General features: G+C 40.5%; 5 protein-coding genes across 5 annotated transcripts; all 5 read right to left on the bottom strand.

The window, feature by feature from the left end:
• Positions 1-4,252: 4,252 nt before the first annotated feature.
• LOC130880174 (olfactory receptor 4D10-like) lies at positions 4,253-5,194 on the bottom strand. Its single transcript, XM_057779106.1, has one exon. It carries the CDS (start codon positions 5,192-5,194, stop codon positions 4,253-4,255), a length of 942 nt encoding a protein of 313 aa, XP_057635089.1.
• Positions 5,195-18,800: 13,606 nt separating this feature from the next.
• LOC130880215 (olfactory receptor 4D10-like) lies at positions 18,801-19,742 on the bottom strand. Its single transcript, XM_057779155.1, has one exon. The coding sequence runs from the start codon at positions 19,740-19,742 to the stop codon at positions 18,801-18,803; it is 942 nt and encodes a 313-aa protein (XP_057635138.1).
• Positions 19,743-29,831: 10,089 nt separating this feature from the next.
• LOC130880216 (olfactory receptor 4D11-like) lies at positions 29,832-30,767 on the bottom strand. Its single transcript, XM_057779156.1, has one exon. The coding sequence runs from the start codon at positions 30,765-30,767 to the stop codon at positions 29,832-29,834; it is 936 nt and encodes a 311-aa protein (XP_057635139.1).
• A 9,104-nt stretch (positions 30,768-39,871) lies between these two features.
• On the bottom strand, positions 39,872-40,816 carry LOC130880217 (olfactory receptor 4D6). The gene has a single exon (XM_057779157.1). The coding sequence runs from the start codon at positions 40,814-40,816 to the stop codon at positions 39,872-39,874; it is 945 nt and encodes a 314-aa protein (XP_057635140.1).
• Positions 40,817-49,859: 9,043 nt separating this feature from the next.
• LOC130880583 (olfactory receptor 5A1) lies at positions 49,860-50,810 on the bottom strand. Its single transcript, XM_057779695.1, has one exon. The coding sequence runs from the start codon at positions 50,808-50,810 to the stop codon at positions 49,860-49,862; it is 951 nt and encodes a 316-aa protein (XP_057635678.1).
• Positions 50,811-72,089: the final 21,279 nt, after the last annotated feature.

Raw genomic sequence — 72,089 nt, 5'->3', positions numbered from 1 at the left:
GATGTTAGGGATGGTGATGCCTCCAGAAGTTCCTTTATTGTACAGGACTGTTTTAGCTAACCTGTTGTTTTTTTTTCCATATGAAGTTGATTATTGTTTTTTCAAGGTCTGTGAAGGTGTTGGGATTTTGATGGGGATTGCATTGAATTAATAGATTGCTTTTGGTAGGATTGTTATTTTTATCATGTTGATCCTACCTATTCAAGAACATGGGAGATCGTTCCATTTTCTGGTATTTTCTTCAATTTCTTTCTTCAAAGACTTTAAGTTCTTGTCGAATAGGTATTTCACTAACTACCTGTTACCCTAAGATATTTTGTGTTATTTGTGAAGGGTGATGTCTCTCTGATTTCTTTCTCAGTTGTTTTTATCATTTGTATATAGGAGGGCTACTGATTTTTTTTTTTTGAGTTGATCTTGTATCCTGACACAGTAGTGGAGGTATTTATCAGCTGTAGAAGTTCTCTAGTAGAAGTTTTTTGGGGTCACTTATGCATACTATCATATCATATGCTAATAAAGAAAGTGTAACTTCTTCCTTTCCAATTTGAATCCCCTTGATCTCCTTTGCTGTCTTATTGCTTTAGCCAGAACTTCAAAAACTATGTTGAATAAATAAAGAGAGTGGGCACCCCTGTCTTGTTCCTGATTTTAGTGGGATCAATTTGAGTTTCCATTTAATTTGGTCTTGGCTGTTTGTTTGCCATATATTTCTTTTATTATGTTTAGATATGTTCCTTGTATCCCTGATATCCTCAAGAAAACCTTTGTCATAAAAGGGTGTTGGATTTTATCAAAAGCTTTTTCAGCATGTAATGAGATGATCATATGGTTTTTCTTTCAGTTTATTTACATGGTGGATTACATTGATAGATTTTCAGATGTTGAACCATCTCTGCATCTCTGGGATGAAGCTGACTTGATCATGGTGGATGATATTTTATGTGTTCTTGGATTTGTTTGTCAGTATTTTATTATTTTTGCATCTATGTTATGAATGAGATTTGTCTGTAATTCTCTTTTTTGGTTGAGTCTTTCTGTGGTTTTGGTATCAGGGTACCTTTAGCTTCATAAAAAAGTTTGGCAATGTTCCTTCTATTTCTATTATGTGGAGCACTTCAAGGAGTATAGGTATTAGCTCTTCTTTGAAGTTCTAATAGAATTATGCACTGAAACCATCCACCCCTGGTATTCCCTTGGTTTGGAGGCTTTTGATGACTGCTTATATTTCTTTGCAGGTTATAGGTCTATTTTAATTGTTAATTTGATGTTGATTTAATTTTGGTATGTGGTATCTATCTAGAAAATTGTTCATTTCTTTTACATTTTCCTATTTTGAGGAGTACAGGTTTTGGTAGTATGACCTAATGATTCTCTGGATTTCTTCAGTGTATGTTGCTATGTCCTCCTTTTCATTTTTTATTTGTTAATTTGGATGTTCTCTTTCTGTTTTTTGATTAGTTTGGATAAGGGTTTGTCTATCTTGTTGATTTTTTCAAAGAATAAGCTCTTTGTTTCAGTGATTCTTTGTATTGTTTTCTTTGTTTCTATTTTATTGATTTCAGCCCTCAATTTGATTAATTTTTTTTCTTCTACCCCTCCTTGATTAGTCCGCTTCTTTTTGTTCTGTTAAGTCACTAGTGTGAGATTTCTCCACTTTCTTCATGTAGGCACTTAGTGCTATAAACTTTTCTCTTAGCATTGCTTTCATGCTGTTCAATAGGTTTGTGTACACTGTGCCTTCATTTTCGTTGAATTCTAGGAAGTCTTTAATTTCTTTATTTCTTCCTTGACTCAGGTGGTTCAATTGAGCACTGTTCAATTGCCATTCCTGTAATTCTGTAATTAGTGTTGTTGTTAAATTCTAACTTTAAACCATGGTTATCCAATAAGATGCAAGGGGTTATTTTTTGTATATATTGAAGTTTGCTTTGTTACCAAGTATGTGGTCAATTTTAGAGAATGTTCAATGAGGTGCTGAGGAGGAGATATATTCTTTTATTTTAAAATTGTTTTTATTGAGCTATATATTTTTCCTTCTCTCTCCTCCTCTTTTACCTTTCTCATGTTCCACATGCTCTCAATTAACTCAGGAGATCTTGTCTTTTTCTACTTCCCATGTACACTAGATTCATGCATGTCTCTTTTGCTGTGCAGGTTCTCTGGGATTGTGAATTGTAGGTTTTTTGTTTGCTTTATGTCTAAAAACCACTTTTGAATGCGTGCATATGATATTTGTCTTTCTTGGTCTGGGTTACCTCACTCAATAAGATGTTTTCTAGATCCACTCATTTGCCCACAAATTTCAAGATGTCATTAAGTTTTTTTCTGCTGTGTAGTACTCCATTGTGTAAATATTTTCCTTATCCATTATTTGATTGAGGGCATTTAGGTTGTTCCCAGCTTCTGGCTATGACAAGCAATGTTGCTTTTTAGTTTGCTGAATGAATTCTTGTATTGCCACCTACCCATCTCTTCCTCCAGTAGGTGCCAGCAGTGTCTTTCCTTCTTGGTCCAGTCCTTGCAGTGACTGTCTGTGTCTTTGGGAACTGTTCTGTGATGTCTGCTCTGTGATGTTGCTGTCTGTGTTTCAGGGAGCCACTGAGGTCTCTCTTGTCTGGCTCTTTTAGTCTTTTCTTTTGGTTTGCTCTCTTGGTCCTCTCTGTGCAGTCACAGCCTGTGCTTCAGAGTTCCTCTCTTGGTCCTCTCTTGTGTAGTTGCAGCTTGTGTTTCAGAGTTCCTCAGGGGTTGCACAGGTGGGGGGTGGGGGTGCAGGTGATAGGAGGGTTTGGTGGTAGACTGAAACTTGTAGCTGGCAGGGTCTGATTGGTCAGGTGGGGGTGTTGAAGCAGCTTACCTGTAGGAAGCTTGCCTATTGACTGGCTAGAGAAGCTGAGGCTAGTGGGGGAGGGGGTCTAGGGTTTTGCCCTGGTATGGACGCCCTAGAGAGTGGGGTGCCCCGCTGGGTGAGTGGTTACTCACCTCTTGGTCCTTTCCTTGAATTTGCAGCCTGTGTTTCAGAGTTCCTCTGAAGTAACAGGAGATAGGTGGGTTTGGGGGCAGAGTAGGACTTGTAGTGTGAAGGGTCTGATAGATGGGGTTGTCAGTTTTGACTCTTAAAAATGCAAGTGTTTATAGTTACACATTCCCTTATAGAACTGCTTTTAATGCTTCCTAGAGGTTTTGTTGCATTGTGTTTTCATTTTCTTTTTTCAAGAAAATTTTAATTTCTTTCTTCTTTGACCTATTTATTATTTAGAAATATATTGTTTAATCTGCATGCATTTTAGACTTACTAGAGACTCATTTGCTGTTGATTTTAAATTTTATGGTATTGTGGTCAGATAAAATACATGGTGTTACTTAAATTTTTGTGAATGTCTAAGATTTGTTTTGTGTCTCAGGATGTGATATATTTTGGAAAACCTTCCATGACCTGCAGAATAGTGTGTACACTCTTTGACTGAGTAGAACGTATAGTCTTTGATGTTTGATTGTAATACTGGGTAGTCATCTGCCTGCATATGATTCAAGCTTGGAACAATAAGTATTGAGAAGCCTTAACTTGCTTTGGGCTGGAACTGAGTTCTAACAGAGTTTTTCATCTGTCTTTTGATTGTAGCACCATAAAGATGCACAGGGATTCTCAGGAAGGAAGGACTGCAGCACACCTTGATGATCAATTCTGGTTCTCTTGGTTTTAGTGAAGAAATGTATGTTCAAAAACTAAAGTTCATACACTAAAATCTCATGAAATTCAGATTTTACTGTCTATAAATAAAGCTTCATTGGCACACAAACACATAGTTAGATTTAAGCAACTGAAACTATATTGGTGTTTTGGCACACATCTGCAATTTTAGCACTTGGTAGCAAGTACAAGAGGTTTACTGTGTCTGGGGATACCCTGAGTTACATAGTAAGTGTCGAGCTAGACTGACCAACATAATGAGCTCCTATGTGAAAAACTAAAACCAAAGGAAAAATATGAATGCTAAAGAGTTTAATTGACTTTGGAATAATATTCAACGTTTGTTTATATCCTTCAATCCCACAGATTTTAGCAAGATTTACTCACAGTCTCAGTGGTTTAGGAATGGGTTCCAAACAGTGAAAATGTAAACGAGAATTAGATGAATCAACTTGATAATTTTTTTTGGTGCCTTAATATATCAGAACAAGACAAACAAGATGGCATAATAGAAAATAGTTTATTTATACTAGAAACATTTAGGGTGGCAACAAGCAGAAGTTACTTCTCTATTCCATTAGAAGGTCCAAGTCTTTTCCTGAGCCTCCTCATGGCTGACTTTATCTCCTGGTTCCTCAGAGTGTAGGTCAAAGGGTTGAGCAGAGGGGAGATGACTGTGAAGGTGACAGAGATGGCTTTGTCTGTGGGGAGGGCAGTGAATGGCCGGGCATAGACATAGATGCAGGGCACAAAGTGTAGGGTGATCACAGTGATGTGGGAGGTGCAGGTGGAAATGGCTTTCTTCCGTCCCTCTCCTGAATGAGACCGTAGCAATAATAATATGACCATGTAGGACACTAGGAGCATGAAGAACCACAGTGTGTTGAGCATCCCGTTATTGGAAATCATCAGCAGCTCCAGAACAAAGATGTCTGTGCAGGCAAGTTTGATGACCTGGGGGACATCACAATAGAAAGTATCAAGAACATTGGGTCCACAAAATGGAAGTGTCAGCAAGAGAGAAATCTGCACGATGGAGTGGGCAAAGCCTCCCACCCAGGAGCCCACTATTAACCCCATGCAACGGCCTCTGCTCATGATGGTCACATAATGGAGGGGCTTGGAGATGGCCACATATCGATCTAGAGCCATCACTGACAGAGAAATCACATCTACTCCTCCAATAAGGTGGAAGAAGAACATCTGAGTGAGGCAGCCATTGAAGGAGATGGTCTTCCTGTCTGAGAGAAGGTCCACCAGGACCTTGGGTGCAGTGATGGAGGAAAAGCAGATGTCGGCAACAGACAAATTCCTGAGCAAGAAGTACATGGGGGTGTGAAGGCGCGGCTCACAGGTCACGGTGACCATGATGAGAAGGTTCCCCAGCAGAGTTGTCACATACACCATGAGAAAAAAAAGGAACAGCAGCACGCTAACTTCACGACTCTGGGTCAGGCCAAGGAAAATAAGTTCTTTGACCCTGGTGTAGTTTTCCATCTCCATCAAAACAGCCTCTCTCTTTGCTTTTTTGTGTTTCAAGCATCAGGCTGTTTCTCTTGATGTGCTAAGCTTCTAAGATGGAATTCAGAAGCTCCTTTTTATGGCCATAGCACCTGGAATAGATTGTTGTTCATAATTTAATATTGCAGTTAACTTGATAATCAAATTATCACAGAAAATCATTCAATATTTTTTCTACAGAGAGCAACATTGGAAAAGAAAATTCACTAGTAGTGTCACTTAGAATATTTATAATAAAAAAAATTTACCAAGGCTCATTTTGATTCTTTTGATATCAAACTTCCAATGGTCTAAGTAAATCTCTCTTTAAAAAACAATCAATTTGTTTCGCTTTAATGAAATCTTTATAATTCTTTTTGTCAGTTATTTTACTTGAGTGACAAAGATTTTGGCTTTCCTATCAAAAAGTAAAAGGACCACCATCAAGTTAACTTTCCTAATTTGTTATTATTATTATTATCAGTTATCTTCTACATTGTTCAGGGAGACTCCTGGATATGCTCATATGGAGATTCTGGAATTCCTTTGAACGATCATTTGTTTTCCACTAAGCGTGGGGTTTATGTGCTTTGTGACAGGCAGCGCTGAACCCTCTGCCATGAGAGACTGGAGCGGTAGTCTCACCCCCTTCTCATTCTGTCATTAACTAAGTGAGTGATGAAACTCTGACTGTGAACTGTGAGCTGTCAACAGCATCAGGATCAGTATTGGTTTGAGCAAGCAGGGAAGAGGAAACTGTGTGTGTGTGTGTGTGGTGTGTGTGTGTGTGGGGGGTTTGTGGGGTTTGTGTGTATGTGTGTGTGCATGAAAGTGGGGGGAGACTCATGTGAGATGCTCTAGGAATGAAACAGGATGAAGCTTCCTGGGTCTGAACACAGGTTTCTAATTTCAGTCTCTGTCAAAAACATAGAAATCAAGTTGGGCATGGTGCTGCTTGCCTTTAATCCCAGCCTTTTGGAGGCAGAGGCAGGTGGATCTCTGTTAGTTTGAGGTACAGAGTGAGTTCCGGGACAGCCAAAAATACACAGAAAACCTTGTCTCGAATAAACAAAACAAAAAACAACCATCACCACCACCACCACCTCCATCACCACCACCACCACCACCACCACCACCACCACCACCACCACCACCACCACCACCACCACCACCACCAATAAAAACCCACAGGAATCAACTAGAAACCTACTCTCCCCTCCTCTGTTCCTGCTTCCTTTCTCCAGTGGGCATCATCAGCAGACTCATTTGTAAGTTTTGGGAAGAAACAGTCACGATGACCTCAAGAGTCCATTTATCTCGAGCCTCAGTTGTCTGGTGAATAGTTCTTTTATGTATTCTCGAGGAAGCAGCTTTCATTTAGTACCAGTTGAGGAAGACGAGATGAAAAGAGACTATACTTCCACCTAATTGCAGCAGTTGCATGTTGGGACTCAGCTTTAAATGTACTTATATCTAGCTCCAAGGCCATTCTACTTATTGGAACAATCACTCTTTGAGCATTCAATAAGTAGGAGTTACTTCTTCATCTCAATTTTAGTGTAAATATACTAGAAAAATATTTCCTGACAGGCTATTTAACTGAAAAGTCAAGGAGTTTCCAGATAAACTTGGGTACATCATAGACACTCCACTTTCTCACACATCTGCAGCACCCCTAAGACTGAGCACCAAAACCTGATATTCAAAATATAGAAGTTGACTCCCCCAGATTAGTTTTGATTGTATTTCTGACATTGAGTTTATTAGGAATTTAAAAAGCATACACCTACTCGATATACCCTTTAGTCTTTTCTCACACGGTTTTTGGGCCCTCTCAGGACAGTTGGCGCTTGACTTATGCTAGCTATGTCACACACAAGTGCAGCCCAGGTCTTATTCTGGCCATGTTCAGTCTGATGGAAATACAAATATTTAAGGGTATCGACAGCCATGGGGTCCAACCACTGATGCCCCAGTGTCATAGAATCACTGTAGGGCTCTCTTTTGGGCTGTTATAGGAAACTTTAAACTTTAGCAGTGGAGATAAAAATTTGTCACTGTCTGGATAAATGGCAATGCCAGAGGCAGAGAAATAATGCCAATAACTGGTGAAATGTCACAGCCCCACAGAAAGCATCAAGAAAAGCAGTGCAGTGGATTGGTGGGCGTGGGGAGTGTGGCGTGAAAGGAGACCTTTATTAGTAACATCTTTCCTTGTCTCATTACATCATCAATAAATATTTCATTATTGAATCCCATGGCTCTTAGGTGCTGTCACCTCAGTGAATGACTGATCTAAGCATACTATCTATTGGGCATGCTTTTCATGAGAGGAAGATTGTATAAGCTGAAGGAGATGCAGTCAGAATGGAGACACATTGTTCTTTTTTTCTCCCAATTCAACACATGTATCTTTACATTTTTGTATTACAAAGTTATTTGAGAAAATCTGAAGAATTGCATTTATTGGAAAACACTTTTTGCATTGATTTTAACATGTAGCAGCCACACATTAAACAATCGAAAAGCTTTCAACACTTGTCTAATGCCTTGTCTCAGAACCAGGCTACTTTATGAATTCTTTTTAACAGTAAGGCCCCTTCCAGTACTTGCCACCTACCTTTGTCAGTGAGAAGACTGTCCTTGGTCTGAAATACTTAATATTCCTGGAAAGTATTTAAAGTTAAACACAACGACAACATCTCTATTTCAATTTGCACACAACCCTAGCTAGGAGCTGAGTATCTTTACCTATTGCCTTTACCTTAAAAACTCAGATAAAATGATATGATATTAGATCCAGGGTACAGCAACTGTTGATATTAATCTTTGAAAGATGTGTCTGAAGGTAAAGCCCTTTGCATGATTGAATATTAGTATCCTTGCTCCATTTGCCTTGACAGCAAACTCAAAGAGTCACATCTTTAAGGTTCTTCTGCTGTGTTCCTGTCTTATATTCAAATCCCTCAGCCTCAGGCTTAATGTAAGTCTGGCAAAGGGAGTATCATTGGACAAGAAAGCAGAAGTAACTTACTGTAGCTTTGACCACACAATTTTAAGGGGGTCATTAAAATGTTATCAAAACACGTAGGTGCACATATACACACATACTGACTTATGTTGGCTTGTGTTCAAAGGCTTTAGAGGCAATACAAGAAATCTCTTTGGTTTTTATCTTTAACATTTGCACTGGGTTCCTGTGTCATGTCCTGGTCCCTTAGTGTCAGGCTTATTATGAGAGCTAAGTATAGTTGAGTAAGTAAGTGGAAACCAACTGGCTAGTTCCTCCGCTGCTGGTGGAGTTCCAGTGGGGATTATTAAATTGTTGCAATGCATGTGTAAACACCCATGTGTAAACAGGGACAATCATGGAAAAAGGCAATTATTCAAGCTAGCAAGGCAGAAATTTATTCTAAAAATTAAAATTTATTCTGCCTACGAAGGCAGAAATTTATTCTAAAACTTAAGAAGCTCTTTGTTAAAACATGCCAGTCCATATGTCTAAAATAGTTCAGTGTCAATGTCTTTGGAAGTATAAAATATTGTATATTTGAATGGTCATATTTCTTTTTTAAAGTCATTTTTATATGCATTGGTCTTTTGCTTGCATGGACATCTGTGTGAGGATGCCTGACCCATTGGAACTGGAGTTATAGATGAGCTACATGAGGTACCACGTGGGTGCTGGGAATTGAACCTGGGTTTTCTAGAAGAGCATCTAGTGCTCTTAACCACTGAGCCATCTCTCCAGCCCCTAATTGCCCATATTTCTTTCATGGATAAAGTCAAGAAATTAGAAAGACATAACTGGACCTCAAGTACTTTCATACCATTTAATTTCCTCATCAAGCAGAGAATAATATGACTCTTGAGACTGGATGTCCACCTCTTCTGGGTGCCATTGAGGAGACTTAGAAAGGCATGCCTACCAACTCTTTCCCATCATTATGCCATATAAACCAGCACTTTGGAGAGACCTAGACAGAACTACGTTTGCAAGTGGCAACACAGACAGCAACTGTCCACACAATAGCCGCTGCTTTGTATTAATGTACTGCTCCACACAATTGTGTGGTAAGATACAGTGCCCTGGAACACAGTTGAGACATGAATCTTTGGTTGTTCTTCCAAAGGCTATGAAGTCAGCTTTCCCAGAGGGATCAAGGTTAAATGAATCCTTAGCCCTTCTTTTCCTGTTTCTGCTATCATGTGATAACATAAACGAAAAGTAAATGAAAAGCAGCAGATACAAAGAGAAGACAGGGACTAATACAGGGTAGAGATAAGTGTGACCTTGCAAAAAAGCATATTTTAGATAATCACTATTCTCACAAAGTATAGAAGCTTTTTTATTTACTTGTCTTATTGTTGTGTCAAAATCCCTGACAAAAGTAACTTAAAGAAGGAAGGATATGTTGGGGAAGTCATGGCAGCAAGGAATAAGCAAAAATGTAAAATCTTGGGCTGGATAATAATAATAACAATAACATTAATAGCAAATAATAGCATTATTCCTGGACCTACATTTGATTCCCAGAACCCACACAGAGGCTCATGACCACCTGTAACTTCAGCCCCTGGGGATCCAATGGCCTCTTCTTGCCTCTGTGGGCACTACACATACAGATGTTTCACAGATGTAACAGGTAGGCAAACACTCATATACATTAAATAAATAAATACACAAACAAACAAAATAAATTTCTGGGGCTACAGAGATGACTCAGGGTTTAAGAGCACATATTAACTAATCTGGAGGATTTGAGTTCAATTCCTAGCATCCACGTTAGTTAGCTCACAACTACCTGAAAACGCAAGCTGCATGGGGGTCTGACTCCTGTGGTTTCTGCAAGCACCTGCACTTATGGACACACACACACACACACACACACGTATATAAAATTCAAAACAATAAAAATGGAATATTCATCAAGAGGATAATTGGTTTTTGGCCTTGGGTGACTAAGATTGACTTTTAATACATATAACTGATAATGAGAATATTGGTGGTTCATTGTCATGGATATTTTATCTATTTTTTTTTTTGGATTTTCGAGACAGCGTTTCTCTGTAGCTTTTTTTTGGTTCCTGTCCTGGAACTAGCTCTTCTAGACCAGGCTGGCCTCGAACTCACAGAGATCCGCCTGCCTCTGCCTCCCGAGTGCTGGGATCAAAGGCATGCGCCACCACCGCCCGGCTATTTTATCCATTTTTTATGGTGGTTGTAGCTATTCTGGTTTTATATTATCATATTACCTTTTAAAAATAATTTATTTTCTTTTATTTTATGTGCATTGGTGTTTTGCCTGCTTATATGTCTGTGTGAGGATGCCAGATCCCCTGGAACTGGAGTTACAGACAATTATAAACTGTCATGTGGGTGCTGGGAATTGAACCCTGGTCTTCTGGAAGAACAGGCAGTGCTCTTAACTGCTGAGCCATCTCTCCAGCCCCATCATATCATCTTTTTAAACTTAAATTTTGTTTTACTTTGTTTACTTGAGACAGGGTCTGATTATGTAGCCCTGACTGCCGTGGAATGTGCTATGTAATTCCGCTCGCCTGGAGCTCATAGAGATCTGACTGCTTCTCCCTCCAGAGCATGTGATTTAAAATGTGCATCATTGTGTCTGACTGTTCTTGTTTTTTTCATTAAGAATAGTGTTTGAGGGGTGCACCCAACCACTGAGACAGGGGGGCCGATCTATTGGGAGCTCACCAAGGCCAGCTGGACTGCTACTGAAAAAAACATGGGATAAAACCGGACTCTCTTAATGTGGTGGACAATGAGAGCTGACGAGAGGCCAAGGAGAATGGCACAGGAACTTTCATCTGGCGATGGATCGAGAGAGAGACAGAGACCCAATTTGGATCAACCGTCTGAGCTCTTAAGGTCCAAATGAGGAGCAGAAGGAGGGAAAACATGAGCAAGGAAATCAGGACCACGAGGGGTGCACCCACCCACTGTGACAGTGGAACTGATCTATTGGGAGCTCTCCAAGGCCAGCTGGACTGGGACTGAATAAGCATGGGTTGAAACTGGACTCTCTGAAAAAGGCGGACAATGAAGGCTGATGAGAAGCCAAGGACAATGGCACTAGGTTTCGATCCTAATACATGAACTGGCTTTGTGGGAGCGTAGCCTGTTTGGATGCTCATCTTCCTGGACCTAGATAGAAGTGGGAGGACCTTGGTCTTCATGTAGAGCAGGGAATTTGGACTGCTCTTCAGTATCGAGAGGGAGGGGGAGTGGACTAGGGGGAGGAGAAGTGGAGTGGGGATAGGGGGAGGGGAACAGGGGGAGGGGGCAATATGTGGGAGGAGGGGGAGGGAAATGGGAAACGGGGAGCAGTTGGAAATTTTAAGTAAAAAAGAATAAAAAAAAAAAGAATAGTGTTTGATAATTTAATAATGCACATACCATTACGATTATGAACATCCATTCCCTCTTATCTCCCTTCCACCCCAGTCAACTACACTATAAATTCCATTTTCCACGTTTGTGCCTTTTGTTTCGTGACCTATTAAGTTTAACCTGGGTCATTTGCATGATCATCAGTGTCAAGTATCTATCAGAGCCTGGTGGACTCACCAGGGTGCACATAAACAAAGACAGTGACTTCCTCTTCTTCTACCACCCATGAGAGCCAATAGTTTCCTAGGGAGGGGTAATGTTCCATGATCCCCACCATACCCACCCCAGTTTATGACTGGCTGTTGGAAGGACCAATAATGTTCTAGACTAGTGCAAGGAATAGCAGTTGCTGTCATTGCCTTATGATTGAAATTGTTGTGCCTTACCTAGAAGGCAGCATTTTTCAGCCTTTCTTCCCCTCATTGGCTTTTACCTTCTTTCTGCTCCCTCCCTCTTCTGTGATTTGCTCCCTTAACTTTAAAGGGTGGTATAAATGACCCATTTAAAGCTGAGACTTCACCTGCCACTCATTCTCAGCACCTTGAGAAGCCATGAATCTCTTACTTACTGCTCACTGGAAATAGATTCTTCTCTGATCATGATTAGAGGAGCAGTTGTCTATGGATATAAACAAAAATATTTAGAAGGGAGTTTAACATGTCAAATCAGCAAAGCATTAGTAATAATTCCACTCCCAGGGCCTATGATTGCCTCCACTTGGGTTTTGACCAGGTTCGCAATACCATGTAGGAATTCCTCCTTGTTTAAGCCAGGAGAGGTTGGTTACTTTGGCAACAGCCTCACCACTATTGTATGAGCGGGCACATCTTGATCGGCAGGCTAGTGTTTTAGGTTTCAGGCTTCAACGTTGTATAAGACTGTTAAGTTTGCTCCTCTAGAAGAATCCACATCACTTTCTTGTATTATGTGCAGTAGGCAGCAGGGAATGATCTTGTAGTTCAATTCCAGATTGATTTCACCATGTCCTACAATCTTGGTGCATGCTGTCTGCAGCAAAAGGATCATACCATGTAGTCATGGTGGGCAAACAAGGGTAATGTTAATGTCCTGTGTTGTTTTGGGAGCCTCTGAAGCTGTTCTAGCCTAACTCAAGGGGAGATACTCTGCAGCTGGAACTGGGATTTTCACTTCATCACTCATGGCTTCTGGAATTGGAAGTATTTACCCATGTAGGGTCCTTCTGTTCAAACTTAAAATGTGTTTTGAAAATTAGGTTATAGACTTACAGGTATCTATATATTCTCTTGTATATTTAGTTTGGTTTCTATCCACCTTACCTTTTCCTTCATCCATCTCATCTTCTTCCCTGTTGAAAGGAGGCCGCTTGTTGGTTCCTGACTGCTCAGACCTGAAACAGTCACACAGAAACTATATTATTTAAATCACTGCTTGGCCCATTAACTTTAGCTTCTTATTGGCTAACTCTTACATCTTAATTTAACCCATTTCTAGTAATCTGTATATCACCATGAGGCTGTGGCTTACCAGCTAAAGTTCTGGTGTCTGTCTCTAGTGGGGCTACATGGCTTCTCCCTGACTCTTCCTTCTTCCTCCCAGCATTCAGTTTAGTTTTCCCCACCCACCTCTATTCCCTGCGCAGACCCAAGACAGTTTATTAACAAATGGTATTCACAGAATACAGGGGGAATCCCACATCACTTCCCCATTTAAGCCTCATTAGCCCAGGATGCCCCTTCTAATTTCATTTCTACCATATATATCTCTTTAGGATGCTTTCTCTCCATTTCCTCAAACTGGATCTTTTGTAGTCTGTAGAAAGATTTCAAATTAAACATGAAGATAAATTAAAATACACATATAAAAGAGTAAGAGAATGTAATCTTTGTCTCTCTGGGTCTGGGTTATTTCACTAAGTGTAACTTTCCAGTCATCTCCATTTCTCTGAACATTACAATCTTTCTTCACGGTTGGATAAAATTCCAGTGTGTAAATGTGCCACATTTTTATTATCTGTTCATCATTTAGTGGGCATCTAGGTTGAGTCCATTTCCTAGCTAGAGGGCAGTAAAGAACATGGATGTGCAGGTGTCTCTATTGTAGGGTAGAGAGTATGTGTCTGGGAGTGGTACAGCTGGGTCATATGGCAGATCTATGTTTAGCTTTTTGATGATCTCCACACTGATGTCCAGAGTGATGGTACTAGTTCACACTCCTACCAGCAGTTAGTAAGGACTTCCCTACTTTGTTTCAGTACTTGTCACTTGATATCTTTTTTCTTTTCTTTCTTTTTTTTTTTAAAAAAAACTTGTTATTGATTCTTTATGAATTTCACATCATGCAGCCCAGTCCCACACATCTCCCTGTTCCTCTTTATCTGCCCTCCACCCATGTAAAACTCCCCCAACAAACAAATGAAATCTTGCTATGGAACTTGCAGTGTGTCACAGTGTGTCACACAGTACACTCTTTTGCCCATATAGCTTTCCTTGCAAATGTTCATTGCAAAGAGTCATTGGTCTGGTTCAAGACCTCTGGTTTCTGCTACATTATCAATATTGGATCCTTTCTGGGACTCCTTTTGATACCCTGTTGATGCCCTGTGTCATGGAGATCCTGCAGTTTTGGTTCTTCAGGGCTGGCCCCTTCACATGTTCCAGCAATTCTTAGATGGGGTAGATGGTAGCTGACTTGGTCAGCCTGCCTGTTTTTCTGTGCCCGCTCCACTCGGGCCAGCTCTCCTGCTTTGCCCAGGCCAAGGGCAGGGTCAGCACTTGAGTGTGGCAGTGGGCGAGGGGTGGGGCCATCTCTCCCACTTTTAGGTAAGCTCCGATGTGTGTATAGCTAGTAAGGTTTCTTTCCCATCATGTACGCGGCCCCTTCACTCAGGTGCCATTTCTTTTGTTTTATAAAAGTTTTTTTTTAATAAAATAAATTTCAACGTATTAAGTGCTTTTTGTATTTCTTAAATAACCAGAGTCTTATTAGAAAGTCTTTACCCCTTTATTTCTGTTTTATTAATTCCAGTGCTCAGTTTGATTATTTCCTGCCATCTGGAAAGGGCATTTCATGGTCAGGTAAAAGCCAGACACAAGGGAATCTCCCAGGAATCTGCAAGAAAGATCCCAGCTTAGACTCCTAGCAATAGCAGATATGTAGCCTGAACTGGCAATCTCTTGTGACCAGACTGGTCCCTAGCCAATAGTCATCAGAGAGGAGTCATCCAGCAACTGATGGTAACAGTTGCAGGTTTCCACAGCCAAACATTAAGCGGAGTTCGGGGAATCATGCAGAAAAGGAGGAGAAAGGATTGTAGGAGCCAGAGGGGTAAAGGACACAAGAAAACTCACAGAATTAGCTGACCTGGGCCCATCTGGGCTCACAGAGACTGAACTGAAAACCAGGAAGCCTGCATGGGACTAACCTAGGCCCTCTGCATACATATTACAGCTGTGTAGTGTGGTCCTCTTGTGGGACTCCTAACAGGGAGAGCAGGGCTACCTCAGACTCTTTTACTGGCTATTGGGACCCTACTCCTTATACTGGGTTGCCTTGCCCATCCTTAATATGAGGGGAGGTGCTTAGTCTTACACTTGATGTGCCGTGTTTTGTTGATATCCATGGGAGTCCTGCCCTTTCCCAAACAGAAATGGAGGAATGGATTAGGGGTTGGAACAGAGGGAGGACCGGGGGAGGGACTGGGAGGAGAGGAGGTAGGACAAATTGCGGTCAAATAAATAGTAAATAAAGTTGTTTAAAAGAAAAGAAAGTCTTTACCTGTGCCTCTATCTTCTTTTTTAAAACCTAGAAGCATTTTTATCTAGAAGTTTCATTAATTTTTTTGTAGGGAAAGGTCTTATATATAACCTACTTTATTTAATTGATAATATTTAATTCTTTTGTTTTTGTTGGAAATATAATTCATCCGTCTATTTATTTTACATCCCAGTCACAGTTTTTCCTCCCTCCTCTCCTCCTAGTCCCAGCCCTTCAACTTCCCTATGCCCCTCACCCCCAATCCATTCCTCCTACATTTCTGTTTGGGAAGGGGCAGTCCTCCCATGGATATCAACAAAACATGGCATATCAAGCGGTAGTAAGAATAAGCACCTCCCCATGCAAGGCGAGGCAAGGTGACCCAGTATGAATGACGGGGTCCCCAAAACTGGTAAAAGAGCTGAAGACAGCTCCTACCACCTTTAGGAGTCCCACAAGAAGACCAAGCTACACAGCTGTAACATATTTGCAGAGGACCTAGGTCAGTCCCAAGCAGGCTCTCTGGTTGTTGGTTCAGACTCTGTGAGCTCCTATGAGCCTAGGTTATTAGACTCTGAGGGTGCAAATATAATTCTTTGTTGACTTATCCATCCTGTTAGCAATTTGATTGTTTTCATTTTGTATTCTAATCAATTTCTGATGAGAATTCAGCTCTTAAAGTGATTGTATATCCCAAGTCATTTCTCCCTGGGTATTTTCAGTATTGCCTTTTGGACAGTTTTATTAAGTGTAGTTTTGTTTGTTTGTTATTTAGTTTGCATAACTTCTTGGAGATATCTATATATTTATTTCTATATAAAGTTGGGAATTTCAGTCCATTGCTTATTTAAATATCCTGTTTTTTCTTTCTCCTGTTACTTTTTGTTACTTTTTTGACTCTTGTTTTGCATAGGTTGCTTTGCTTCGTGGTATCTCACACTGTCTATGACTCTCTTCATTTCTCTTTACTCATCTCTTCGTTTCTCAGATTGTACAATTCATGATTTATTATTGTGATATACAGCAAGTACTAAGTAATTGTTGACTGACGCAAAGCTCCAAAAGCTCAATCACCAGCTATGTCCCCAGGATAATCTCACAGAGACCTTCATTTCTGGTTTAGTACTTTACTTCACTGAATCTTTGAGTTTTATGCTCATATCTATTTGATTCTTTACAGTGTTAATGTTATTTCACTTTGGAATCATTGCTATCTTCTCAATGAGCTTCAGTCACATTCTCAGGTTTGTACAGCTGACAAGACGTGAAGCTGCATGTATATCTGAGTGGTTCTGTGGCATTCTCCCTGACCAGCTCTGGGCCAACGAAAAAGCTGCACATCTTTAATCTAATAAACTAAAGCAATAAAGTAAGGTCGTTCTGGAACCTGCATGGTTAGGCTCTTCAGAGATATTATGTGGGTGTACCTGTCAACTTCAGACTATATAATTTCAATGGGCTTACTTTCAAGTTTCTAGACTTTTCTTCTGCCTGCTTAGCCGTGCAATTGAATCCTCACAGGGAACATCTCATTTCAGTCTTTGGATTCTGTTTGGATGTGTTTTGCATTTGTATGATTCATCAGCTGTAGAAAGTTCTTAGCTATTATCTCCTAAAACAGTATTTCTTCATCTTCTCATTTTCTGCAGAAACTCTCCTTATGCTTAGCATTTCTTATACTCATTCACTTCCTCCTCCCTGTTCACTCATCACCTTCCTGTGTGTTCTATCTCTGTCTATGTGTGATCCCTTTTGGGCCTCAGTTCATCAGAGTTTTCATTTCTAGATGCCTATTTTGTACTTTTCATGCCTGTCTTCACCGTTACTGTTCTACTGGTTCACATGTGTCCTAGTTTGCTTTCTGTTGCTGTGATAAAAACGCTCTGATCAAAGGCAGCTTGCGGAGGAAAGGGCTTATTTGGTTTCCATGTCTCAGTCATAGTCCATCATTGAGGGAAGGCCGGGCGGAAATTGAAGGTAGGAACCTGGAGACGGACTGAAGCAGAGACCATGGAGGGTTGCTGGCTTGTCCTTCATGGTTTGCTCAGTTTGTCTTTTTAAACAACTCTGGTCCATCTGCTCAGATGTTGCAGGGCCACAGTGGGCTGGGCACGCCCACATCCATCATTGATTGTCAGTCCTCAGCAAGCATTGTCTCAGCCAGCATCTTCTCTTTCCAGATGATCCTAGTTTGTTTCAAGCTGATAAAAAGTAATCATAATGGCATTTTACAAAAATTCTTTAATTTTTCCCTCTAAAATTTATATTTATGTTATTTAATTCATTATTCTAGTACTTAAAGTCTTTGGTAGTAAAATTTATTCTGACATGAACAGCAGTGTTTGATATTAGTTAATATGAATCCTTGCAGAGTGTTCATATATACTGTCTTATCTGATGGGAGTACTCTCAGTATCTTCCTGTAGAAATAATAAAGTATTGGCTTTTCAGCTGCTTCCCATGGGGAAACAATGCAATGTCAATATATACGGTGTTAATGTATTTCTAAATATAAGAAATACTAATTTCCAAAGCCTGCTTCTGATAAATTAAATATTATTTATTTAATATTTATAATTAATAATATTCAACATATTAAATATTAAACCGGGGATGTGATCCTGTATTATTAATGGTTATGATAATCACTATTATTACATGCATTTCACTGAATCTTTTACCTCAGTTTTCCCAGATACAACGATACAGAAGGAAGGAGGAAATGCATTTTGCCCTTCTGTATATGAGTACACTGAGTTCAGGCATCCAGGGATTTTCGTATGTACTAACAGTATAGGCTGATTGGAACTTAGAATGTTTCTACAAACACTACAAGTACTATTTGACTGCATTATACTATTGTGTGCATGGATTCTAGCAATTTTTTATTCTAATTGTTGATTAAGACACATGAAACCTGAGTCATGAATGTAAAATCACAGCACTTTCTGACCCAGTCATTTCTATTTCATTTGATTTCCATGAATATGTGTCTGTTCTGTCAAGCTAAGTCGGGCAGTGGTGATGCATGCCTTTAAGTCCAGCACTCAGGAGGCAGAGGCAGGTAGATCTCTGAGTTCTGAGTTGGAGACAGGAAGATTTCAGGGTATTTGAGGCTACTTGGGCTACATAAAGAGTTCTGGAGCAAATAGGACTGCAAAAATTAAACTTGTCTTAGAAAACAAAACAAAATCCAAAGCAAAACCTTAAAGTATTATTGTAATGTGCTATGATTTTTTTCTATGTATCTGTTTCTCCATAATTCACAGATTCCATTGAGATTTAATTGGTGATTCTATGAGACAATACTTGGCGCACTGAAAATATACAGAAGAATTAGAACTGTTAGTTTGAGGTCTTTTGGATTGTTGAAGGCCACTGTGAGAAGAGAAATGATAAGTATAAAGAATAAATTTTATTTTACATACAAATGTTTTCAAATGTGGTTACAGGAAGGAGCTATTGCTCTTCTCTATTAGAAGGTCCAAGTCTATTTCTGAGCCTCCTCATGGCTGACTTCATCTCCTGGTTCCTCAGAGTGTAGATCAACGGGTTGAGCAGAGGGGAGATGACTGTGAAGGTGACAGAGATGGCTTTGTCTGTGGGGAGGGCAGTGAATGGCCGGGCATAGACATAGATGCAGGGCACAAAGTGCAGGGTGACCACAGTGATGTGGGAGGTGCAGGTGGAGATGGCTTTCTTCCGTCCCTCTCCTGAATGAGACCGAAGCATCATCAGAATGACTGTGTATGATACCACCAACAACATAAACCATAGAGTAGCAACCAGGCCATTGTTGGAAATCATCAGCAGCTCCAGAACAAAGATGTCTGTGCAGGCAAGTTTGATGACCTGGGGGACATCGCAGTAGAAAGTGTCAAGAACATTGGGTCCACAGAATGGAAGTGTCAGCAAGAGAGAAATCTGCACGATGGAGTGGGCAAAGCCTCCCACCCAGGAGCCCACTATTAACCCAATGCAACGGCCTCTGCTCATGATGGTCACATAATGGAGGGGCTTGGAGATGGCCACATATCGATCTAGAGCCATCACTGACAGAGAAAACACATCCACTCCTCCAATAAGGTGGAAGAAGAACATCTGAGTGAGGCAGCCATTGAAGGAGATGGTCTTCCTGTCTGAGAGAAGGTCCACCAGGACCTTGGGTGCAGTGATGGAGGAAAAACAGATGTCGGCAACAGACAAATTCCTGAGCAAGAAGTACATGGGGGTGTGAAGGCGCGGCTCACAGGTCACGGTGACCATGATGAGAAGGTTCCCCAGCAGAGTTGTCACATACACCATGAGAAGGAAAAGGAACAGCAGCATGCTGACTTCATGACTCTGGGTCAGGCCAAGGAAAATAAGTTCTTTGACCCTGGTGTAGTTTTCCATCTCCATTAAATCAGTGTCTTTCTGAACTGTTTTATTTCAAGCCTCTGTGTATTTATCTTGCTTTTGTAAAATCCTAGGATGAAATTGAGTTCTGCTTTTTCATAGTGCTTAAAAGTGATCAAGTCTTCTGCATTTTAAATATTGTAATCAGTTTGGTAATCAAATGAAATTACACCCACAAAAGAGTTATTATTTCCCTACAGAACAATGTTAGGAAAGAAAATATATTAAGTATTGACACTTAAGCATCATCTTCTAAAAGGAAAACATTACTGAGGTACAGTTTAATGCTTTATCACGGGTTTTCTGCTTTAATAAATTTTATTCATATTTCTTGGTCAGTTATCTTACTATGGTGGTTACAAGTTGACTTTCTAAGAACATAGTGCCATATTCAGGTTCCTGTGTTTGTTCCCATTGTGTTGACACTGTTATTAATTTTTTACATTATACAGATCACATTTGGACAAAGGACATGTGGAAGTTTTGGATATCTGAAACACGATTTTTTTTTCCCTGAAAGGAGAGCCGTACTTATAAAGAGGGAGGGAGTTTGAACACTGTATTAGGACAGTGTAGCACTGAATTTACTCCTTCATATTCTGCCACTGATTAGCTGGGTGGTGGGGGTTCTGAATTATCCACTGTGGATTCTATGGACAATATTGATCTGAGCAATCAGGGAAAAAAAGGAGTCAAGGGGGACTCACATGGAAGGCCAGAGGACTGAAGAAGGATGTAGCTTCCTGTGACTTATTGTGGGTTCCCAATTTCAGCCTTTGCCAAAGGAAAGGCACCGACTGGAGATCTGCTTCCCTCTCCTGTTGTGGTCCTCATTCTCCTCTCCTGTCTGCATCATCATCATCACATCCATTTGTAGATTGCTGAGGAAGAGCCACTGTGGAGTTAGGGTTTTTGGACAATCTTCTCATCTCAAAGATGGAGGTATCTTGTGAAGGGCTCACTTGTGTATTCCTATGAAGAAGGGGATTTTAATTATTTCTAGTAGTTGAAGAAAGGTGAACTATTTTCCCCAAACTCAATGCACTGCTACATTGTGAAAGTGCAATTCAGTATGATTATGTTTGTTTCCAAAGCCGTTTGTACAACAGCAACTGTACAAGAATTCAGTTGGATTGTGTTATTTCTTCAAGTCAATTTTAGAGTTAAAGATAGTAGAAAAAAGTCTTAAATGAGTTACTTGTTTAAAGAATTGTAAAGTTTCCAGGTAAATCTGGAGTTAGCATAAAAACACCCTTGTGTATTACAAATCTGTAGGAGTAAGTAAGGCTGTAGAGCAGACCATGTTCAGAAAATCGAGCCAGACTCCCTCAAGTTAGATTCAGTTGCATCCCTCACACTGAATTGATTAGGAATTTCAGAGGTAAACATTTAGCCCTTCAGTCCTTTCTCACACATTTGTGGTGCTTACAGCACTGCGGAGGTTGGACTTACACTCAGAATGCATATACAAGTGCAGCGAAGTTTTCCTCTGGAAAAATGTTCAGTCTGGTGGAAACACAGGTATTTAAGTCAATCCACAGCCATGGGAACCACAGCAGCGTTCTATCTAGGGCTGGTGTGGGAAGGGTTTCTAAAGGAGACAAAGATTGTCACAGTCTGGAAGAATAACAGAGGTGGAAAACCAACACCAGCCATGCAGAGAATACAAAAAGCAGTGCAGTCCATCAGTGTAGGGAGTACACAGGGAAGGGACTCTTCTGGGAAGCAGACCATCCCTTCAGTCATCACCTCATTCAGACAAATTTCATTCTCAGTTGCATTCCATGCTCCTTAGATATTGTTTGATAAACGAATGAGTGATTTAAGCCCACTACCTCCTACGTCTGTATTTCATGCAAGCAGGCTTGCATAATCAGGAGGATATACAAACAGAATGGATGTGCATTGTCCCTCACCTCCAACTTCAGGCTATATAGTTTTACATATTGTCTTACAGGGACATTTGAAAACATCTGGCTGAAGCATCTCATTTGACAGAAACTCCTTACATTTGCTTTAACATGTAGCAGTGACACAGTAAGCAATTGAAAGACTCTCAACAAATTCCAAATCCTACATCCTTTTAAATACATTCATACTACCAATACTTGACACCCACCTCTGATGTGCTTGTCAGTGAGATGATCATCTTTGGCCTGAAATATGGAATATCCCTAGAAAATATTCAAAGTCAACCTTGTTAAACATAGTCAATGACAGCATTTGAATTTCATCAATCCAACCTTACTGTTAGATAGCTAGCTACTAAACATCTTTACCTGTTATCTTTCATCCTAAAACTTCAAGTGAAAATCATATGCTATTTGGTGCAGCATTCAACAGCATTAATTTTTGAAAAAAAATGTACTAGTGAAGATTTCATTGTCCTTGCTCCATTTTCAGGAGAGGGATGGCAAACTCAAGGATTTGCCTGTTTAAGGTTCTTGAACTTAGACAGTGTTTCTGTCTTATGCTCAAACCCCTTAACCTCAAGCTTAATGTAAGAATGACAAAGGGAATGTCATTGGGCAGAAACGTAGCAGTAACTGGTTCTGGTTTTGATGATGTAGTTTCAGTGGGACTCATTAAAATGCTATCAAAACTCGCATGCACGCGCACACACACATCGACACATTTTGGCTGGTGTCCGAATTCCTGAGAGGCCATAGAAGAGACTATTTGATTTGTGTATTCAACATTTTGCCCTGGGATCATTTATTGTGTCCTGATCCCTTAGTCTCAGGCCTATTACGAGAGTTAGAAAGAGGGGAACTCTCAGGCAAGAATGTGGAATTGAAGTGGCGAGTTTCACTGGTGGTGATGAAATTTCAGTGGTAATTATTAAATTGTTGTTGACAGATACACTGATAAAGAAACAGTGACCTGTTATGGAAAAAAAACCCACTACAATGTCTGTGACCAGGTTGTCTAACGACAGGAGAGCAATCAAATCCATCCCCACATTTCCAGTTTATTCTGCTTTGATAAAGCATGCCAAAAACATATCTAAAAACTTCTCTCTTTTCATCTTCCCAAAAGCATGAAAGATGTGCATTTGAATATGTATATCCTCGTCACGTGAAAAGAAGCTGTGAAGAGCTTAGAAAGATTGGGCCTCTAGTGGTCTCATAACTCTTCACATCGAGCAGAAAACATAGAGGCTCCCGAACCTATTTGTTGCTATTTCTAGGGCCACGAACTCTGTTCCATTACAGTGATCCAGGGTTAGACAAACATTTAGTTTGACTTTTTTTTATTTCTTTTCCAGATATTTATCTAGTGTAGTTAATGAAGAGCAACTGTTATGAAGAAAGGAGCAGGGTCAATACAGGTAGAAGAGGCAAGGGTACCCTTGTCAAAATGATGAATGGTTTCACAAATGAAGCATAATAAGACAGGAGAGGAGCCTTTGGGCCATGTAATACACCATGTTGAAGAAGAATTTGAATAAACATGCCATTATATTTGTTATGTAAGAATAGCATTTGAAGATAAAAATAAAATTGGAACAAAGTGATGGCCACATAGTCGCCGGAACCATTTTCACCTGAGTGGCCATGCCTTCCTCCCAGAGCCAGGATGTTGTTTGGGTCCAAATTGCTGCCAAGGGCCATGTCTGGGTCCGTGGCCCAGCAGCAGCTGGGGTCTATGTTGATGTCTGTGGCCAGTGTCCCCTCAGGAGGCCTTAGGAACCATGTGAGATGAAATCAGAAGGCCATGCTGATCTGGCCCCATCCCTTCACTGCCCTGAGAAAACTGACGTTACCTCTCCCTGGCCACTACAACCAGAGAACTGGTCCCTGCACTTGAGAGAGAGGGCCCCCACCTCTCACCAGAGGTGAAGATGAATCTTCCCTGAGGGCACGCATATAGGGGAGCTAACTTCACTCCTGCACTCGAGGTGGATGTCTCCGGCGGCTCAATCTGACCCAACATGGCCTTGGGTTGACCCACCCTAGAATCTACCCCATCAGGGTCCTGCTGAAGCTCGTGAAGGGACTGGTTCTGTGGAGCAATACCTTCAAGATCTCCAAGACTCGGTGCAGACACAGAATACACCCAGAGGAACTCTAGTGAGGATCCAGTGAGTATGGTGTACCAAAACCACAGACCTTGAATCAGACAGGTTACTCATTGCAATGAACATTATAACCAGTCAAGCTCATGGGATAAAGAGGTAACACTGAAACCTCCAATGCTATCACGTTGGATGAAGAGGCAGAAAAGAAGGAGAAGCAGAGATTTTTCTGAGTGAGACTTTTGTTTTATTGAGTTTTTGTTCTTGCTTTTGTTTGCTTGCTTACCTTGCTTTGTTTTCTTTCGTGGGGGGCACAGCAGGGAGGAGGAGGGATATGGGGGGACCTGGAGGTGAAGAGAATCGGGGTGCACACTGTAAAACTCCCAAATATTCAATAAAGTTACAAAAAATTGGAACAATAAATAAACAAATACGAAACAGGAACTACCATTCAACCAAACAGGAACCAGCAATGTTATAGGAACTCTGGAGTCTCTAGCCTATATTCAGCCTGCAGAACACATAAAATTTAGTGTTCATCCAATAGTGACATCACTGAAGCCTGGGGATATAGCTCATTTGGTAGAAGAATACCTCTCCAGCATCCATGATGCCCTGCGTTCAGTTTCAAATACTGCATAAACTGGGTACTGTGGTTCACACCTGTAATGCCAGCACTCCAAGTAGGATACCAGAAGATTACTGCCCATCCTACACAGCGCTGCAAGACAGAGAATAGCCTGAGCTACAGGACGCCTACTCTGATTAATATGTCATTAATTCCTATTTCCACACACCTGTGGGAATAAAATAGACAGACACATATCCCTCTGACATTCTAGTGGGAAGTTAAAGGTATTTTAAGATAAATTAAATTAGTTGGATGTGATGACACACACCTTTAATCCTAGCACTTGGGAGGCAGAGGCAGAAGGATCTCTGTGAATTCAAGACCAGTCTGTTTGACATAGTGAGTTCCAGGATAGGCAGGACTACATAGAGAGACCATCTCATAAAAAACAAAGAAAGTTAAATTGTGGAATTAACTTAGATGATAAGACATAAACAAAACAAACTAGAATTAAAAGTAGAAAGCAACTTAGTAGTGATGCCTTCTTCCTTCTTAAAAAACTTGCTTTTTATTTGTTCTTTGTGTCTTTCACATCATGCATCTCCATCCCATTCATTTCCTGTCACTTTGTATCTGCCCTCTGCCCTTGTAGCAGTCCCCCCCCCCACAATATAATTTAAGAGAAAAAAGAAAAAAGAAAAGAAAAAAAAGGGGGAGGAGTCTCATCGTGGAGGCCTCGAACCAGACCAATCAATGATTCTTTGTAATGAACACCTGTGTTAGGAGCCATGCGGCCTAGTCTCCACTACCTGTCTGATAGAATTCCTCAGGGCAAAACACCTGTGGACATGGACTCTCACTTGGCTTTATATTGCAGATTCTTTGGGCAGTTTTTAGTTTTACTTTGTCAGTCACACATGCAACAGCTGTAATTTTCCCCTGAAATCCTGTCCTTTCTCTAACATTTTCCCTAAGATTCACTGGTGGCTAATGTTTCTCAAATCTCTTATCTGGAATGACTAACTACAGCTCCTAATCCTGGGAACTTTTCTGACTCAATAGAGACAGTTGGGTACATATGAGAAAACAACCCTTGGAACATTAACCACGCTCACAGTTCTGGAAAGGAGAGTAAGGCATGCATACGCAGACTAAGAAAAAAGCCTCAGGAATGCATGTAGTGTGTTGATGTTGAGAGTAAGTTCCCTGGGCACCAAGCATATAGAAGCAATGATAGGATCTAGTATATTCTGATGGGAATAATGCAATGTAAAATATAAGACGGAGAGATCCATCTTTACCATACACAGGGTTTATATTGACGAAAGAAGTATGGCATAGGGGGATGGGAAAAGAGTGCCTGATCAAAATTTGCCTTTTACAGCGCGATTGAGACATAGAAGCCTCTTGTACAAAAGGTAATTATATAAAAGCATATCTTGCAGACTTGAAAGAATTGTTTGGGTGTAGTTATATTTTGTTTGTAAGTCTAAAGATCAGAGTGAACAGCTAAGCCACTAGTTAGCCATAGAGGCCAGGCAGTGGTGGCACACACCTTTAATCCCAGCACTGGGAGAAGGATCTTTGTGAGTTCAAGGCCACCCTTCTCTATACGAAACTGCTCCAGTCTAAAAGAGAAACAAAGTCTGGTGGTGGTGGCTCACCCCTTTAATCCCAGTACTTAGGAGTCACATGCCTTTAATCCCAGCACTAGGGAGGTGGAGACAGAAAGGGATACGGCTGGGCAGAAAGAGGAATATAAAGCTGGAGGAGACAGAAGTTCAGGTGCAATCTGAGGATACAGTCTGGAGATGTAGTCTGAGGATTGCCCCTTTGATCTGAGCATTGATAGAGGTTAGAACACTCTAGTGGCTGGCTGCTCTGTTTCTCTGATCTTCAGCATTAACCTGACTTTGACTCTGGGTTTTATTATTAATACCAATTAGAATTTGTGCAACATTTGGGTTTGAATATAGTTGTCCTTAAAGCATTGTGCCCATGCCTATTATTGTTTAACTTTGTAACCGCAAGGAGCTGCCAGCTCACATAAGTGCTGTAAGAGAAGGTGTGTCTGGCTTGATATTTAGTTAAGTCTGCAAAAATGCTAAACTCTCTGTCTAGAATAAGGCTTTGCAGGGGGTGGGAAAGCATAAAAGGGAACAATGAAACCTTTCATTATGATTACAATGTATTTGGTGTAGGAGGTCCTTCTGTTTGTGTGTTCCTTTCATTGGTTAATGAATAAAGAAACTGCCTTGGCCTAGTTGATAGGGCAAAACTTAGGTAGGCGGAGAAAACAGAATTGAATGCTGGAAGGAAGAAGGGCAGAGTGAGAGAAGCCATAGATCCTCCGCCTAAGATGGACACTGGTTAGAATCTCTGGTAAGCCACTGCTACGTAGCGATATACAGATTAATGGAAATGGGTTAAACTAATATGTAAGAGTTAGCCAATAAGAAGTTAGAGCTAATGGCCAAGCAGTGTTTTAATTAATACAGTTTCTGTGTGGTTATTTTGACTGTAAGCTAGCTGGGTGGCCAGGTCAAACAAGTGGTCCAACTCCTTGTAACATGTATTCCTTAAAATTTATTTATTTTTTCTATTTATTTATTTATTTATTTATTTATTTTTATTAAAAATTTCTGCCTCATCCCCACCTCCCATTTTTCTCCCCCTCCCCGCACCCTCCTTCCCCTTCCTCTCCAGTCCAAAGAGCAGTCAGGGTTCCCTGCCCTGTGGGAAGTCCAAGGTCCTCCCCCACTCCATCCAGATCTAGGAAGGTGAGCATCCAAACAGGCTAGGCCCCCACAAAGCCAGTACATGCAGTAGGATCAAAACCCAGTGCCATTGTCCTTGGCTTCTCATCAGCCCTCATTGTCTGCCATGTTCAGAGAGTGCAGTTTTATCCCATGCTTTTTCAGTCCCAGTCCAGCTGGCCTTGGTGAGCTCCCAACAGATCAGACCCACTGTCTCAGTGGGTGGTCGCACCCCTCGTGGTCCTGACTTCCTTGTTCATGTTCTCCCTCCTTCTGCTCCTCATTTGGACCTTGGGAGCTCAAAGATAGGAGCCAATAATAAAACTGTTCATGTAAGCCTGGTAGAAAAAATGCAGTTAAAATATAAATAAAGACAACTCAAGATATTCAGGGCCACTTGAGTACAAACTACTTGAGGGTCAGAATTGTCCTTGTGCCAAGGCCCCTTCCCCACCTCAGAACCTGAGCCTGAGCTGAGGCTAGACCCACACACACTTGCAAGTATTCTTTCTTTCTAAAGTATTTATTTTAAATTATGAATATGTGCACATGAGTGATGTGGACCCTGTGGACCCTGGAACAGCATCATACCCATCTAGAGCTCAAGCTATAGGGATCTGTGAACTTTCTAACGTTGGTGCTGAGAACAGAACTCAAGTCCTCTGCAAGAGTATCACTCACCCTTCACTGTGCCATCTTGTTAGCCCCAACGGCATATTATCTCTAAAAGGGTAGTGAAAGAGTGGCGAGCTTTACAAATATTTATTTACTTAATGACAGGTTGTGTGTGTGTGCAAGTAAATATGAATGTTAGACCCCTTGGATTTCTCCCTCGACAACATGGGATCTGGCAAACAAACCCAGGTCTCTGCAAGTATAGCGCATGCTCTTTACCACTCAGCCGTCCCTCCAGCTGTGAGGATGAGGAGTATTTGGAGGAAGGTGGTCACGCTGATGAAAATGGAATTAATATAGTGAGATTGTGGGGAGGCAGTCACAAAACAGTGAGGTAGACCCATTAGCTCATTAATACAACAGTTTTCATTGGTTACATGGAAAGACATTGAGGAATATGCACAATGGAGATTAGTTTAGAAGTATTTTTGTTGTCAACTTTAGGAATCAAATGGAGTAATTTGTACATCCTGGATAAATGCTATATGGCTGAGCTACACTCCTGTCCTAGAGTGTATTTTATGAGCCTCATTTAATTCTATTTAAGAATAAGAAGGAAAGTATCATGGAAGGCAGGAAAGGAGCCCAGTTGCCTAACAACCATGAGACCCTAAGTTTGAATTCTTAAATGCAGGTGTACTTTGCAAGTCCAGACCGTGCAATTTCAGTGACTATGTTTTCAAATTGTTTAATTCTTTCTTCTGCATGCTTAACTGTGCAATTGAGTACTCACAGGGAATTTTTCATTTCAGCTCAGGTTTTGTATTCTGTTTTGATATATTTTGAATCCAGGCACCTGTGTAATTCATCAATTATGGACATTTCTCAACTGTTATCTCCTAATATGGTGTTTCTGCATTTCTACTATTTTCTGGAGGAATTCCTGTCATACTTAGCATCTATCACATTCATCCACTTTCTTCTCCATGTCTCTTAATCACATCATTGATGTCTCTGTCCATGTGTGATCCCTTTTCAGTTTTCAGTTCATTATTATTTTCATTTCTAGATGTTTTGTTTTATTCTTTCTGCTTTCAGTATCACTTTTACCCAGACTTTAAAAAGCTATGCATAAGCTTTCACATTTATGTTATCTTTTGTCGCGTCCACCCTCGACTAGCAAGGAAAACGCAAACCCGGAGCTCTTCTTGCAGCAGTTTTCAGGACTTTATTCACAGTAATCTTTCTCCTTCTTCTCTCTTTCCCTCTCTCACTGGGCAAACCTCTCCCAGCCCTTAAAAAGGCACAGGCTGCCAACCCCGGATTGCCAGGTGGGCACTGCCCATAGGTTCACACATATGCAAGCAGCTGACAATCATTGCGTGATAATAGCATAAGTCAAGCCTTAGCCAATATTCAGAGCTGATTATCACAGAGAGCGCTCGCTTTTGGGATCGCGGAGGGTGGAAGCCAGTACCATCAGGGGCAGCTCCACGCAGCTCTCTACATTGCCATCAGATGTGGCTCCATGCAGCTCGCTACAATCTTTTATATGTTATTTTTCTTTCTTTCTTTTTTTTTTTTTGGTTTTTTTTTGGTTTTTCGATACAGGGTTTCTCTGTGGTTTTGGATCCTGTCCTGGAACTAGCTCTTGTAGACCAGGCTGGTCTCGAACTCACAGAGATCCGCCTGCCTCTGCCTCCCAAGTGCTGGGATTAAAGGCGTGTGTCACCACCGCCTGGCTATATGTTATTTTTCTAACACATAATTTCTTGCTAGTAAATCTTAGATAAAATCATGCCACAAAGTCAGGTCTGGTAAATATGAGATAACATGAATTCACATGTATTCTTTGTATACATTTGTATTCATCTTGGGACTAGTCCCACATCTTCCTAAAGAAATATCAGTGTGTTGCTTTCAGCTGCTCCCACAAGGAAACAATGCAACATGCAGTATGTATATAGTATTATCTTCCAGCTCTCAAAAATTATAATTTCTAAAGCTTATCTGTCTTTGATGAATTAATATGGGTTGTGTACATTATTATCAGTTATCAGTTATTGTGCATAGCCAAGTTCCAATGTTAGAAGAAAAAGAACTCAATTATATATCCACAATCAGTCATGGATCTATTCTACCTCAGAAAGTATGAGTCTTTTCTTGAGTCTCTTCATGGCTGTCTTCATCTCCTGGTTCCTCAGAGTGTAGATCATTGGGTTTAAGACAGGAACAATACTATTTAGGGTGACTGAGACAGCTCTGTCCATGGGGAGGGCAGTGAAAGGCCGGGCATAGACATAGATGCAGGGCACGAAGTGCAGGGTGACCACAGTGATGTGGGAAGTGCAGGTGGAGATGGCTTTTCTCTTCCCCTCCCCTGTGTGTGACCTCAGCATTGTCAAGATGACTGTGTAAGATACAAGGAGAAGAACAAACCATAGTGTAGTGATCAGGCCATTGTTTGAGATCATCAGGAGTTCAAGATCGAAGGTGTCAATGCAGGCGAGTTTGAGAATCTGTGGGACATCACAGTAGAAACCATCAACAACATTGGGTCCACAGAAGGGGAGTGGGAGCAATAGGTAAATCTGTACAATGGAGTGAACAAAGCCCCCCATCCAGGAAGCCGTGATGAGGGCTGTGCACCGCCCCTTACTCATGATGGTCACATAGTGCAGGGGCTTGAAGATGGCCATGTAACGATCAAATGCCATCACAGAGAGAGAGAAAATGTCTGCCCCACCAAGCAGGTGGAAGAAAAAGATTTGAGTGAAGCAGCCATTGAAGGAGATGGTCTTTCTTCTTGAGAGAAGGTCTACTAGGACCTTTGGAACAGTGATGGAGGAGAAACAGATGTCTAAGACGGAGAGGTTGCGGAGCAGGAAGTACATAGGGGTGTGGAGGCGGGACTCCCAGGTCACAGTGACCATGATGGTGACATTCGCTAACACGGTTGTTATATAAACCATAGATAAAAAGAAAAATAAGAGTAAGCTCAGTTCTTGAGATTGGGTAATGCCACAAAAAATAAATTCAGTCACCTTGGTGTGGTTTCTCAGCGCCATTGAATGACATTTCTTCCTCTGTATGCACCTTTGGAGGAAATGCTAGGATTTCTGAATCAGTAAAGTTTGCATTCTGGAGAGACAGAACATGCACACATATCCACTTTGTCACTGTTGCATGTTCTTGCTGTTGCCTGGAAAAAGCACTCGATCCTACTTATCTCAGCTCTATTATTAGCACAAATTGTAGCTTAGAGTAGATAATTTGTTTTCATGTTGTACATGGTGCGTGCTGGTGGATTTTGTTAAAACTTGCCTCCAGAATCTCTGAGAGAGGGAGCCTTATATAAGGGTACACAATCAGGTTCTGGGTTTCAGCTCTGTAAATCCAAATAGTCCTATCTTATTATATTTTATTTCTATAGTTTAAAAAGACACTGAGGGCTTGGTGAGATGGCTTAATATGTAAAGGCACATTCTGCCAAGTCTAAGACCTGAGTTTGTTTCCCAGAACCTACATGGTGGAAGGAGAGAACAGACTTCGGCAAGTTGTCCTCTGACCTCCAGCTTACTGCTTACCCTGGCAGTGATGGTGATGTGTGTACTCTCTTCTTCTTTTTCTTCTTTCTTCTTTCTTCCTTCTTCTTTCTTCTTTCTTCTTCCTTCTTCCTTCTTCTCCTTCTTCTTTCTTCTCGAGAAAGGGTTTCTCTGTAGCTTTGGAGCCTGTTCTGGAACTACCTTTTGCAGACCAGGCTGGCCTTGAATCCACAGAGATCCACCTGCCTCTACCTTCAGAGTGCTGGGATTAAAGGCGTGCACCACCACTGCCCGGCATGTGTACTCTCAAGTGTGTGCTATCTGTTTGTTTGTCTGTCTATTTATCTAAAAGCCACTGGAATAAATTGCCACTCTCTAATAGCATACTAGGGATCCACATATATATCTAAAATATATATATTTTAGAAACTGCGATATGTTTCAATACAATGTTTCTTAGCATCATTCTGAGGCTCAAGGGGATAGATATTATCTTACTTTAGTGATACCAAATTGAGCACAATGCCTGATGAAGGTTAATATTCAGGAGGATGCTTATATGTTTTTCTTTGAAGAACAATGGCAATGGGTTTTTGATCCTATTGCACGTAATGGCTTTGTGGGAGCCTAGGGATGCTCACCTTAATAGACCTGGATGGAGGTGGGTGGTCCTTGGACCTCCCACAGGGCAGGGAAACCTGATTGCTCTTTGGGCTGAGGAGAGAGGAAGACTTGATTGGGGGAGGGGGGGAAATGGGAGGTGGTGGCGGGGAAGAGGCAGAAATCTTTAATAAATAAATTAATTAATTAATAAAAAAACTTCTTCCAAATTGAGCACAATGAAAGAAAAAATCTCCATGGTCATATTGAAAGCCAATGACAGGGTAGAAATAAGACAAATTTCTCTTAGATCCTCATTCCTGGGTCTTTCTACTATCTCCCACCTCCTATCAATTTCAGGACATGCAGATCGAAAAATAACTTATGTAGGACCTTCTTATTCTCTTTTCCCAAGTACTTCCAGGGCTGAATTCCATCATCCTTTTTTTTTAAAAAAAATTTTTCCCATCACAGTGGAATTGTGAATTCTTTCACAGTGGAAATGGAATTCTTTCACTTCTTAACATACTATGTATGTCACACAAATGATACCCTTTAAGTTTTAAATTTCATTTTATGAATTCCCACATTTAGGGGGTAAGTGATGGGTTTTAGACAACAATGATAAAAAGATGACAAAGAATGGCAGTAGTGACAAATTTATTAGTTAAAAAATACCTACAGTCCAGGCATATGTACGTGAAAAAAAGAGAGGGAAGTACAGGTTTAGCCAGGCCCTAAGCAGATAAGTCTGTGAGCAAGGCAGACACACATCCTGTTCCCTGACACTCCAGGGTCAGAGGAAACCTGACTGCTGTCCAGTTGCTAGGGTCACACATTAATCAAGCCCCATTCCCATGTTCAGAGAAGGAGAGACCCCTGCCATGTATTTTAAGTTACACATGCCCTGCTCCCCTATCTGCTTGTATAGCACAGGTCATATATTAAGTAGACCTGATCCCTCATTTGCGGGATCTCCACTTCCTGCAGAAACCTTTAAGGTCAGGTTTGGAGAGATGTCTCAGAGATTAAGGGCATTTGCTACTCTTGCAGAGGACCCTAGTTCTGTTCCTAGTACCCACACCAGACAACTCACAACTGCTTGTAGCCTCAGCTCCAGGAGATCTGATATCCTCTTCTGTATCCTGCATTCATGTGAGCACAGACTGCCTCAACATATACATATAGTTTAAAAAAGAAATAAAAAAAATCTTAAAAAAGGTCACCTTTAAGATCAGACACCTTGCTTTGTCTGGCAGGACGGGAGCTTCTTACTTAGATCTCCACCACACTGCTCTGCTGCAGTGTGAGTAGATTTGTCTGAAGAACAACTCTCCCTCTTTCTTAAACCCTTGCTCCTGCTCCTTCCCCTTCCCCACACTAACATTACCATGACAATGTAGACCAATGGTAAGGTGAATTACCTTCTTTGCCCTTCCAATGAAGAAATATCGAATAATGTCAGTTCAACTTGGGATTTCTGGCTTTCACCCTACCACAGGTGGACATAATGATAGCCATCCCCTTTCCCTTGGTAGCATGTCGATCCTTTTATTAAGTTGTGGGTGGGGAGGAAAGTGTAGATTCAACTGAGGGGAATTTTTTTTGGTTGTATTTTTCTCCAGGTCAGTCAGGACTGAGCAATCTGTTCTAGCTTAAAGATCAATTATAGAAAGGTACTATTTGCTATAGACATAAGTGACATGCAGAATGTCACCTAGCAAATGACTTTCACTTCCAGTCTTTGATTTTCCATTCCTTAAAAATGTCTGAGGAAGCTTATGATGGTGACTAAGGCCAAACCTTTACTCAGAGGAGAAAGCTATATTTAGGTTTAGCATCTGAATTTGACTTACTTACCCGGCACCTTCATACAGATATATAGTTCAGTGTCCAGCTGGGAAGCAAGATTAAGTAAGCTTTGGAAAACGATGACTTTGAAAAATAATAAAGATAAATAATTTGAGTCACCTCTCTTGTCTCTCCAGTCATTGAACCTAGGCCCTCAGGTATTCAAGGCAATAAGTTTACCACTGATCTGAAGGCCCAGACCCTAAGATTCTATTTTGCTCATCTTTCTACCTTGACCTTAAAGATGTAAGATAGAGATGTTTTCCACTGATGCAAATTACAAGTATTTCTTTAATCATGTTATACTTGGCTTCTTGCTTGTATTAACTATAGGAAATAGTCAAGGGTTTAAGAGCAGGACATCACTGGCTTAGAATTCTGTCTTTTCCTCCTTCTTGTTCTTACCTGGAATGAATGTTTTAGGTTCCTCCTGTTTCCTTTGTAAGTTGGGAAAGCATACCACTTACTTCATGAAGCTCTGTAAAGAATAAATGTAGTGATGTTTGTAAAGTTCTCAGAACGCAATAAGCTATCAATTAACTCGGCTCTTTCCTTTCTTCTGAAAGCATCATCTTCCTTGCTTACCAAGGAGGGGTTTCATACAAAGAATTTTGCATTCACAAAATGTAAAATGCCTCAGTATAAAACTTTTGTTTGAGCCAATTTGTTCTTTTTGTGTGAACGAACTTGTGGGAACTGATCAAGTGGAAAAAGAAGCTTGGGTGCTAGATCTGTGTGCTTGGGAATATTGCTGTTTATGGTTCAGGTCTGGGAGACCCAGTAAACCATGAAAAAAGTTTGCATAAGAATCTGCCTCTGAAATGGACACCGTTTCAAAAGAGAATTTAGGGCTCTAAAAGGAGGCAATTATTTTGTAGTGAAAGATTTCATGATCCTCAAGGATCATCCTAAGCCTAAACTGGAACAAAACCTGTTCTTTTTTCTTTGCAATTATTTTTTTCTAGTAAAACCTTCCTTTTTTTTTTTTTTTTTTTTTTTTTTTTTTTTTTTTTTTGGCTATGCTGAGTCCATGTCTGTTGCTTTTTTCCCTAAATGCATTCCTGACTTCTTAATATTTAACACCACTTTTCTATTTACAGCTGCTAAACCTTCAATTATTTCTGCAGCATCTTAGCCACATTGTTCACGGTCCTTATTCTGTACAGCCTATAGCACTCTACACTCCAACAGCTCAGTGTCCTTACCTAAATTCTTCAGTGTCCAACCTGAGTGCATATCATTAAGGCCTGGACTGCTAGGCCTCAGTGAAGATGACAGAGGCAAACATTGTGTTTGCAGGTGAAAGTATTATGAAGATTAGCTATGGCCTGCTTTGATGCTACTCTTTTTAGCCTTCACATGGGAAGGGCAGAACTTGGGAGTCACATTGTTGTGACTTTCTCCTATCCCAAATTGTCCTTGCCATGGGCACTGTTTTATGAACCCCAAACTAATGAAAATTAGCCAAGGGAATTTAGATGTAAGTGTTGAAGTAGGATGGACATTGTTCTGAGTTCCATGGGCCCAGTGGGAGCTATTAGCAAGTTTCTAAGTAATTACTTGCAAATCACTTATGTGTACGCAAGCTAAAGTGTCCACATATTTTGCTCTTCAAATTATTTATTATTGAGTTTTTTCTTTGATAATTTTGTGCCTGTATATAATGAATTGTGATTACTCTCACACCCACTCTTTTGTTTCCTTCCCATCCTTGTCAACTGCCCTTCCTTTCTACCATATTTTTGTTTTGTTTTGTGACTCATTGAGTTTAACCAGAGCTATCTGTGTGGCCATGAGTATGGAATTATCCACTGGAAACTGGCGGGCTCACTGTTGGGTATGCAGCTGAAGACAATAAGTACCCCTCTCCAGAATCCCTCACTATCCAGTAGTTAAGAAGGGAGGGGCAGGGTTCTCTATATTTTGCAACAAAGGTTTGTGGTGTCTTTAGGAATAGAATATCATCATTTTCTTCTGGTACACCATAAAGAATAGTAAGAAATCTGTTCTAAATTTTTGGGCGTGGTGGTGGCAGTTCTCTGGGAAACAGCTTCTAAGGAGGTATACCACCTGGTATTGAATTTTTAAAATATAACCCAGCTTCCAGAAGCATCATTATCTAGCCATAAATGGTATTTCTCGTCTCCATTTTTAAACTAACATATTTTTAATTGGCTTATGAAGTGGTAAGATTCCATATGGCTGTCCTAGTTTAATTTTTCTTGCTGTTATAAAACACCCAAACCAAAAGCAAATTAATGGAAGAAAGGGTTTACTCTGCTAATGGCTCCAGGTCACTGTCCATTGTTGAGGGAAGTTAAGGCAGAACCTCGATAGCAGGCCTACTTGTTATTTCATGCAACAGTATCTCCAACAAAGGAATGCATTTCACAGCCACAGAACTGTAGCAGTAGCATGGAATATGTTGTTTGCTGGTTGCCAGGCTTATCTTCAGATAACTTTTTTATAGAGTTCAGGACAACCTGCCTAGGAAATGGTGTTGCCCACAATGGGCTGGACTCTTCTACATCAATTAATAATCAAGACCATCTATCTCCAATAGATAGCTTCTCAATCGAGATTCTCTCCCACAATATTTCTAACTTGTATCAAGTTGACAGTTAAAGCTAATCAGGACAGCTATCTTTCAAAGTCTTCAAAAACTGGAATGCACAAAATATGCATTCTCTTGTTCCCTGATTTTTTTTGAGAAACATTGGTCTAGGGAGCATCTAATGTTGTAGGACCATTCATTCCTCATGAGGACAAAGGGACAACTGATTTTGGGGGAAGCAAAACCATCTTAGTTGTTTCAGTAATGTGTGGTTCTTCAATGCATATTGGTATATGAAAAGATACATAATAAATCTTTGGTAAGATATTTCTTTGTGGGGCCATCAAGAAAAATATTTAATGAAGTTCATTAGTGGATAAGAATTTAAGACAAATCAAGAATATCGTTGAGTCCTCAGTCTTGAACAAGATTTCAGTAATGCTCACTCAAGGCTCAGGGAACCCCAAAGAAAAGGTAACAGAATTTGAGGGCTGGAGGATGGGGAAAGAGCGCTGTGCATTGCTCTTTTCTGGACGCGACTTGGCTGTTACACCCATGAACCCACAGTTTTGTGATTATCTGCATAAAACCTGTTCAAGACAGGGCCTGTGACTATCTTATCTTAGAATATTGTTGCTGGGGTTTTGGGAGGTGCAAGTGGAGACTGCACTTTAGTTTTCTGCCTTCCCAGACCCGAATAATCACACAAAAACTACAATTGTAACACTGTTTAGCCAATGGCTTAGGTATATTCCTAGCTAGCTCTTATATCTTAAATTAATGTATTTCTATTAATCTATTTGTCACCACAAGGCTGTGACCTAACAGTAAGATTCTGGCGTTTTTCTCCTTCTGTAGCTACATGGTCACTGCCTGAGTTGGTCTTTTATTCCCCCTGCTTTCGGTTTAGTTTTTCTGCCAAGCTCTGTTCTGCCCTGTTGTAGGTCAAAGCAGCTTCTTTGTTAACCAATGGTAATAAAACATATTTACAGTATCCAGAGGGAAATCCCACATCAGAGAGGTCATATTCTCAGTGTTGTGACTACTAGTAAGTTTGTCTTGCTCAAATAAACATCTCCCACCTATACTCATATAAGCAACCATAATTAAACTCAGTAGGGCACAAAGAAGAGACATGAAAATAGGAGACATTCTTGAGAAGAAGGAGTTTGTCAGAGTGGGAGAGGAGAAAGGATAATGTGTGTGATATTATCAGCACTGTATATATATATATATAAATGAATTTACCATATATGTATATACAGTACTTTGATGTACACATGATATGTATGTATATGTAAAAAGTGGAAAGAATAAATAAAAGAAAAGACTAAGAAGTACTGCCCTATGATCAAAACTCTTGGGTACAGGTAGCTTCATCTTCTGGGAGTCAGGGAGGACCACACATGGGCATTATCTACTAGAACATTTCTGACTGAATCTTACTCATTGTAACAATTTGGTACCTTGTAAGAAAAATAGTTCATATGTGCTTGAATTTCCTGAGCTTTCTTATCTTTTTTTAAACTGAATTTTGAATGGCCGTCAGGAGACAAAAGGGCGGAATATGAGGCAAGCACAGAGGGAGAAAAGTTGTCTTTACATATCCACAGTTGAAATCCTTCCTGTGGGTTAGGGATGAATTCTAACACATAGCCAATAGTAATTTGTAAATGACTGTACACCAACATGTTCCTTTCTATCCTATAGTGTTATTAAAATAGGCCTTAATGGTGGAAGATATTTCTTAGGTCGTTTTTTGTTTCGTTTTGTTTTTAATTGTGATGAACTGTCATGGATAGTCTACTAATATTTAGACAAAAGATATAGTTTTATTTCATTTTTGAAAGTCCTTAGAAGGATTCTAAAAAGCCACCTCAGACACCAGAAAGTCACACAGAGGTCCTTCAAATAGACCAAACACACAATTGTTTCCTACATGTACAGGTTGTAGTTTGACCCCATGTAGGCTCCCCAGCTGTGGGATGCCTTGCTCAGCCTTGATGCAGGGGAGAGCTTGACCCTGCCTCAAGTTAGTGTTCCAGGCCTTGTTGACTCCCCATGGGGCCTTAGCCCTTCAAAGGAATGGATGGAGGATGGACTTGGGGAAGGTAGGAGGAATGGGAGGAGGGAGGGGGAATTGTTGTTGTTATGTAAAAGTAATAAAAAATTAAAATTAAAAAGAACAACATAATCAAAATGATGATTAACCAAAGGTAGGTCCTTAATAGCAATGTATTTGCAAAGCAAAATAACTCCACATATAGAAAGGGGGTAATTTATTTTAAGCTAATATAAATCTCTTGTATTGAAAAAAGAAGTTCTAGAAGTGGATGGGGAGATGCCTTAGTCAGGAAGACACTTGCCTCCTAAGCATGAGGACTTAAGTTTGTTCTTTAGAATTCACATGAAAAAGCTGGATTAGATGGGGGTGCAGACTTGTAATTCCAGTGCTGGGGAGAGGATGATCCCTGTGGCTCACTGATCCACCAGCCTAGCAGAGTAGGTGCGCTCCCACCTAGTGAGAAAAACATCAGTACATCTCAGCAAATAAGGTAGATGGTTTTTGGGGATGACCCCATGGATTGTTCTCTCTCTCTCTCTCTCTCTCTCTCTCTCTCTCTCTCTCTCTCTCTCTCTCTCTCTCTCACACACACACACACACACACACACAAACACACGCACACAGAGTTTTTAGAAAAAACAGAGCAGATAGAGAGAGAAGGGAAGTTGAGGTTGAGATGAGATAGCATCATGGATTTGCTAAGTGTTTGTCTACAAGCTGCATATGTAACTTCAAGATTAATTTCAGTGGACAAATCAGTTGAATGGAACAAAGAATAGGAAGTAGCTGGATTAGACATTTTTTTAGACAGGGTTTCTATATAGTCCTGGCTGTTTTGGAAGTCACTCTGAAGACTGTAGACCAGACTGGTCTTGAACTCAGTTTTACCTGCCTCTGCCTCCCAAGTGCTGGTGGTATCAAAGGTGTGAGCCAAAATTGCCAGGCTTTAGACATAGATTTTTACACACCACACACACACACACACACACACACCAGATTCACCATAATTTAAATAATTCCTTTTCTTTTCACTAATTGATGAAATACATTTATAATACTGAATTCACTATGTGACATCATTTTAAATAACTGACCAATGTGTACATGTATATTTGGGAATGCAAGGATAGATAGCTAACAGGGAACACTGAATTCACATTTGCAGTAATGCTGACTTTCATAACTACCATGCTCACACCATTAACCATACTTCATTCTCTGATCACTTTGTGGACAGTAGTGCTATTCTGCATCAGACGGGGTGAAGTGAGGGAACGGTTGACCTGAAAGCAACAGATGACAGAATAGTAGCCCTTATGGGATTTTATTTCTCCTGGACTTCTCCCCTGTGCACAAGTCAGATAGTGTACATTGTGTGGTCTCATCTCTTCATTTTATTTTCATATTCCCTCTAATGGATTTGCATGTTTATATCATAGAAGGCATATGGTGACATCTATATCACAGAAGCTATATAGAACCAGCTTTCTCTTATTCTTAGACTAGCAGATGCAGAGAACTGAATTAGCTTTAGGCTTCTGGACTTCACCAGATGACTCACCCCAGTTTATTGTTCTCAGAAGGGCCCAGCCTCCTCCGTAGTCTCTTCATGGCTGACTTCATCTCTTGGTTCCTGAGAGTGTAGATCATGGGGTTTAGCATGGGGGTGATGACAGTGTTATTGATAGATATGGCTGTGTCCATGGGCAGGGTAGTGAAGGGCCGGCAATAGATGTACACACAGGGCACGAAATGCAGGGTCACCACCATGATGTGGGAGGTGCAGGTGGAGAGAGCCTTGTTTCGTCCCTCCCCAGAATGGGACCTGAGCATAACCAGAATGATGGTGTAGGAGCCCAGGAGCAGGAGGAACCAAACCAGTGTCACCAGCCCATTGTTGGAGATCATGAGAAGTTCAAGAGCAAAGGTGTCAGTGCAGGCCAGCTTCACCACCTGGGGTACATCACAGTAAAAGGCATCCAGGGTGTTGGGGCCGCAGAAGGGGAGTGGAAGCATTAGAATTATCTGGACAACTGAATGCAAGCCACCACCCACCCAGGAGGCCACGACCAAGGCCACCCATACCTCTCTTTTCATAATGGTTACATAGTGCAGGGGTTTAGCAATTGCCAGGTATCTGTCATAGGCCATCACAGAGAGGAAGAAAATATCTGCCCCACCAGCAAAGTGGAAGAAAAAGATCTGTGTCAAACAACCATTATAGGAGATGGTTTTCCTTTCTGATAAAAGACACACCAGGAACTTAGGGACTGTGATAGATGAAAAAATAATATCTAGAATGGATTTATTCCTCAAGAGGAAGTACATAGGAGTGTGGAGACGGGACTCAGAGGTGACAGTAGCCACAATGAGGGTGTTTCCCAGCACAGTTGTTACATACACAAGAAAGAAGACCACGAACAAAAAGAACTCCAGTTCTCGGAAGCGAGTAAGTGCCAGGAAGACGAATTCCTTCACATTGGTGTGGTTCATCTGACCCATGGCTAGGATAAGCTCCTGTCACATCTACCTAGAGAGAAGATATGGTAGGGTTTGGAGTTTGGTAACATGAGGTCAAAATGTCATTTATTACACATTGTTTTTGTTACTAGGCTTTTTAAAGTACTCAGACAATCATGACTATGTAGGAAAACTAGACCAGAGTCTTCAAGTTTTGGCCTAGAAATTCCTTGTCCTGGTGGTCCTTGGTTTGCAGGGAGAATCGGCATAGTCTTAGCTTTTATTCTGGGTAGGGAGAGGTTCATGTGCTGTGATCATTTATCCATGATGTGTCCTCTGCCTTGTGAGGATAACTTCTTCACACGGAGGCCTTTTACACATTTCACTGAGGGCTTTCAAAACCCTGCAGTTTCATCTTGATTTTCACCTTAAAGTTTGTGGGAGCTTCAGGGTAATTATGATTTTCTTTGAAGCTCTGACCAGTGCATGGCTTGCTTACACCTTCACAATTATTGTCCTTGACCAGATTTTGGTTAGGCTCCTTTGAGCCCTCTTCCCTATCCTTTCTTCCCAAACCCAGTATCAACAAACAACCTGCTAATTCTGTTTAATGAGATTCACCTACCCTTGGTGCCTGATCAAATTCTTAATTCCTCTTCTCTAATATCAAAATCCTTGCACCTGAGTGCTTGACCTGTCTGTAGCAAGAATTCTTTTTAGCCAGTTTTCTGAAACTCATCCTGCTCCCCACATCCCCTTTCAGTATTTTCTCTACTTTCCACTAATCTCACTCCCATTGGCTCATTGCAATGCTCATCCATCCTTGATGTATCTGGAGTTGAGCTCAAACTTTCTTTCTCATTGCAATAGTTTTGTCTAAAGTCTATCTTGGTATGTTTAATCAGTGTCCACTGATCCTCTTGTCCTTAATATTATCCAGAAAATCTGGACCATACCACTCTGCCAGATTGATGTCTGGGAATTACTTTGGCTTATCAGTGTCCTGATGGGTAGTTAAAGCTTACACCACTAGTTAAGTAGCCTGCCTATTTAATTCTCATCTCCCAAGCTTCAGGAAGGAAGAATGAGGCCTTCATAAGTGTTGCTCTTTAGCAAACTGGAAACCTGGATCTCACACAAAGCCCCTGGGAGGCTGAGGGGCAGTAGTGGCTGTCGAGGGCTGTTTAATGAACAGAACATTTACTGGTCAGAAGAACTGACCACTAGAGCTCTGACAGAATATTAGAGGTGGCTCAGCTCAGTGCTACTCACTACAGGAGTGAGAGAGAAAATTGTTTGTTTGGTCAGAATCAGACTATGGATTAGGAAAAGAGAGCTTTAGCCAGAGTTTTGGTGTGTATTCCGAAGACATTATACTATTTCTATATGGTAGAAAAATAGCTTTTGTTTCCAAAGCAGAAACTAGCCATTAGAGAAAAGTATCAGTTTCAATAAGAATATCTACATTTCCTAAGAAAATTGTATCTCAGAAATTTTTAAGATAATTCAATCAGCAACATGACCAAATTTTACTTCAGGAGTAGAGGCAGACAGCTGGCATTTGTGATATCAAGTGTAAAGAAGACAGCATAATAAAGATGAGTATAAAGAGGAAAAAGTAAAACATTTTCCCTCAAAATAAAAGTGTACTAGAGGATTTCATAAGCAATCATGTTTTTCCTTTAAAATTACCTCAAAATTGGGTCAACTTAAACGTCTTTATTTGAGAAATTAGGATACACATAAAACTTAAAAATCCTTTGGGTATTTTAGATTCCTGATGTTCCTATCATAAAAAATTCATTTCTACAGAAAAACAAATTGCTGTTTTTGATTTTAAGTTACATACTTTTAGTTAAAACAGTTCTACAATCTTTCATTGGCAAATGTTTAAGGTATACAACTCCATTGGAATCTAACTTCAGTGTGTCAGCACTCAGTAAGGTCCTCCTTGTAACCAATATTCTGAAGTTATTTGTTTCTTTAATTCTCACATAAGCCATGCAGGTGATATAATATTTTGTCTCTTATCAACAAGGAAGGAAATCCACCTAATGACACCATTGAAGGCAGAGTGTGTGACTTCTGTAGACTTTAGTAATACCCACCTTAGAAAAATCAGGACTTTGTTACTAAACACGTATCTGTGCTTTACTTTTCAAAACATATGTGGGGTTTAATTAATTACCCTATTTTAAAAAAACGTGTGGCCATGCTATATATAGTTTCTTTTTTACATTTTATTTTATTGCATCTTGTTACTGTTGCTATAAAGTTTGCCAGGTCTTCTGTAGATTGATGGCCAAAATATAGTTTACTAAGATAGTGACTTGTATTGGTACAGTGTAAGTCAGGCAGGGTAGGAGTCACATTTGTGAAGCGGGGTTGAGAGGAACAAGGCATTAATTAGCTAGGTGAGAAGCTAGGTTTGGGAGACTGGAGCTGAGAAAGGGAGATTGGAAAGCCAGTGATGGATGGCATTGTCAGCCAGGCTTTCTGAAAGCATAGGAGAGAGGGGCCGCATAAGCATCTAAAGTTGTCTAGTGGGTTCTGATTAGTTTTTTCAAATAATGAGACATAGAACAACTGGTAAATGATTTTCTTTGCATGCATCTATAGTTTCTTTAAGACAAACTCCCAGAAATTGGCTTACAAGTCACATGGTACATTAAGTTTCTAGTTTTGACTGAGCCTACTTCTAAATGTGATTGAATTCTTGACATCTTTTTACATATGGATAGAATGCAGTACTTCCGTATTTCTCACAGAAGAAAACCATAGATGTTAAATGTTCAAGCAGTAAAAGCATTAGAATAAAATCAAAGTGAAGGTTTTAAAAATAGTTTTTGGAGGAGTTAGTGAGATGACTCAGTGGTTAAAAGCAGCTAGCTGCTTTTTCAGAGGACCTGGGCTTGATTCCCAGCAATGATATGATGGCTCCCAACAATTTGGGACTGGACTGTCAGGGGATTTGATGTCTCCTTCTGGTCTCCACAGGCACCAGGGGCACCAAGACACACAAGTGGCACAAAAACATACATGCAGGCAAAACACTAATATATGTAAAAATAAATAAACAAAACCAAATAATTACATAAAATTATATAAAATTTAAGTAGATGAAAATTGCATCAAAGACAATTAGGTTTTATTAAGTGACAGAATATAACATCTATGGTTTCAAAATCATTATAAATATTAACAATTAAATAGAAATTAAAAATGAGAAGCTGTCTGTGACCCTTTCCAAAACCAAACTATTAATCTTTGTTGTTTTTGAGACAAGGTCTCCCTTATGTATCTCTGACTGGCCTGAAACCCACTCTGTAAACAAGCTGGCCTCAAACTCCTAGAGATCTGCTTTCTTCTGCCTCCCAGGTGCTAGGATTAAAGGTGTGCACCACCATGCCTAGACTATTCTTAATATCTTTAATGAAGAACCCTTATAAATCAGGAGGACAAGACAGATACTCTATCAGTGAATCACAGAGAAGTGTGGTTAGCCTACATATGAAAAGATGGTTAATCATACTGTTAAGGAAAAAATGTAAATTAAAATTGTAACCAGACACTATTTTTCAATATTTTAGAATATTGGCCAATGTTGAAAAGGCTTGTTATTTAGATATAAATATATAAATATGGGGAAAATACCTTCAAATATGTTGAATACCGGGGACAAAATCTGGAGAAATGGCATTTGGGAATATGTATTAAAACTTAAAGTGTGCAAACATTATTAGTATAAAATTCTGCTTTAGGAATTTAGGCTAAACGATGAATGAACCAAATACCTAGTGTCATAAGGACAAAGAAGGGTCCTCACAGGGTAGTGCAAATAGAAGAAATAAGAATTTAAGTTAATGCTTAGTGTAAAAAGTTGACTCAGTAAGTGCTATATAATGTACAGTTAGAATTTGTCAACTTTCAGATTGACAGTGTAGAACTGTGGTAAGATTACCTTGTAGTGATGGATTAAACACTCAATATATTAGTTGATGTAATTTTGGTACAAAAAACCTACAAGTCAAGAAGTCTGAAAGGATGTAGAGCTCAATAGTTGTGACCATTATCCCTGAGAAATTTTATTTAGGCACTTTTTCTAAATTAATTAACTAATTCAGTGGCAAATTTATTATTATTATTATTTGGAGATATGATCACGGTAAGTAGCTCTGGCTGTTATTGAACTTGTGACCCCCCTGTCTTAGCCTCCCAAGCACTGAGATTTTAATGGTGTACCACTACACCTGATTCTGGGCAACTTTAGTTTAAGATGTACATTGTCTTATGTCCCATTAAAAAACTCTAGTTAAAAAATTAAAATAGTTTGTGATTTTAAAATAAGTAACACATGTTTACCATTTGAAGTGAAATATTTTCTCTAATGATTTGAACTCTGATATTGTATATTTTCCCTTTCTTTTCTGTAAAATTATTGTAAGAAATACAAATTACTGAAGAAAGGCTTGGTGAGGGTGTTGGCTCTAGGTTTTTTTTTCCTTTCTTAAAGCTCTGTGAAGCACTGCCTTTGTGAAGAACCTGGCATCTGTTTATCCTGTTTCCTCAGAACTTCTCTCAACGCTATTGGCAGGTTGCCTCTCTTTGAAGTACTAGCGTCCACCTGCGCGCGTGGTCAATCACTTTAGAAAGTCCTAGAGGCAGGCTCAAGAACAGGTCAGGATCAGGTGATGACCATTCTACATAATCTTCTCAGGGCTGCATGATCCGTCTTAGAGGCATCTGGCCCAAAGGACACAATTATTGCAGTCAGGTTCAAGTAGTTTACATTTCAACTCTAACCTTGAGCAACTTAGCCCTTATGAAGTTTGAAATATTACACCTGGGGTTTTCTTGACAGTGGGTTTTGCTTATGGCAGTTCAACATCTTCTATATCTATTTCTGCTTCTCCCTTAAAATGCAAAGCTCCTGAAATAAAGACCTTCTTTCATATCTATTGAAACAGTAGCATCTTCCTAAGATACATCATTTACTTAATAATTCTGTTGGACCAGCCTTCTGAGCAAATGGGTGTGAGTGTGTAATGTGTAGTAGGTCCCCAGCGAGTGTCTGTTCTCCTTTACTCTATTTTAGACCTTATACTACACCTTCTATTTCTTTGTGTTACTATGAGAGTCAGCGAGCTGACTACCTGTGAGTATACAGCATGACTTATGCAAATGTAGGTCACCAGTGTCACCACAATGCTGACATAGCTATGACTCAAGCTTCTCTTCCTGCTTGAAGCTATCTTTTAATCTTCCTTTTAGAAAAGGACCAGGGGGTTAATATCCTCTACATTACAGATACTCAGTAGATGCTCATACAATGAGTTTGACATAAAAAAAAACCACCTTTCAGTTTAAATGTGTCTTTAGAAGTACAATGTTTTATGCTAGACATCTTATATTTTCCTTATGTATATCTTAGTTTTTAAGACAGGGTCTCACTATGTAGCTATAGCTGACACGAAACTGTGTAGACAAGACTGTCCTAGTGCGTGCTGGAATTATAGATGTGTGCTGTTACACCTAGCTAAGAGTTTTAAACTTTTAGTTCAAAATGAGATATATTTAAATTACTAATGTGTGTATTACTTTTCAGAGACTAAAGGCTATACAGTACATGACTCACAAGTTTTATCAAATCTTTAGGGTGCTCTCACCTACCTTTGTGTTAGAAAGATGAGCCCGAAAGTTTCTCCATTGTCAAGACTCTGCCTTTCTTCACTCAAACAAACGCACAAGCTGAAGTGTTCCCCTAAACACCAAATTAGAAGTCTAATATAATAGTCATCATAGGGATTTGTGTCAGATATTTGTAGTAAGTGTAATTTTCAAAGGGGGAAGGCTTGTGCTTGCAGATGCGATGGGAGTTATTAAGAAGTTACTAAGCAACACGTATGTGTGTGGCTCGCTCCCTCTGTCTCTCTGCCCTCCCCCCACCACAGCGAGAAGACAATGGTGATGTTATGGAAAGATATTCAGGGAAGTCATAACAATCCCCATAAGCCACTTCTCTGAGCTAGATCAGCAATGGACTTTGTGCAAAGTCCTTCAACACCCGTGTACAGATATTTGAAACAGTTAGTTTTATATGACAGATATCACAATTTGGTCATATTATTGATTTCCTTTAAAGGATCAGGTGGAATTTGTTCTCAGTGTCAGACTGCTGAAGGAATAACATGGTTAAAATCTAGGCAACATTGACTCAACAGATGACAGACGTGGAGAGAGACGAGCAACTGCAATATCACCGGACCATCAGACTCAGGTTCACTAGGTTCTTGTATAGCTGAGACAGTGAGAAGCTGTACCAGAGGGCAATGCCCTTTTGTGTTTGCTTAGAGAATAGCTCGGCAGTCATAAGGGGAATCCAACAAGGAGATCCTGTTTAATGGAGTAGATTTCCCCTTATAATTTATCTAACCTATGCATAACAGATCTCTTCAAATCCTGCCATCTGGTAGAAGCAACTGCCAGAAGCTCTGTACCTGTATCAGAGTTCTGCACTTATTTCTGGTGTGATGCTGAGCAGGCTGGGGTTCCTGATGAGATCTTGTTTTTCACTTTGTAGCCTACACATAATGTGATATAACCAAAGCATTGTAGCCCACACTGGATTAAATAACCTTTGTGTTATAATAGTTATCACAATTATTATAGAAATACATTATTATAATTTTTTGATATAGCATCTCACTATATAATCCTGACTGGCTTGGAACTCTTTATGGAGACCAGACTAGCATCAGCTTATAGAGATCTGCCTGTTTCTGCCTCCTGAGTGTAGGGATAAAACAAGTGGGCTACCATGCTCAGATAAAAGTTGTTTTTAAGAAGAAATTTCTTTCACCTTTGTCTTGATTGGTGAACTCAAAAGGCAAGTGAGCATGAAAAACATCTGATGGGAAGGCCTCACTTTCATTTTCTTTTCTTTATTATTCTTCTCTTATACAATACATCCTGACCACAAGTTTCTCCTCTCTCCACTCCTCCCAACACTCCCTTCTCCACAAGATCTGCTTCTCTTCTGTTTCTCTTTAGAAAAGAGTACCCTAAGGACTCCTTTGCAATGGAATGGTGTGAGAGTTTAGGAAAGAGATCAAGTGCTTGAGGAGAGGAAAACAATTTCACCTTGGAAAAAGCAAAATGACGAGCTCTAGGACTCAGAAGATGGCTGTTAGAGGGGAAAGGTGTCTCAAGTGCTGTAAAATTAGTCCCAAAGGGGCTGGAGAGATGGCTCAGAGGTTAAGAGCATTGCCTGTTCTTCCAAAGGTCCTGAGTTCAATTCCCGGCAACCACATGGTGGCTCACAACCATCTGTAATGAGGTCTGGTGCCCTCTTCTGGCCAGCAGACACACACACAGACAGAATATTGTATACATAATAAATAAATAAACAAATAAATAAATAAATAAATATTTAAAAAAAATTAGTTCCAAAGGTAAGTGTAGGGTCACCCCGGGAGCGACAGAGAAACAGATGCTATCAGAGGAACGATGTAACCGTGCTTCCCCGCGCTTCTCGAGCCAATTCTTCTTTAAGAGGACTACTTAGAAATTTAATCAGACATTCTTAGTATTGGAAGATTTACCTTCACAGTTATTTCTGTCAGCTTAGAAAAGTTACAATATTTACAATTAACAATTCTTGAAAATTGAGGGCCTTCACGGGTCTGCACCAGATCCTTCGTGTATATATTGCAGCTTCTACAACTTCCAGTTTAGTGTTTTTACGAGGTTCACGAGTACGTGAATGAGTGAACCTGTTTCCCCTGCCTTCTCTTTTCACCTTTCTGTCTGCTTTTTGTTTCCAATTTTGATGTGTTACTTTTTGTTTTATCTTTATACTGTAATAAATTAATTATATTTTAATTATAAAAAAAAAGAAAAGAGTAGCCCTCCCAGGGATATCAGCCGAACATGGTATAACAATGTACAGCAAAACTAGGCACAAACTCTCATATCAAGGCTGGATGAGTCAGCCCAGGAGGAGGAAAAGGGTCACAGAGGCAGGAAAAAGAGTCAGAGACCCCTCTTGCCCCCACTCTTAGCAGTCTCTTAAGTGCACCAAACTAAACAAGCATAGCACATATTTAAAAGACCTACTACAGACCACTGCTGGCTCCATGATTGCTGCTTCAATTTCTGCGAGTCCCTAAGATCCTTGCTTAGTTGATTCTGTGGGCTGTGTTCTCCTGATATTCCTGACCCCTCTTGCTCCTACAGTTCCTCCTCCCCCTCTTCTGCTGGATTCCCTGAATGCCTTCTAATGTTTGGCTGTGGGTCTCGGCGTCTGCTGCCATCAGTTGCTGGATGAAGTTTCTCTGATGATGACTGGGCTAGGCTCTGGTCTGTGAGTATAGCAGAATATCATGAGGGATCATTTCATTGATTCTTTTCTTTTCTTATCCAGCCCCTGGTTCCCGGTCATTCAGGCAGTGCTGGGCATTTGCTTCCTCATGTGCCATGGGCCTCTAGTTAGAACAGCCATTGGTTGACCGCTTGCTCAAATTCTGTACCACCATTGCGCCAGCACATCTTGCAGGCAGGACAGATTGTATGTCAAAAGTTTTGTGGCTGAGTGTTCCAGTCCCACCACAGGAAGCCTTGCCTGGTTACAAAAGATGGCCGGTCCAGGCTTCCTGTCCCTCATTATTAGTAGTCATTGCTATGGTCACCCTTGTGGATTCCAGGGAGTTTTCCACTGCACTAGGTTTCCACAGAGCCCCCCAAATGCTGCCCAATTCCAGTGGTCTCTCCCTGTACTTTCTCAGGCATCATTTTTTTTTTTTTTTTTTTTGGTTTTTCGAGACAGGGTTTCTCTGTAGCTTTGGTGCCCGTCCCGGAACTAGCTCTTGTAGACCAGGTTGGCCTCGAACTCCCAGAGATCTGCCTGCCTCTGCCTCCCGAGTGCTGGGATTAAAGACGTGCGCCACCACTGCCCGGCTTCAGGCATCATTTTTATAGTTCATTTTCAGACATGACCACTGAACCACTGCCTAAGGGAGAGGGAGAGGTGGGAGGTGGTGCCATGGGTTGTGTGCACATCCAGCAGAGTGGAGGAGGCTGCTTCCATTCACAAGCTAGAAAGCACTTTCTTTTTCTCTATCACCTTCCACAGGGCATCTTTGATCTCTTTGTTCCTCATACTGTAGATGAGAGGGTTCAGCATGGGGATCACCAGAGAGTATAAGACAGACACTACCTTGTCTCTGCTTAATGAATAGCTGGAGCTGGGCCGCAGATACATGAAAAGTGCTGTCCCAAACAGCATGGTCACAGCCATGAGGTGTGAGGCGCACGTGTTGAAGGCTTTCCACCGGCCTTCCACAGAGTGGATCTTCAAGACCGCAGACAGAATGTAACTGTAGGAGACCAGGAGAATGATGAACGATGTCCCTCCAACCACGATCACAACACAGAAATTCACCACTTGGCTGAGGAGTGTGCTGGAGCAAGAAAGTGCCAGGATTGGTGGGAGATCACAGAAGAAGTGGTTGATAACATTTGGCCCGCAATAGTGGAGCTGAAATATGGAACTGGCCTGAATAAAAGAACTCATGAAGCCACCAAAATATGCCCCAGCCACCATGCGCAGGCAGAGACCCTGGGGCATGATGGTGGTGTATAGCAGGGGATTAGAGATAGCAGCATATCTGTCATAGGCCATTGCTGTCAGTAGGAAGCATTCGGTTAGGCCCAAACCAACAAAGAAGAAGAACTGAGCCGCACATCCCCAGAACGAGATAGTCTTCTGCTCTAGAAAGAAATCAGAGAGCATCTTGGGAGCTACAGAGGATGAGTAACAGATGTCAATGAAGGATAAGTTGCTGAGGAAGAAGTACATGGGTGTGTGCAAACGGGTATCACCTCTGATCAGAAAGATGAGCGCGAGGTTCCAGGTCAAGGTCACGAGATAGATGCCCAGGAAAGTCAGAAAGAGGAAGATTTGGAGTTCTGGGTGGTCTGAGAAGCCCAAGAAGATGAACATGGTCACAGAGCTGTTCCAGGTGTTAGTTATAGTCATGTTTCCCACAGACCACAAGGACAAGAGGCAGACCTGGGTTAATAATGACATTACAGATGCCATGGACAAGTGGTTACACATGCATGAAGGGTGGGCATTACATGGGGCTAAAAACAAAAGGGGCCAAGGAGATGACCCACTCAATAAAGTGCCTGCCGTGCAAGCGTTAGGGTCTGAGTAAGATTTCAAGAACTCATGTTAAAAATCCAGTACAGAGGATTAGACAGCCAGCATCACCTACTTGGCAAACTGCAAGCTCATAATAGACCTAGCTCAGAAAACAAGGTAGATGGTGCCTGGAAAGTGACAAGGGAGGTTGTTCTCTGGTCTCCACATGAATGTGCACCTGTCCACATATGAGCATGCACACACACAAATGCACATAAAGATGCCCCTTCCCCATAATTACATCATTGTTTTAAGTGTTTGAGCATAAACTGAGATGATGCTCAGCTGTGGACTCAGAATCCCAGGAAGTAGTTCTCATGTGCAATATTTACTCGTTTGTCCCTTTGGTGAGCTATCTAACATTTCTATCTTTAAACTAGGTTGCAGCAAGTACTCCATGGATTTGCTTTAAAAACAAGTAAGGTGACATATATCAAATGCCAGCACATAGTAAGTGGCCAGTCAGTACCGTGTGTTCCAGATGAGCCACTGTGTCCATGTCCCAGGGCTTTGTGGAAGATGACACAGAATGCCCTGGGTTTTGTATCTTTTGTCAAGGTGTTGGTATTAAGAAGAGGAACTTTGGTGAAGGATTAGTATCTTTCTTCTGGGACTCCATTAGTTCTTATTCTATTGATATTTATTGAGCTCTACATTTTTCTCTGCTCCCCTCCCTGCCTCTCCCCTCCTCTTCAAACCTCTTCCAAGGTTCCCTCGCTCCCAATTTACTCAGGAGATCATGTATGTCTCTCTTAGTGTCCTCATTGTTGTCTAGGTACTCTGGGAATGTGATTTGTGGGCTGGTTTTCTTTGCTTTATGTTTAAAAACCACTTATGAATAAGTACATGTGATAATTGTCTTTCTGTGTCTGGGTTACCTCACTCAAAAGGATGTTTTCTAGCTCTATCCATTTGCCTGCAAAATTCAAGATGTTGCTATTTTTTTCTGCTGTGTAGTACTCCATTGTGTAAATGTTCATAGCAGCATTGTTTATCATAGCCAGAACCTAGAAGCAACTTAAATGCCCCTCGACTGAAGAATGGATAAGGGTAATGTGGGACTCCATTAGTTCTTATGTGAATGGATTAGTTTGTGCAAAAGTGGGCTCATAAAAATAGATTAATTTTTTTTGTTCTCTTCTCTTCCACACGTAACTCTCTACCTTTCTGCTTTCTCCCACTATGCTCTGATATAGCATGAAGCCCTCACCAGATGTGGCTGCCTAATCATAACTTATAACCTTCAGAGCTGTGAGATAACTAAATATCTTTTTGTTGTGTTTCACAATCTTAGATACCTTGTTATAGTGACAGAAGACCAATATCACACAACATAGGGGAATTGAATACTATACCCATTTATTTACACCATTGAAGCGGGAGAGCCTGAGAGGCTCAGGGATCTCACTAGTAAATAGGGTTAACTTCCAAGAACACAGCAAAATCAAGCACCCAACACAGAATGCTGTGTATAGAAAACACGCAGTCGAGTCCTTTCCTGAATTAGTTCTAGAAAACATCTGGAGAAAACGCTATGATTTATAACCAAAATGGACTGGTTTGAACTTAGCATGTGTGGTTGATTTTGGAGGGAAACATGGAGACACAGACAAACCTCAGACAGACCGCAGAGTTGGCAGCGCTCTGAGTTTTCTCATCGAATGATCTTATTCTGCCCTTCATTCACTCCGCCACGCAGGTACCTGGACCTCTCTGCTTTTCCCCGTCATGCTGTGATGTATCACGACACCCTCACCACATGTGGCTGCCTAATTATGGACTTAGAACCTCTAGAGCTGTGGGATAACTAAATATCTTTTTTCCATGTTACACAATCTTGTAACAGTCTTGTACACGTCTCTAAACAGTCTTGCTGTTCCAACTCTTTTTTTCATCCAGTGTGAAAGTGATCGATGAAGCTGAAGTAGTCCTATTTAATACAAGGAGATTGTTCAAAAGAAGCCAAGACTTTAACCTAGCAATGAGGTTTAGATAGTAAAGTTCAAACAATTGGCCAAATAAAGGAATGAGTGTGTGGGGGATTAGAGGTCGTTACAGCGTTTAGAGAATCTGCTAAGTAAAGTCTGTCTTAATTACATGCTGTCCAAATTACTTTTTGGAGTATTTACTAATAATTGGGACTGTATTCAAGGGCTTTAGACATTTCTTTAGAAATTTCCATTCCCCCCCACCATGTTAAGTTTTTTCTTTGTGCATGTGTGTAAGCAAACATGTGTCACAGCACACATGTATTTGTGTGCCATTGCATGTGTGGAAGTTAAAAGACAAATTGTGAACATCACTTATCTCCTTCCATCTTATAGGTTCCAGATATTGAACTCAGGTTCTTAGACTTGGAGGCAAGTGACTTTACTTAAACTGTGTTGTCCTAATGAAAAGAAACCCATAGACTACAGAGTATATAATTCCAAATACATATTCTGAAAAAGGCAAAGCTATGGAAAGATTAACAAGATCAGTGATTGCTAATGCCCTAGGGAAGGGAAGGATGAAGAGGCCATGGATAATGCACTAGTGAGGAAGTCATCTGTATTACCCTGCAGTGGTGGATGCCTGTTGTTATACGTCTTCTTTAATCTATGCCACGTCAGCAGAAACTCAGAGTATTAGTAAGCTGTACATTGTAAAGGGAACTGCAAGACTGTAGAATTCGTACTGTGTCTGACTTTAGGTGACATGTCAACGGAAGCCCATCAATTGTAACACTGTATGGAGGTGTTGGTCCTAGAAGAAGATGCAGAAGCCAAGTAGGAAACCTCTGTATCACCAAGTCATAGCTGCTGCCAACATGAAACCACTCTAAGAAATAAAGCAATTTTTTAAAAAAAAAGTACAAAAAGAAAATTCAAAATTGTTTTAGTTGAATCTGAGGAAGGGTAGATAACACTGAGTGGTAGAAAGAACAAAGCTACACTACAAATCGTGGTTGCTCTCTGGGCTCGTAGGTCTCTAGGTGTTCTGTAAGATTAGTGTAGTTATGAAGGCAGAGTGACCCACGATGACCACACTTACCCTCTCCCTGGCACTGTCTTTCCCCTACGCCAGCCTTGAGTTGTCCTTCTTTTGAAAGAGTTTAACCAGACTTCATCCAAAATGCTGATGAGTTTGCAGAAGGATTTGAGGCTGACTTTCAAGGATCACAATATCTGCTTGGTATGAAGAGTGCAGTTAGAGGGATGGAGGGGAAAGATACGGCAAGGATGGGAGAGCTCGAGAGAGTTAAGAGGCTCCGCTGGAAGCTGCTAATATATATGTTTGGGGTCAGTTTTGGAAGTGTTTAGAAACTGGTGTTGGGGATGAACATGGGAAGGGATTGTTTCTTCTCTCCTTGGAGACTGTTCATTACTTTTGCCCTAGAGGGTCTTTCTGAAAGAGAAAAGAATTCATTTTTCAAACTTAAAAGCTTTGTAGTTAATTGCTCTCTGGGGTCGCATGTAGTAAAACTCATAAATGCTCCATAGACAATGCTTATTAAATGTCATCTCTATGGCCAGGTCCTCCATCCCCTGAAGGACAATCACCGTATCTTCTGGTACACAATAAAGAAGCTCTGGGTTGTAGTGGAACACAACAGCAGCATAAATATCTGGCAGCAAGATTGGCTACACATGAAGACTGAGCCCTTTCCACTCTGCTATGTTATATGTGTAGCTGGGCTGATGGGTGCTTATTGAGCTCCTACTATGTGCTAAGCTCTGTACCTCATGTCTTTTGTGTTTTAATTCATGAATTTCCTCAAAATCTCCCTAAAGTTCAGAGGAGGAAACAAATTCAAATGGTTAGTAAGTTGCTAAAACATTATAACAAGCAAACAATTGATCCTATTTATTTCTAGATCATTCCATTGACTCAGAATCTCAGTGTAGTAATTAGTCAAGAAAAACTCTGCAGGCCTTTCAGTACTGTGCTTAGAAATCCCTCCTGTTGGAATGTTTGCACATCCATTTTCACTGTGGTTCAGCTTTCAATAGCTAAGAAACGGATCCAACTAAGATGTCCATCAATTGATGAGTGGATAAATAAAATGTGATTCATTTACTCAATGAAGGATTACTTAACAGTAAAGAAAAATAAAATTATGAAAATTTCAGGTAACTGGAAATGCTGTGTGTTCTGTCTGATAGGCAGATTCTACCTTGAAATCTGTTGTTTTGTACGTTTAACCTGAATTATATGTGAAAGCCAGAAAACTAGAAGTGGGCCACTGGGGAAAATGCCTTAAGGGCAGGGGGAGTAGAGTAAAAGATGGGAAAAATGAAAGAGAAGAAATACTGAGTGTGGAAAGTTCAAGCGTTAAAAGGATGGAGAAAATGAGGTGTTGGTGAAAGGCTTGACTATTAAAAAAACAAATATAATAATTTTTTAATATTCATAATTCAAAATTTGACTCTTTAAATGCATTTAATTAAAAATGTTTGAGATAATATAGTTACATATTTTCTCCCTTCCCTCTCCTCTCCCATATACACTCCTCCTTACTCTCTTTCAAATCTATGACCGTCTTGAAAACTACTTGTTATTACATGCATATTTGTATATACATACATATTCCTATGATATGGGATTCTCCTCTGTATGCTGTGAATGCCATTGGTTAATAAAGAAACTGGCTTGGCCTGATAGGGTAGGGTAGAGCTAACTGGGGAAAACGAAACAGTGTTGGGAGAAAGAAGGCAGAGTCAGGAGAAGCCATGTAGCCCTGTAAGAGACATCCACTGCAACTTTACCCGGTAAGCCGCAGCCTCAGGGCGATACAAATTAAGATGTAAGAGTTAGCCAATAAGAAGCTAGAGCTAATGGGTCAAGCAGTTATTTAAATAATATAATTTCTGTGTGATTATTTAGGGAGTCTGGGAGGTCGGGAAATGAACAAGCAGCCTCCTCCTCCTCCATTCCTAAATGTGACCTTTTCAGTTTGTATAATATTACTTGTGTGTATGTGCTTTCAGGGATGACAAATTGGTATTAGATAATTAATTGTTGTGCTTTTCCCTGGGGAAGACTATTTCTCCCATTCTGTGCAGGGGTGAGGCCTTTTGGCCTTTTTTTTTTTTAAATCCACTTTGGTATGTCTATTGGTGTTGTTTCTTTTCAGCCCATGTTTAGTCAGTCATGTGGGTGAAAATTTTGATAAGAATTTAATTTTTAAAAGGCCATTTTAAATGTAAATTCATACGTTTATACTGTAGCTAATACAGCTGAGCTTGCTTATTAAGACCAAACAATATAAGGCATTGAATGTAATGTATAGGAGTTTGGATTTTATTCTGAGGGAGGCAGAGAATAATTTCTTTTTCTGAGCAGATTGCTCTGTGCTGTACTCCACCAATGTTACTCTGAAAGTTTTTCTAAGATAAAGTATATATTGTTTGGGAGAAGAGCCATTTTAGAATAAAGACCACATAGAAAAGTAGTTATAGGAGTTACTACTAAAAATCTGACAACAGGTAGTGAGCTTGAAGTAGGCTGGAGCAGGAATGGTGGGTGCAAGAGTCATCTGGAAGGTCTGTAAGGCAGTGGGGTTGAAGTTGGAGATTCTCTTGATTCTGTTTCTATTCCATTGATAGTAGGCTTTTTAAGGTAACAAGTCACCGTCTTGCCATTATATTCAGTGAGCACTATCCCGAGACCTACTGTTTAACAGCCCTGTGCTAAAAACTGACATACTATTTCTAACAGCCCCGTTTGCTTCTTTTGTGGTACAATTTCTTTCCACTTCCCTTCATCCATCTCTCTGGCATTTTCTTTGTAAGTTCCTTTTCCTTTTTCAGGTTTTCTTTCTTTTCTTTTTCTTTTTCTTCTTCTTTTGTATCTTAGCTGAGAATATAACTCCGTGGTAAAGTGTCTGCCTAGAGTGTGCAGGCCCTGAATTAAATTCCTAGTACTGAAAAACAAACAAATTTCTGGGAGTTGGCAGAACAGCACAGTCCATAGAGTATTTGCATGAGGACCTGAGTTTGGTCCCCGACACCTATGGAAAAGCCAGGCATTTTACACAGTGGTAATCTCAGTACTTGGTAGGTAGAGATAGGAGAATCTCTAGAACTTGCTGGAACCTTTGGGCTCACTGAGAGACCTTGTCTCAGAAAATAAGCTGGGAAATGATCAAAGAAGAAACCCAGTGTCAGTCTCTGGCTTCCACATGTACATGCACACAGGTACATTTGCACTTTTAAGTGCACACACAAACATAAACACACACAGGAAGTTTCTCATACCTTTGTCTCAGGTCCTTATTTCCTCATTGCCTGCAGCGAATGATCTCATCTTTGGTTGCTTTAGAGGCCACAGGCATCTTTATCCTTTATCACTTGTATCTGCAGCACAGACCAAGGCCTCTCATCTCAGGACACACACACACATACACACACACACACACACACAATTCTTTAATTTGCCTTTTTGCTTTAAACCCAAGTCAGAAGTCAGTAAACTGTGGCCCAGAGTTCAAACCTTACCTTCAGTGTCCATGCATTTAATAATAATTAAAAAATAAATATTTTAAAAGACTGTAAAACAATCAAGAAACAAAGCAACAAACACGGAATTTAAGTATTGTGAAGTCCTTTGCTGCACATGTTGGCAGACTTTGATCAATGTCATCCCGCAATTGTGTAAATAATATTTAACCACACTGATTGATAGACAGTTTCATCATCAACAATAAGTATATCCTTAGAGTTTCAGTGACAAATGTTGAGCCTTTTCTTCTCGGGGAGCACAGAGCCTCTGACTTCGATATTTGTGCATCTGTCAACATACAGTCTTATTCTGTGTGTTTCTTTTCAAAGATATCATTTAATGTATAATGTTGCTTCATTAATAGTGAATTTACAGCCAAAACAACCATATCAAGTCTGATCAAAGCTTATCTGGTCTAAGTACTTAACATTTTTATTCCTGAATAGTCTATTTTTTTGTGTCACTCCCTTTAAAGTTAACAAGTATGTTGCTTTGGGACTGGGGAAAAGACTCAGAAGTTAGTAACACTTGTTCCTCTTACAGGGGACCTGGGTTCAGGTCCTAGCACTCACATGGTGTTGCACATCCAGCTGTAATCTCAGTTCCGTAGGATCTGATGCCCTCTTATGACCTCTGTGGGCACCAGGAATACACGTGGTCCACACACATACATGGCAGCTAAAGCACTCACACATAAAAGAAAATGAATAAGTCTCAAAAGTATATTGCTTTATCAGTTCTAGTATCTTGTATTTATGTGTGTTTTGGGTTTTCTGTATGTTAAATATATTATCTCATTATCTCAAAATAAAGAGAGCTTTATATTTATAGAGATATAGCTTTATGCCAATATACTGGATGTCTTCCTATTTCTTGGTGTAGAATTTCTAATATAATGGTAAATCATAGTATCTTTGTTTGGACAGTGATCCATTTTATAGAGGAGTTTGGGTAACATTGCTGTTCCCATGGTCTTATTGGGCAGGTCTTGTAATCCTAGAGGTCTCATAGATGACCCAAACCAACATCTTTGGTCAGAAATCATTCTGGCTTGTGAAAACTAAAACTTATTTCTCATTTTGGAGACTGATGATGGAGCCAAGTTGGTCTTTAAATCACCCTCACGGTCATTCCTCCCTTGTCTTGAAAAATAACATACATGTGCTGAATAGCTCTGTTTTGTTCCGGCTGAAGCAAGTGACTGTATTCCTAGTTCATACTTGTTCTAACTTATCTGACCATTGAAGGATAACTTGGCCATACACTTACTGTTGTCTGTGAATATACCTCACTTTTGAAATACAAATAGGCTGATTATTTCCGGAATGTGGTTTTTTGAATGAGAATGTCCCCCATAGGCCCTTATGTTTGAATGGTTAATCATCAGGGAGTGGTGCTATTTGAAAGGATTAGAAGGATAGGAGGTGTCGCCTTGTTGGGGGAAGAGTGTCACTGGGGGTGGGTTTTGAGGTTTTCAAAGCTCATGCCTACCCTGGAATCTCTCTTTCTGCCTATCCATCAGGATGTAGATACTTCTCCAGCACTATGCCTGCCCGCCTGGGTATTGCCATGCTCCCTACCATGATGATAATAGACTAACCACTAAAACTGTAAGCAAGGCCCCAATTAAAAGTTTCTATGTTTTTAAAAATAAGTGTTACCTTGGTCATGATGTCTCTTTGTTAATCCACATAGTGAGAATAAGACCACCATCACAATTTTAGCCTAATTTGAAGCAAAGTATTTTTATTGGGGTACACCTAAGAGCTGGTCAGCAGCTGGCTCCTAAGTTGGGTTAAAGAGAGCAGCCTCAAATATGTCTTTTGGATCCCTTTTAAGAAGCAAAATCATGAGTAGTTTTACAGAAGGGAGACAATGGGGCAATAAGGAAATACAAAAAAAGTTAAAAATCATGTTGGCATACACCATGTGATTAGGGAGGGGTCAGTGAGAGTCAGTGATATGGGATTTCCCTCTGTATGCTGTGAATATGTTTTATTGCCATTAGCTAATAAAGAAGCTGCTTTGGCCTATGGCAGGACAGAATATAGCCAGGCTGGAAGGGATATATATATATATATATATATATATATATATATAGAGAGAGAGAGAGAGAGAGAGAGAGAGTAGGAGGAGTCCAAGAGATGCCGTATAGCTGCTGGAGACAGACATCCTGAAATCTTACCTGTAGGCCATAGCAGCATGGTGATACACAGATGAATATAAATGGGCTGATTTAAGATATAAGAGCTAGCCAATAAGAACCCTGAGCTAATAGGCCAAACAGTGTTGTAATTAACATAGTTTCTGGGTGATTATTCAGGTCTGTGCAGCCAGGAAATGAACAAGCAGTTTCTGTTTACAGGTCAGGAAGGGTATGAATAGTCTCAAAAACATATCAAGGTCATGCTTTGGGGAAGGTCAGGTTTCAGATAGCAACTCAACTCTCATAGTAGATAGAAACTTATTTTTAAAAATACAGTATACACCATAATGGTTCCTGCCTTCAAAATGGAATCAGGTTACTCATTCCCCCCTTGACTTATGTCTCCCTGTCAAATCTTTGATAGCAGGATGTACTGGCTTTTTGGGATCCTATTCTCTTTGGATGTATACCTTGCTCAGCCTAGATATCGTAGGGAGGGCCATGGACCTTCCACAAAGCAATGTGCCTTACCCTCTCTGAGGATTGGATGAGGTGGGGTAGGAGGGTGTGTGGAGTGAATGGCAGCAGGGGAGGGAGTGTGAACTTGGATTGGTATTTTTTTACACACTGAGACAATGGGGATGTTCTATCAGGAACTCACCAAGGCCAGCTTGCCTGTGTCTGAAAAAGCATGGGATAAAACCGGACTTGCTGAAAATAATGGACAATGAGGACTACTGAGAACTCAAGAACAATGGCAATGGGTTTTTGATCCTACTGCACGTACTGGCTTTGTGGGAGCCTAGGCAGTTTGGATGCTCACCTTACTAGACCTGGATGGAGGTGGGTGGTCCTTGGACTTCCCACAGGGCAGGGAACCTGGATTACTCTTAGGGATGATGAGGGAGGGGGACTGATGGGGGAGGGGGAGGGAAATGGGAGGTGGTGGCGGGGAGAAGGCAGAAATCTTTAATAAATAAATAAACAATAAAAAATAATAAAAAAATAAAAAAATAAAAAAAAATCTAATTTTTTTTAAATGTAAAGAAGAAAAAGACATGATACTTAGAATGGAGGCATTTGGGTAGACCCAAATGAATTTGGTAATTTGGAATCCTCAAATGATTATTGTTCTATGTAGCCATGGAAACAGTGCCTGTCTGAAAACTACATATACTTGATACATATTTAAGTTTATATAAATTTATTTCTTTGCAAAATGATGCCTACCTTCTCAAGATCTACCAATTCAGCCCCCATTGCTGCCAACTCATTATCAGTATGCTCCAGAAGGATGACAGCAACACATGAGTTTGAGGAATATAAATTACTCCTTTTGAGCTTGATCTATATTGCTAGATAGTTTTGGAAGTATGCTGGAGACCATATGGACAATATATTGCAAAACTGTTATCAAGCAGGATATTTTTTTAGAATTAGATTGGGTAGCACATATATTCTGGATTTTGAAATCACTGTCTCAGTGTGACCATCTTGGAGTAAACATAGTACTGATTACAGGATCACACAGTAACCTGTGTTCAATAGACCAAGGTGACTGATATCCTCTGGTATAGTTTAGAGCAAAGAATCCTGTGTTTCATGGAAACAAGAATACTAACTTGAGATTGTTGTGAGGGATCTGTATGAAATATCTTAGAGTCCCCTAATTAAACAAGGACAGCTAAGAGAGAGGAAGAAACAGTCTTTGAAAAGCAGTACGAGTTTCACAGTGGTAGATTTTGTCACTGAGAGGATGCCCTATTCTCGATATGAAGGCCAGTGTCAATGTTATCCAGAGACAGAGAGAACAAAGGCAACCTATTAGGGAGCAGGAAACACGGTCTAAGCTTTGCTCTTTTCACTCAGTACCAAGCATTTGTCCTTTAGTCACATTATACTGTGCATCATTGGCTCACTCATTTTTATTACTGTCTAGTTTTCTGTTGTATGAATACAATGTAATTAGTTTAGTAATTCTGTCATAGAGAGACCCTTGTACAGTGTGTAGAGAACAGAGCATGCAATGTGTTTAAGGGTGGTCAGTCACTGCGAGGTGTTGGAGTCTTATGTCAGGTCTCCAAAGTGAGGTGACATATTTTAAAAAAATTATTATTATCATTATTTGCAGTGGTGGGTGTCAGGACTCTTAAAGTTGAGTGCAATTTAGCCACACTTCCAATAGGTGGCAGCAACATCCCATAGGGGTCCAAACTTGCGACTTCTGTGTAGTTTGTTGACAAAATTATCTTAGATTTAATCATGCTAATTGGGTTGACAGGCATGTTCATTTTAGTTGTTTAGGTTCACCATAAAAATCTGAAATAATTGAAGTGGAGGGGAGAAGAAGGGAAGGGAGCAGAGAAAAATGTATAACTCAATAAAATCAATAAAAAAAATCTGAAATCATGAATGTTCAATAGAGCAATTTTCAACAGTACAATAGGAAAATGAATTCAGGTGCTGTGATATCTAACCATGCTACCCCTTTATATATATTTAAAAGACCTCTAAAACTTTTAAATGAACCTTTATCTTAGATTTATTAGAGAGGTCTCCTGCAAGACTTTGGACCTATGTTGGGCTGAAGTTGCTAGTTTCCATGGAAGAAATACAAGCCGAAATAATGTTTTAGATTCATTATGAGAATCAAGATGTTTTTACTTCTAAGTACCTCTGCATTTCAGACATGTTCATTAAGACATCAATGCTAGCATTCTATACAAACATAAAATCAAATCACATTTTAAGAGAATCTACCAGGGAATTCAATTTAATGTGTATAGTATGATAGTGAGATAAATTTGAGTTCAATTTTATGTTATTGTCTTCTATTTTGATTTATAATTCTATGTGGAATTTATTTGTCTACATGTATTATTTGGTTTTGTATTTTTTTAATGTGGCAAAACTAAATAAGGTTAAATAAAACATAAATACGAGAACTCTCTAGAAAGACAGAGCCAAACGATGTGTTTATATAGATTGTTAGATAGATAGATGTGTGATACACAGAGACACAGAGAAATTCCTAGAAAAATCATTCTTGTGATTATGAAGGCCAATTAGCTTCATGAAGGGCCGTCCAAAGGTTGGAGATTAGGTAGGCTTTCTTGTGACTCAGTTTTAGTCTGAAGGTCCCAGAATCAGGCAGATGAATGATGTAACTCTCAGTATGAGGGGAGGGCCTGAGAACCTAGGAGCCTATTGTGATGAATTGGAAAGCCCAATGGATGGGACACCTGGAGCTATGGTGTTTAAGAGCAGGAGAGAAATGGTACCAGCTCCAGATAGACAGGAGATTCATGCTTCTTCCACTTTTGTTCATCTGGTCCCACAGTTGACTGGATGCTGCCCATTCTCCGTCTTACTCAGTTCACAAATGCCAACCGAACGTTCTTACAGACATACTGAGGACAAACACTTTACAAGCCACACAGATAGCCTTTAATTCATTCCAATGGGCACATAAAATTAATAATGATAACATTTTATACATTAAAGTATTTTACCTTTTGATCATTTTTTATGTGTATCAGTGTTTTTCCTGCATGTATGTATGTGCACCAAAGCATGTCTGGGATCCATGGGTCCAGAGTAGGGCATCAGCTTCCAAGGAACTGGAACGACGGATGATCATGAACCACTATGTGGGTGCTGGAAACTGAACTCGGGTCCACTGCAAGAGCAGCCAGTGCTCTTACCCAGTGAGCCAGCTCTCCAGCCCCACATTTTATGCATTTTATGATGCAGTTGTTAGGAGTAGTATTAACTGCAATGCACATTAGTACTAACATGCACATTTGTATTAGACACATAGTTTTGTAGATTCATTTTGAAAGGTATATTGACTGCAATCAAATTTGACTTTTAAAGACAAGATCATCTGAGAAACTGGGAGCATGGAGACCTTGGTAGATGGTTGAAGGGGAGGGGAGAACAGAGAAAAATGTATAGCTCAATAAAATTTAAAAATTAAAAAATAAAATAATAAAATAATTGATTTTTTAAAAAATAGAAGCATAGTTTGTGGTTTTATTTGACAATATATAAGTATATTTGACAGAATATCCTTTATCCTCCAATTTCTATAAAATAGGATGACAAGGACTTGGTATGACCCCAGCCTCCATTTTCCCACATGGGACACTGTGGCATCTCTTGGATCCAGGACTTTGAGGCCAGTCTGGGGTTAAAAGCATGTACCACTGTGTTGGCTTGATCTCTACTTATTCTTAGATTCTCTGCCTTGCTTTTTTATCATTGTCATAGTAACCAGAGTTGGTCTTGTAGACACAGTGCATTGCTGTCCTTTCTTATTAGCAGCTTGTAGACCTTGGACAATGCCTTGGTGATAATTATAGAGTTTTGTTCCTTAAGTACTCAGATCTTTGTTGAATATCAAAAAATTCTTCTCAAGCGAGCTGGTTTCACTCTCTCCCCTTCGAATCTCTTACAGGAGACTGGTTTACTTCCAGTCTTAACCATGAATGTTTCTTGTGGCCAGAGCTTCCTTGCCTTTCATGTCACATTTTGATCACAGTGATCTTAGTTACTCAGTTTTCTTCTTCAAATTAAACCAATTGCCTTGCATAGCAGGAATCTCAGTAATCATATTCCTGCACATAGAAAATACATTTTCACACGCATGGTTATCTGTTTAGATTTTGTATAGTTTATTTGACTTTTCTTTTTCCCCAGTTTTTTTTAAATTTTATTTAATATATGTGTCTTTTACATCATATATCTTGATCCCATTCATTCCCCCATCTCTTTGCATTCATCCTCTTGCCCCTGTAGACCCCTGCCCAATAAAACAAACTTTAAGAGAAAAAAGGAAAAAAAAGGGAAAAAATTTAAAGTCTCATCATGAAAGCTGCAGTGTTAGTGAGTCTTGCTGTAGATCCCTTTGTCCATAGATCTTTACCTGTAAGTGTTCATTGCAAAGAGCCATTGGTCTAGTTAGAGGTCTCTGGTTTCTACTACACTAATGATGCTGGGTCCTCACTAGGACTCTTCCTGGATATCCTGTTGTTCCTCTGTGTTGTTGCGATCCTGCAGCTTTGGGTCTGCAGTTCAGGTTCCTTCACATACTGCAGTAGGGGTGATTGTTGGGGCAGGCCAAGTCATAACCCTGGGGTTTGGGCCTGGGCAGCTGTAGGGTTAGTCGTCCAGATGAGAATGGGGACAGCTCACCCATGTCTACAACTTCGGTGCTGGCTCACCCACACCTGCGCTAACAGGGTTGACTCTCCCACTCTTATGACCACAGCGCCAACTCTCCCACCTGCCCCAGGTCTTGATGGGGGTTGGGGTGGAGGGCAACTCTCCCCTGCCTGTGCCTCCTCAAGACAGATGCATAACGGGGACAGCTCTCCCTTGCTCTCCTTTGGGGCTGGCTCATCCACAGCTCCACCAACAGGGTTGGGTTTATCGCGTTGCTCAGGTAAGGTGCAGGGCTTGTTTTCTGGCTCTTGTGACCTCAGGGCCAGTTCTCCCACCTGCCTCAGGTGTTGGTGGGTTAGGGGAAGTCATCTTTCCCCTGCCCATGCTGCCACAGGACAGATGAGAAATTGAGGCAGTCCTTCCATGCTCAGAACTTCGGGGCTAGCTCACCCACAGCTCCATTAACAGGGTTGGCTCTATTGTGATGCCCTGGAGAGGTGTAGGGCCTGCTCGCTCCCAAGTGTTGCAGCTTGCAGGGCGGGCAGGGACAGTCTCCCCCTCTTGTTACCTCAGGGTTGACTCTCCCAATTGCTTTTGGCGTTGATGTTTACCCAGTTTTTATATATTTGGTTGTGAGCTTAGCCTAGAACAGCTGAGCCATCGCTCCAGCTCAACCCAGTTTTTATAATTTGGAAATCTTATATATGTCTGCACTATATCTTGGTCATACATCCCTTCTAGTCTCTCCAGGACTCCCTGCCACATCTCCTTCCTAACTCCATGTCATCCTTTTAAATTTATTCATTTATTTATTTAAACCCATGGAGTCTAACCAATGCTTATCAGATGCATATGGATGTGAAGCCATTTTCTCATTTTTTTATTTTGCTTTTCAGGCCGAGGCTTCTAACTTGATTTCCAAAAAACTAGAGTAACATTTTTCTTCTGTAAGTTTTATTTCTAAATAAAACATTGCAAAAGAAAAAGCAACAAAGAAAACCTGTATTTCAAAATAGGAGGCTTTTGGAGCCCCAGGGATCTGGAATGGGAGTTCTCTTTGCTGAGCCCCAGAGGACTTGACTGACATGCCCACAGGGAGCCATGCAGGCAGCGACAGTACTGGGAGTAGCACCCAGACATAAAGCGAAAATAAATTGCTTTCAGCACAATGAAAAGTGAGGTAGAATCCCCATGATGTCTGTGCATGGCAGAAGTTCCCAGGGATTGGAAAATGACTCTGGTTGACGGAGGTAATTTTATACAGGAATGTTTCCGTGTGTCGATTCCTCAGTTGTTTTTCTTTCTCTGAGGAAGGCATCACCATGTAGCTCTGGCTGGCCTGGAATTCGCTATGTAGACAGGTTGGCCTGAAACAAAGATCTGCTTGTCCCCCCCCCCCCCGCAGTGCTAGGATTAAGGCCTGAGCCACCACATCAGGGTCCCATCTTGCTTTTCATAGATCTGTTCTCCCTATATCTGTTTGCCTTCACAGAAGTTTGCCAACTTCCAAGATAAAAATTAACCTGAAATTTTCCTAATGCCAAAAGTCATTGAAATAACACAGACACAAACTGATTAAGCTATCAGAAAAAAAAAAAAAAAAAACCCTCATGGTTTGGGGCTGCATGGAACAGCTCCTGCTGCTCTTTCAACTATCAGTAGTTTTTTTTCTGACTGAACGAAGATTCTAAACTTAAAATCTTTATTAAAAATCTCTGTTGTTTGGTCAAGCATATATTTATCAGCAATGAAATCTTTCTCTTTGCATTGAGGATACAGAAAGCACTTTTGTGCTCGGTTATCAAGGAGGCTTATTAATAAATATTCCTCGTAGTGCCAAACTGGAAAGAAGCAAAGGCAGCATAGTGTATGTTAGGGCACACTTTCCGGACTAGTGTGCCTGTTAGGGGGCAGATAAACAGACTCCCATGAGAATGTTTTGGGTGCCGAAAGAAGCATTTTAGAGCTGTCTGAAATAGGACAAGGCACAACTTTCCCCTCTAAGGAGGGCCTGTGAGTGGAATATAGAATTCACTTCAGAAGAACCACGGCAATCCAGGGTGTGGCTCTCATTTTTTCAACCTCTCCAAATCTTTCCCAGATGGACTAGAGCTAATCAAGTTCAGAACAGATGTTTACATGAGCCTCGATGCCTAGTTCCACTGCCAGCAAAGGGCAAAACTGCAGAAGTTTGCTCTTGGACCAGGGCTACAGCTCTCCATCTGTTGAGGGAAACATACAGACAGACAGATTACAGATGAGGCTATTTGGAGAGAAAGGAATCAAAGCTAAGTAGACAATGTGTGTCAGGGCCTGGTGGGCCAGATAGAGGTCTAAGGAAGGCTGAGGTCCTAGGACATGACATTTGCCTGCTTCTCTGCACAAGTATTCCTTTTTGTCTGTCCCCAAATACCCATCCTCCTTGATATTAATGTATTACTTATAGATTGGTGAGTTTCACCTGTGTTTGATCAAGGAAACTTTTCTCTCTACAGTGTCTCTGATATGCATTTTATCTATGTATTTTAAGCCAACTTCATAGTTTAATATGTAGAATTTGGTAGACACCTGGTTGCTGTTCCTATGATCTACCAGTTGCCTCTAATTCTTTGTAACTATAGATGATTACACAAATTGATTGAACATGGCCAATCCATGCTTTATGGGACACACGTGGCTGAGGGCAGTCATGAATGTGGTCCAACACAAAATCATATACTTACTCAAAATACTATGAGATCTCCTTGCTACTAGTTTCTGTAACTTGAGTGCTTGGTTCTCTAGTGTGAACCTTGAAGATGACCATATCAAGCTGCCATGTCAAAAGGCTATGCCAGGACACACTGCACTACACAGGTTTTCATGAGATGTCTAGTTAGCCCTCCAAGATTAATCATTTCCTATGTGTAGTCTTAAAAGTGAACAAATGGCTCGGTAACATAGCTCAGTACAAGAAAGGACTTACTGCGAAAGCTGGGTACTGAGTCCTATGAGGTAGAAGTGGAGAACTGACTACTAAAAGTTGTTCTCTGCCCTCCGTATGCACGCTTTCACTCAACACACACACGCGCATGCACACACACACACATGCACATATGCAAGCATGCACACACACATGGTTTGTAATTACAGAAACTTGGACAAATGTAGTGCTCATCTCTTCTACGATCACCTGCACAAAGGACTGATCATTTATGCCTTATTAACCTGAGTTCATATAACTCTTTGTATCCCCCTGATTTAAAACTGAGTAGGAGGAGCCATCCTGATTTCTCTCTATATGATGCTCTCTATACTTTCATGCATGATCTTTACACAACCTTCCTGAGCTCCAGGTGTCTCATCCTTGCAGACGTAAGCCTGCATATATCTCAGAGCTTTACCTCCTTCATTCCCCTTCTGATGCTGCAAGGCTCATGTGTAGTATGGCTCACTGGCCCCTCTTCCCATGAGCACAGAAATAGCCACAGCAACCACTCGCAAGCATGGCTTGGAACCTTTACAAGCTGGGTGTGGAAGCATCTCTCTTCAGAGCTGCCAGGCCAGATGGCTGGCTGGCATTGTCTAACTGGAAGACAGGCAGACCACAGGCTTTTATGGGCCACATTCTAGAAGCAGAAAAGCAGCCAAGTTCTGAAATAAAACTATGATGTTAGACTTTGCTTCGGTGCCTGCAAACAGGAAGCCAGTGTGCATAATGTCTGGTTTGGTATTACAAGGTAGAGTCGTGTTTGTTCTAATAAAACTGCTGTCTTACAAATAAGCAATCTGGATGCTTTTCATCTTATGAAATCTTTAAGAATAAAACTTGATCCACATGATCCAGAAAGAGAAAAGTCACACACTGACTCTCAATTCATTTCTGACACAATTCTTGTGAGTTGAGGAAGTGTCTTGCAGGGCACATCTGACCCCTGACCTTGACCCTCAACCTGCAATGCAACCATCAGTGAGACTCCATCTGGACTGAGTTGCTGCTGGGATGTGTGTTGTGAGCCTCACCAAGAAGTCATGGCTTCTGAGAAGTTCTGCACCTCTGGCCTTCTCTCCTGTCGCCTCCTGTATCCTGTGACAGATGCCACTGCCAGCTGGGCATGTTGTTTGGGTACCTGTCTGCATGTCACATATTTCCCTTCTAGTTTCTGCTTTTGTGATAAGACAAAGCTAGTGTTCTTTCTGCATATAACATTTTTGATGTTGGTGAAATTACATCTTGGGAGGCTCTGGAATGTTTTGTATCACAGATGACGTCTTTGGTGGTTTTCCAACAGAAGGACATGCATGAGATGTCTGTTTCAGCCAGTTAAGTACTTTTATCCTGGTTTTGAAAGCATGGTGTGGTTTTCCCCATATTCTAGGCACAAGCTCTTCCTCCGAGTCACTCTCAGGTTGGCCTTCTTAATGTATTTGTTTTACTTTGATCTAATTGGTTTATTTTCATTAATAACACTTTAGATTTATAGATCATGACTTCATGTTTATGACATTCAATGTGGTGTTTGATTCAGTGTGGAATGATGGTACCAAGTTGATGAAAGTATCCTCCATTATCTACCGTTTTCTTTGGCATTCTGGATGTGTTATGTTTTTTGGAGGAGTCTTCCCAAAGCATATATCTTTCTAAAGATTTTATATATGTCGTTTTCATCACACACACACACACACACACACACACTTATTTATACATATCTTAAGATATGTATAAATAAAATATATTTTAAACATATATTAAAATACATATATTTAAAAATATATGTGTGTGTAATTAAAATAGATTCTTCACTCATGCAACACTCCTCCCAGTTATTTTTCCTGTCCCTTCCTCTCAGACTAACTCTGTTGTAATATGAGCGGCGGGGCTGCCTCCCCGGCACCCGGCCGCCCGCGTGGCTTTACCAGAAATAATTACACGGAAACTGTATTCTTTTAATCACTGCCTGGCCCATTAGTTCCAGCCTCTTATTGGCTAGCTCTTACATATTGATCTAACCCATTTCTAATATTCTGTGTAGTACCACGAGCTGGCTTACCAGGAAAGATCTTAACCTGCGTCTGTCTGGAGTGGGAGAATCATGGCGACTCCTCACTCGGCTTCTTTTTCCCAGCATTCTCTTCTGTCTACTCCACCCACCTAAGGGTTGGCCAATCAAATGGGCCAAGGCAGTTTCTTTATTAGTTAACCAATGACCTTCCTCCATCATTAACTCCTCCTCTGTTTCCTCTTCAGAAAAGAGCTGGCTTCCATGAGACGACAGTCAAACAGGACAAAACAACATACAATCAAAGAAAGCAAAACCCCTCCTATCAAGGCTGGACAGGCCAACCCAATAGGAGGGAGAGAGTTCCAAGAGCAGGCAAAGGAATCAGAGACATCCCTGACCCCACTGTTAGGAGTCTCCCAGAAACACCAAGCTAACAACTCTAACATATACACAGAGGACCTGTACAGACCTATGCTGGGCCTGTGCTTGCCGCTACTTTCTCTGTGAACCCATGTGAGCCCTGCCAAAGCTCATGTCTTAACAACTGGACTCCCAGAATGAGACATTTGGGAGGCAGTAGTTCCTTTGACAGGTTGGAGTCTAATCAATGGTCACTAGCCCATGTGACCCATCATGCAAGTGCCTGTGGACCCAGATTCTCAGTCTCTCTTCCTTCTGGTGTTGTGGAGGCATCCAGCAGAGAAGACTGCTGGGTCATGGATTTAAGTCAATAGAAAACCTTTATAGCCAGCGACTATACTATGTGTTCAGGATTCCAGTGTGGCATTTCTCATGGTGAGCTTTAAGCACAAAACCCATATTCTGGGCTGATACACTTCAGCTAACAAGAACAGTAAACCAGAAGCAGGACTACAGAAGCCAAAACACAAGAATAACACATTAGAGACTTTACCAGAACTATGGACTTCGATGGAGTAGATTTTGTTTTCATTTTGTCAGGTGGTGCTGTCTACATGCTGGGATTTATGGTCTGAATGGCACCCCCACCACACAGTCAGCTGTGCTGAGGGATGAGGCCCTGTTATGCCAGCTCAGGATGGGGAGGTTTGCTGCAGTGTGCTCCCTACCATGGCCATCAGTGCTCTCATCACATCCGTAAAGTAATAGGACTTTCCAATCTCGGCTACAACTTCCAGAACTGTGGCTAAAGAGCTTTTATCTCTTTATAAGTTAACTGCCTCAGCATTCCATTGTAAGAGTGGATAGCTGACTAATGCGGTCTCTTTACTTAAAGGCAAGTTGAACCGTACCCTATTTCCCAAAGGTGATTTTCTCAGAGTTCCTGGTGAGATGCAGAGCAGGAGGGATGCAGTGTCTCTTTGGTAGGCATTTCTGTGACATCATCAACCTGCCCATTTGGAACGAGATGATTTCACAGTGCTCTTGGTCACTGAAAACTGACCTGCGGCATTCTGGCATTGCAAAAATACTTAGCTTATGACATGCATTTAACCCATATTTGCTGAATGAGTAAATTAATCTTAGCATTTTAATATATGTTACTGATTTGACTCATAATATTTAAATTGACCTGTTATTTATGCTTAGAAAATTTCCAAGCCTGCCTACTTAAACAAACAAAATAAACAACAACAACAAACCCAAAACCAACATAAAAAAAACCTAAAAATGATGAACTCACATAGTAGGAAGTTTTTGGTAGAGATTTCAGGTAAATATGATTATTATGACTATTGTAACAACATATAAATCCATTTTTTGTTTTAAAAGGGTCAGTTTATAGAAGTTCCAGAATGGAGTCATTTTATGCATACTAATTTTAAAGAGCATTGTTTTCGAAAGTGAAATTCATAAAAATTGTACATTGCTTGGCTTTGGATTTTCAGGTCAATTAAAGTGTGTATGAACAGCTACTTAGGTTTTTTTTTTTTTTTTCTGTATTTGATACAGATTTCCTCGGGTTTTTGGTCTCCTCCACCAGATGGCAATTTACATTTTTTTTAAAGCTTTAATTCTAATTTTGTTGTGAGGACAAGCGCGACTCTTACAATTTAAATGTTCATCGTTTATGTATATTTGCCACCTGAGGATGACACGTCACCATGTAAATGCTAGGATAACAGGGTAAGCTGGCTAATTTTATAAGAGAAGCATTAAATAGAAAATGTCAGATGTGCAAACAACTTCTAATTCAAGAGTAAAAAAAAGAAAATCAAAACAAATATTCTACTTAATGATTAGCAATAAAATATGTTAAAATAATTTAAAAGTTACATTTTTTCTGAAGTTTTTGGAAACAGTATGTGAACAATAGTATGTTAATCATGTATTTATGCTGAAAATATGAAATGG

Source organism: Chionomys nivalis, chromosome 8 (genome assembly GCF_950005125.1).
Source record: "Chionomys nivalis chromosome 8, mChiNiv1.1, whole genome shotgun sequence".
In the NCBI taxonomy this organism is placed as follows: Eukaryota; Metazoa; Chordata; class Mammalia; order Rodentia; family Cricetidae; genus Chionomys; species Chionomys nivalis.
This window is presented reverse-complemented; position numbering and strand designations above follow the sequence as displayed.

Excerpts from the sequence above, each read along its gene's own strand:
- LOC130880217 (XM_057779157.1), bottom strand. The coding sequence starts at position 40,816 with ATGGGTCAGATGAACCACACCAATGTGAAGGAATTCGTCTTCCTGGCA.
- LOC130880215 (XM_057779155.1), bottom strand. The coding sequence starts at position 19,742 with ATGGAGATGGAAAACTACACCAGGGTCAAAGAACTTATTTTCCTTGGC.
- LOC130880216 (XM_057779156.1), bottom strand. The coding sequence starts at position 30,767 with ATGGCGCTGAGAAACCACACCAAGGTGACTGAATTTATTTTTTGTGGC.
- LOC130880583 (XM_057779695.1), bottom strand. The coding sequence starts at position 50,810 with ATGACTATAACTAACACCTGGAACAGCTCTGTGACCATGTTCATCTTC.
- LOC130880174 (XM_057779106.1), bottom strand. The coding sequence starts at position 5,194 with ATGGAGATGGAAAACTACACCAGGGTCAAAGAACTTATTTTCCTTGGC.